This window comes from Bombina bombina, chromosome 3 (genome assembly GCF_027579735.1).
Source record: "Bombina bombina isolate aBomBom1 chromosome 3, aBomBom1.pri, whole genome shotgun sequence".
NCBI classification, from domain to species: Eukaryota; Metazoa; Chordata; class Amphibia; order Anura; family Bombinatoridae; genus Bombina; species Bombina bombina.
In genome coordinates this window covers 529,760,806-529,832,894 of record NC_069501.1, presented here as the reverse complement: position 1 = coordinate 529,832,894, position 72,089 = coordinate 529,760,806, and the positions used below count along the sequence as shown (strand labels likewise).

The window sequence follows — 72,089 nt, the reverse complement described above, 5'->3', positions numbered from 1 at the left end:
TTATGAATTTGAAAGAGAATATAATGTAAAACATCATTTTAAGTTACTTATATTATCTATTATTTTGAATATTTGTTAAAATTATTTGATGAAAAGCATATCTATATATGCTCAATAGCTGCTGATTGGATGCTGCACATAGAAGCATCATGTGATTGGAACACCATTGTGCATTGCTTTTACTTCAAATAAGGAAATTTTAGAAATTGAGAAAAAGAAAATATTAAAGTCAATAGGAATGTGTTTCACATTTATATTATCAATATGAATCATGAAATAAAGAATTTCAGTTTAATGCCCCTTTTAAGATCATTATGTGCAATATTAGTCTTAATTTATTTATTTTTTGTTGTTGTTGAAGCATCTACCAGTGCAGCAGCTGCTGTCGATGCTGCTGCCACAGATAGTGAAGATGCTGCTGATGGTGATGAAACACTACCATTGCCCGTCAGTATCCACACTGAATCCAGCCACAGCTTCTCCTCGGCCGCCACGCACCCGGACATTATGTGCAGCACCCCTGATGTAGCAAGCATTGGCCGATCTACAGGTATGTTTACTATTATTAGCTTGATATCAATTTTTTTTTAAGTGGTATGATTGTTCAATTTTCTAAATATGTATATTCATTTTTATTTATCTAGTTGATGTCCGAAGGGCTTTAGGACCACCTCCAAGATCTACGATCTCCTCCTCAGGTAAAAAATATAAAATAAATAAATAAATATTTAAAAATATTATCTTTCTTTGCAAATCCTGAATGTAAGCTTAAAAGACAGGCCATTGGGGATTTAGAACCTGGGTAACGCTTATTGATTGGTGTCTATATGTAAACATCCAATCAAAAAATGGTCTACCTTTTATTGAAATTTTATGTGCCTGCTTGTAATATTTCTTTTTTAAAGATTTTCAAGGAAAGACAAAAAGAAAAATAATCATTATAGATAATAGGATTAAATAATAATCTTGCTTAATATGTCATGATCTATCTGAATCATGTAAGTTTAGTTCATACTAGACTATCACTGTAATGATATTTACATATATTTTAATTTACAATTCTATGCAAATTAAAATGAATGTAAGGTTTGGATAATCACCTGTGTATGGCATGACCATTCTTTGAGGCCTATTTAACAAATGTCTGTCGGACATGATCCAACTGTGCCGATCAGGTCTGACAGACATAGCCGAATGTGAAGAGCAATACATTCTCAGAACTCAGAGCAGGTGGACAGGGTTATGGAGCTGTGGTCTTTAGACTGTTGCTTCATAAGTGTTGTTTGCCAAGAGTCTGAATACTCCCAATAAAAACAGCCCTTAAAGCTACTTACGGAGCTTGATAAATGGACCTCTATATCTCTCTCTCTCTTATGTATTAAACGACAAATGGAGTTGTAGGTACAAAGTTTATTGCGAGCATGCAGGATTTAAAGAAAATGCAGTTTTAAACAAACGTATAAAGAATGCTGCTCCATACCCTTGACGCTATTCACCACAATTGAGTCTGATCTTGTTTATTGAACAACACATGCTGACGGCCCATTGTCCGTTACTCTGAAGGGGCCATTCTCTACATTCAGTGAGTTATTGTGGACATGATCTGCACTGTTGGATCATGTCCAACAGAACAAAGAAAAAGACTCCTAGAATATATTCTCTGTGCATCATCATTGTCAATACGCAAACTTATCACACCATTAGTGGTGCTTGTAATCATGTCATTGATTAATCAACAATCTAATCAGATTTTGATATTGTTGAATTTCTAAAATTGATGTGTTAACAATGATGTTGTACGGTGAATAATTTATTATAAATTTGAATATGAAATATTTTTGATAATAAGCCCCTTTACAAGTAGAAATGAATATACACATTCTTATTTATTTTCTACATTTAAGATAACATACAATATCCAAATCAGTAATGTTCAAATACTGTGTCTTACAAATTTGATTGTGTTATGATTTATTTAAGATATATGTTTAATATCATATGCATTTAATACTTCCAAATACATTAATTTAACTAACAATATATTTTTACTTTTTAATTTTTTTAGATGCCGAGCGTGCATTACTGACTTCGGAGGAGATCGACTGTTGTCTTTGTGAGCTGAGAGATTTCACAGAGGAGTCGTCCCTGGGAGAGACCCTATTTCCAGAATCACAGGATCAGGGAATTTCCCAGGGAACATCAGAAATAGATTCTCTCAGTCGTTCTGCCCCTCCTGACCCCGAACAACCAGCTGCTTTGGACCCTGGTGACCCTCATGCCCCTGTTGGTCATGCCCCATCAGCTCATGGCCGTGCTGATCCTGGCCACCGACTGCCTCGCATCTCTGATGAGGAGGCAGTCGGGGAAATGTTAGATCTGGCCAGGCAGTACCGGGCAGAACACCGTGAGTTGCGTGGGGCATTAAGCTTATCTATTGAGCAACAGGGGCAGGTATTAAATCGGGTCATTCAAGTAGATAGGGAAAGATTAGATATAGAAAGGGAAAGGTGTAGAATAGACACAGCAAGATTAGATCTTGAAAGAGAAAGGTGTAGAGTAGATACAGCTAGATTAGATTTAGAGAGGGAAAGATTTGAATACAAGCGACGTAGGGACAGTTGTAGAATAGAGTTAGAGAGGGATAGATTAAATTATGAAATGCAGAGGGATAGCGATAGATTAAATTTTGATAGGGAAAGATTAGCTTTTGATAGGGCCAGAGCAGCTGAAGAACAGCTAGAACGGCAGCGTCGGGAGAGGGTGGACGAAGACAACAGGGTTTTAAATCGTCAGCTGATTTTAAACTTTGGGAGAAGGGGAACAAGGGAGAGATCACTCCCCCTCTCTCCCTCACCCAAAAGAAAAAAAGATTAGGGTGTTTTAATGTGCTCATTTTATTAGGGTCTTTTATATAATTTTTATTAGGTATGTGTTTATTTTTAATTTTTTTACATTTTAAAAATATGAATAAAATATTTTTAAAAATGTATTGATGTTTTTTTAAACATTTAAAAATATGAATTAAATATTTTTAATGTTTTAAATAAATGTCTTGATGTTTTTCTTATTTTTAATTTAAAAATATGTCTTGAATATTTTTAAAATATTTTAAAATGTCGATGTTTTTACTATTTTTAATTTTTAAATATGCAATGAATATTTTGATATTAAATAAATGTCGACGTTTTTATGATTTTTCTTTTAAAAATATGATTCCAATATTTTTAAATTTTAATTTTTTTTGTTTTTAATTTAAAAATATGATTCCAATATTTTTAATTTTTTTTTTGTTGTTTTTAATTTAAAAATATGATTCCAATATTTCTTTTAAAAATATTTTTTTAATAAAAATATATATCAACATTATTAATAAATGTGTTTGTTATTACTTGATTCACACGTTACAAATGACTGATGTTCTAATCGAATGCAGAAGTAAAATATTAACTACTCTTATTATTAAATGTTAAATGTAATAAACATATTATTTTCTTTTTTTTTATAAGATTTGGAATATTGAGCTTTTGGATAAAAAACTCAATTATAATAAATTGTACTTGAATCAATATTTCTAGTTTAAATATTCATTGTATAAATGTGATATTCACATTTGTTCAAAATTTTTATAATTGTCTTAATATCTTTATTTTACAATTAAAGTCCCTACCCTTCGACAGAACTTTTTTATTGGTTGATGAATGTATACACTAATCAAGAAGAACAACCAAGGTAGTTCAACAAAATGGTTTTGCATCGAAAGTTACACAAATTATATTTATTTTAAAATATATTAATATTGTTTTAAATTTTAAAATATTAATAATTACTATTTAGAATACAATTGTATGCTCTATATGAATAACACATAAAAAATTTTAGTTCAGTGTCTCTTTATTAGTTATAACATTATAATAAATATATTTAGATATAGAAAAATCTTGATAAAGAGAGATATTGAAAGAGAGAGGGTTTGTGTGAGAGAAAGAGGGAGGGATTGAGAGAGAGATAGAGATAGATGGATTGTGAGAGAGTGAGGGATTGTGTGAGAGAGAGAGAGAGAAAGAGGGGGGGATTGTGTGTGTGAGAGAGAGAGAGAGAGAGAGAGAGGGGGGATTGTATCAGAGAAAGAGTGATTGTGTGAGAGAGCGAGAGAAAGAGGGGGGGATTGAGTGAGAAAGAGGGGGGATTGTAAGAGAGAAGGGGATTGTGAGAGAGAGAGAGAGAGAGAGAGAGAGAGGGGGGGGGATTGTGTGAGAGAGAGAGAGGCGGGGGATGGTGTGTGAGAGAGAGAGAGGCGGGGGATGGTGTGTGAGAGAGAGAGAGGGATTGTGAGGGGGGTTTGTGAGAGAGAGAGAGAGATAGAGGGGGGAGAGAGAGAGAGGGAGAGATTGATATTGAGAGTGAGAGAAAGAGAGAGATAGAGAAAAAATGTGATATAGATGAAGACAGACAGTACGAAAAACAACTATATACATTTATAAAACTGTAGCGCACTGCTGTTAGGTCCATTAATGTTAATAAAAATTTGATTGGCTATTTTATATTATTATAATGTGACCGTTAAAATTAATGTACATAACATTGAGCTCATGACCAATAAAGGGACAATTAACCAATTAATTTGTTGTATTTTTTATGCAGATAGAGCATGACATTTTAATCAAGCTTTTAATTTTCTCCTAATCAACGATGTTCTTCATTATCTTGTTCGATTAATTGTAAATGCAACAATGTAATTATTGATTCTGTGACATTTATGGTGATAAACCGGTTTATTCTAAAATACAAGTATGCCTAAAGAAATGAAATAAAACGGTCATTTTTATAAAAGGAAATGCAGAATATTAACACATAATAATAAATATTTCTTGTTATAGGCTTACAAATAACAAAAGAGTCAAGTGTAGATCTTCAAAAAATGTGTTTAATGAGATTTTATTAAACATGTGTCTCATCAACTTTACATTAAACAATAGCAACATTTGCCCAAATAAACCATTTACAATCAATGGCTTTACAATGATATACAATTTCATTCATAGAAACAACAATATTTGCTCAAAGGTAATCCAAAATATAGCAGCTTTTGGATTACAAATAATAATGTAAAGAAAAACACAAATAAAAACTGTATGTTGCACAATCAACCTTCTTGCCCAAAAACCCCCTGGATATAGACTGATCTCCATATCTATATCCGGGATTTTTAGGGCAATATTGTGCAACATACAGCAAACCATAAAAATTAAGGAGACTTTGGAGGGGGCGTACTGAAGGACACCACCAGAGATGTCCAAGCAGCGGAAACGGCTCTTCAGCACGCCAAAGGTGCGCTCAATCACAGATCTTGTTGCCTTGTGTGCACGGTTGTAGCGCACCTCTTCCACTCCGTTGGGGTTTTGGACGGGTGGGAACAGCCACGGAAGACACGGATACCCAGAATCACCTTGAAAAAAAAAATTGAGAATTGACATTAGCAATAGGAATGATTAAAATATTTCATATACATATGGTTAAAGCATTGTTTTTAAACCAATGGGCCGTGGCACACTAGTGTGCCATGTCAGAGATCCTCAGGTGTGCCGTGGCTGACAACAGTGCGGTTGTGTACCTCTTTCAAAACTCTAAATATTGGGAGGTATTTGAGGGGATCATCAGGCAGCATTTACAACCATGACATTAACATTCATTCACAGACAATCACTATGATTGCTTGTGAATGAGTGTCAATATGTCATGTATATTTTGTAGGAGGCATGGCATGACAGCACAGTACAGTGTGTGTGTGTGTGTGTGAATATATATATATATATATATATATATAAATATATAAACATATATATATATATATATATATATATATATATAAACACATATATATAAATATAAATAAAAAAAAAAAAATATATATATATATATATATAAACACACATATATATATATCCTGTATAAGGCTACAATGTATGATTTTGTAACATTTTTCAATGTAATAAAGTGTGCCACGGACAATAAAAGGTTTTTAAATCACTGGGTTAGAGTATGTAATAGATATTTACCTATCAAGATTCCCTCTGGCATTTGGCCCTCCTGGAACCGATGGTAGATGGCAGAATTCCGGAGGACGAAGGAATCGTGATTGCAGCCAGGGAGTCCAGATCGAACACTCATCACCCTCAACCTGGCGTCACAGATGACCTGGATATTCAGCGAGTGATTGGATTTCCTATCCCGGTAGGGCTCTTCTTCATCCCTGGTAGGCTGCACTAGGATGTGAGTGCAGTCAATGGCCCCCAATACCCTTGGCAATCCAGCTGGATGGTAGAACTGGAGCTTGACAGCATGCCACTCCTCCGGTGTGTTTGGGAAGTGGACATGATGGACTAGGCATCGGTGCAAAGCATCCAGGACAACCTTCAGATGACGTGAGAAGGTTGTCTGGCTCATACCAACGCCTAGACCTGTCACAGCCTGGAATGACCCAGTTGCCAAGAAATAGAGGACCGCAAGAAGCTTTACCATCTCAGGGATTGCCCTCGTTCTTCTAGTGAGTGGCTCGAGAGAGTCCGCGATCTCAACATAGAGCCTCTCAATAGAGGCCCTATCCAGTCGAAATCGACGGATCACCTCTCGGTCACTGAGGGCATGGAGCCCAATCCTTGGGTAGAAAACCCTTGGCACTCGCCGGCGTCTTCCATGTTGTATTGCAGCCATCAACACCCGTCTTGCCCTGCGTCTCCTTAATAAAAGCACAAAATTGACAACATTGAGGATGTCCATCCTCAAACCAAGAACCAAACAATAATAATGAAAAGCAGTGATTGAACAGCCCCTTTTATAATGCCTAGTTTCACAGATGTGAACGTTTTCAGTAATTAACTACATTGGTGCAGCAATCATTACCTAAGACATGGCTTGCACATTTTGTTAAGTATTGCGTCATATAACGCTCAATTAAAGTGACTAATTGATCAACAACTAAATACTAGTGACGTATATGTCTTTTTTAACGCGTCATTTGACGAGCACAATACGATGTTCATAAACATATCTTATTGAGCCATTCAGGTGTGTATCACCTGTAAGAAATGCAGGTGTCTGTTTAATTATGAAAATTATTTATTCAAAACACATGAGTATGTTGCTCTAGTTTCAATGTTATTTCATATTTTTCTGTTTGGATGGCAGCATTATGAAGGTGAAAAAGGTCAGTGATTACTGTGTTTTACTATTAAATATTAGAGAATTAAGAATTTTCAATCCTAAGTAACAAAAAGAATGCTGTGTTGAACATTATGTGAAATATTGGGTTATTCTGGATGTGATTCCTAATAACATTTACAAATCAAATGTATTTTGAAAGTGCAGTTAAACATTGACATGAAGCTGACATTTATAATTGCATTGTAGCTACAAAAAGGGATCCTAGCAAATGACTGAACTCATTTCAATGTATTTTTAAAGTACAAAGTTACACAGTGACATAAATCCATGAAATTTATAAAGGCATTTTATCTCCAAAAAGGGATACTAGCAACTGACTTAAAAACATTATCAAACATTATCCTAATGATTTACCTTAGCCTCAACGATGCTGCCATCCAAACCAAATCAGAATTCATATAATGCCGATGTAAATTTGCATGTGTTTTGGATAATTGATTGATAGTCTAATTTGTATTGTGTGTAATTAAATAATAGCCTCTTTTGTATTGTGTATAATTAATTGATAGCATTATTGATGTGCATTGTTTCGAATATTTTGCTATCCTTTGTGTTCATGTGTTTTTCATTTTCAAAATTATAACATTTGCTGTGCATTGTTTTCCTTCTTTTCATATCCTTTGTGTGCATGAGTTTTTCATGTTCAAAATTATAACAATTGCTGTGCATTGTTTTCATTCTTTTCCTATCCTTTGTGTGCATGTGTTTTTCATGTTCAAAATTATAACATTTGCTGTGCATTGTTTTCATTCTTTTCCTATCCTTTGTGTGCATGTGTTTTTCTTTTTAAAAATTATAACAATTGCTGTGCATTGTTTTCATTCTTTTCCTATCCTTTGTGTGCATGTGTTTTTCATGTTCAAAATTATAACATTTGCTGTGCATTGTTTTCATTCTTTTCATATTCTTTGTGTGCATGTGTTTTTCATTTTCAAAATGGAACAATTGCTGTGCATTGTTTTCATTCTTTTACTATCCTTTGTGTGCATGTGTTTTTCTTTTAAAAAATTATAACAATTGCTGTGCATTGTTTTCATTCTTTTGTCATCCTTTGTGTGCATGTGTTTTTCAGTTCCATAAACTCTAACAAGTGGCAAAAAAAATATATATTTTCCATTGTTTTATTAGGTGACATGATCGACTCGAGCCCATTGACTACTATAGGATCCGCGACCTCTGAGGCGGCGCATTGAAAATGAGGTACGCTGCGTCGGATACGACGCGAGCGTAAGTGGTCATTTTTTGATAACTATCAGAAAGCTTCTAATTGTGTTGAATAGCAGGGCGAAAGCATTGGAATCCGCAAGTTTTCCAGAGGTTTTCTATTCGAATCGATCTGTGTCGAATTGAGAGCGCCGAATCGTATGTTATGTCACCAAAAATCAACTTCGGCCGATTTAGACACTTTGATAACTGAGGCGAAGCCAGTTCGCGACGTGTACGACGCGGATTTTCGGCCGATTTCAAGTAGACCTTTTGATAACTACCCCCCTTTATCTGCAACATGACGAGAATCAGATTTGAAATTGTTATATATGTCTTATTATACGCCTAACAAGGGATATAAATGGCACAATACTATTTTTTTTTTTTTTTTTTTTGAAAATAATTTTTTTATTGAGGCATTGAAAATTGACAACATAAAGAATATATCCAGTCACAGAACAGTAGATACAGAAAAAAACTTATACATTTCACATATGAAGAGTAAACAAGAATTAATTAAGACATTGGTGTGCTAGAATAGTATTTGTTATCACAGCGTCCCATCCATAGTAGTGTCATACATGTATGGAAGTTGGGATCAGTGGCATGAGATAAATAGCTAGGTCAAAAACAGAAGAATAAGGGTGAACATAAGTTATAATACTACTATTATGATCTCTAATATGAAATGTAAAACTGTAAATAAAAAAACATGTGTGACTGGAACATATATAGATGCCTCATTTTTTTTTTTTTTTTTTGTAACTGAAAACTAATGGTCCCCACTCTGCAATAAAGGCATTCTAAGAATTAAATAAAAGTAAGAGGTAGGGAGTTGGTTGTTGTCAGGCCTCCCATAGGCCTGTAAATAAGGGGGTGGGGAAGCAGCGGACCAAAGCCGCTAATAATAAAGGAGAGATGGGAGGGCGGAGCCAATCAATACGTTATAAAGGTGTAGGCTAGAGGGCTATTTAATTATATGAGGTGGGGGACTCAAAGAAGGAGGATGAAAATACTCATGGCAGATAAATTATAGAGAAGTGGTATGCATACTATAGAATATGTGTAAGTCAAAGTTACTAACTAAGCTAATGTTAAAATAAAAGAATATGGTTTCACTAGGAGCTGAGGCTAGCACAATTTGAGACCCTGACATATGGACAAAAATCAAGCTTATTAAACTATATAGTAACAGGTGATGAGCATAAAAATAAAAACAAGGGTATATATACTAGCTAAAGAGAGTAGGGTGTTGCACCTCCAATAAGGTAAATACTAGTTTCAGGAGCTTAAATATTGGTATGGTACCTAGGTAAATTGTATGCAGGGACCAAAAATGCGTATAAGAGTAGAATAGTGTGAAGAATATGTAGGGGAGATGTTAGTCGGAGGACAATCTTCCTGGGGTTATATACGTTATAGAGGTATAGGCAAAAGGGCTATTTAATTATGTGAGGAGGGGGACTCAAAGAAGGAGGATGAAAATACTCATTGCATATAAAAGTGGAATAGTGTGAAGAATATGCGGGGGAGATGTTAGTCGGAGGCCAATCTTCCTGGAGCTATACTTCCACTAGCCTAAGGCCATAGCAATGGCATATAGTGTGATAAAATAGCTAGCTAACAGACAAACTCAATATGTAACAATAAATAAGGAGGATTGTGAGCTGGTTTGTCATGACATAACTATGAGGCCCAAATAACAAAATTTAAAAGTTATGTGAACTTCAAAAACATAAAACAATAGGAATGAATAAGCTTGCATATGATAAGTAATAAGGTGGGATAGTTGTTTGTATCTATATTGCTAGTGCAGGCTAGTATCTTACCTAGGCATAATAGTCTGGGTTATAAAGTAGTAGAGTTTGTACTATACCGTAGAGCTAGCTCTGCTGAGGATATTATATAACAGTAGATCCCCACTAGCAATAGCCAATGAGAGAAACAAGCATAATCATTATATTACCCCATCAGAACTTCCTGCAGAACCCAGTAAAGCAAGGGTTCATCTTAGAATAAGATATACTGTTAACTGGGACTATCTCCAAAAAAAAACAAAAAAAAAAAAACATGCCCAGCAAAAGTATCACAAACAAAACCACATCACCCTCAAACATCAATTAGAGATGAATAAATATTAATAACTGAGGTGATTATCTAAGGACTCTACATGGAGGTCTCACAGCTAGTGCAGGGTGAGACTTTCTGAAGTTGCATGAGGTATAGAGAGGGTATCTCAACTGTAGATGGAACATAAATATTACAAGTAGTTAAAGCATTATCAAAAAGACATATAACATTCAACTTTTTTAGGTATAGGGCTATGTGCATAAAACGCTAGTTTAAGTGACTGGTATGCAGAACTGGGAGGTAAGTTCAGTGTCAGACAAGATGGCGTCTCTCTGTATATGTAAGTGTTGTTAGCCTATCCCAGTACGCAACAACTCCTGTATTTGTCGCGTTGTGGATATCTGAGCCTGGAAATGATGCCTGTTCCCAGATAGTGTCCCATGGGCTAAACTCTGGGCTCGGAGTAGAGGGATCAAATAGCAGCCGATAGGTAAGTAAGGGCTCTGGAGGGCAGTGAAATCACTCAAGTCCCGGTTTGGTTTATCTCTGTGCCAGGGTAATTTGCAGTGCGGTAAGTGCCCAGGCTCGTTGCTCATATCACTAAGCCGCAGTTCAAACCAGTTACACAAGCCTGCTGCTAAATGCCGTTCTCTCCCCTCTATATCGGTCTCCTCTTTAAGAAGCGGCGGGTGCGTAGCTGTTAAGTCCCAAACATGGGAAGGGACATCCTCGGTAGTAATAGACGGAGTTGAGTTTACCTGAACCCCTACCTCGGCCGGCCGCTCCAAGGCAGAAGCCAGGCAAGTAACGGAGAGGTCACATGTGATTGCAGGCTGTCGGGGGAGGATAATGATGTCCGGGTTAACCGCATCAGCCATTGAATCCTGCCGGTATGTAGTCCCAGTCCAAGGGTGAGAGATGTTAATATCTCCAGCTGTTACATCAGGAGTTGTCTCAATCTTTAGTGATATGCATTTGAGTAGAATGCTGAACTGCGTATCCATGCGGTAACTCAGCATGGCGAAGGCTTCAATGATCTCAGAGTCCATCATTCTGGGTTAATATGAGGTCCGGTCAATCTCCCAAGTGTGGATTGTTCTGCTTATGATAAGGGCTGGTGTCACCTTTGCTGGAGTAACGTTTTAGGGTGATTAAATAGCTTTTAAAGATTGTCAAAGATTGTTAAAGCAGGAGCTCACAAAACCTGCGTCTGCCCTGTTTGATAGTTGGCTCCGCCCCCCGGCACAATACTATTTTTAATAAATGCCCTAAGTGTCATTATATAGGAGCTGACTTAGTACATATGATTTGGAATTGTCCTAAAATAAACCAACTCTGGTTAAAACTAGAATATTGAATTCAAAATAAAATGAAATTAGCAGAATTACAATTTCAGATATCCCAGATTATACTTCTTTGTACTAGTCTGTAGATGAAAATAAACTCATCAATTCCATGATATTAGCAACAAGAAGCCTAATCTTTCATAAATGGAAGGAGAAGAACACACTGAAACTTTTTTAAAGTTATAGATTTTATTAAGAAACAATCGGCTAGATTACGAGTTTTGCGTTAGGCTTAAAAAGCAGTGTTGGCCGGTCCCAATGCTGCTTTTATCCTACCGCTGGTATTACGAGTCTTGCAGGTACAGGTTTACCGCTCACTTTTTTGTCCAGACTTGGAAATACCGCAAATCCACATACATAAATTGTGTATCCTATTTTTTCAATGGGACTTGCATAGCGCCGGTATTACAAGTCTGCCAAAAAGTGAGCGGTACACCCTCTCCTGTTAAGACTGGTACCACATTTTAAAGTCAGTAGTTAAGAGTTTTACACTACAACACCGTAGCATAAAACTCTTACCTAAAGTGCTAAAAAGTACACTAACACCCATAAACTACCTATTAACCCCTAAACCGAGGTCCTCCCGCAAACACACAAAAAAAAAAAAAATTAACCCCTAATCTGCCGAACCGGACATCGCTGCCACTATAATAAATATATTAACCCCTAAACCGCCGCATTCCCGCATCGCAAACACTAGTTAAATATTATTAACCCCTAATCTGCTACCCCTAACATCGTCGACACCTACCTACATTTATTAACCCCTAATCTGCCACCCCCAACGTCGCCGCAACTATATTAAATTTATTAACCCCTAAATCTAAGTCTAACCCTAACACCCCCTAACTTAAAATAAATATAACTATCATTAACTAAATAATTCCTATTTAAAACTAAATACTTACCTATAAAATAAAACCTAAGCTAGCTACAATATAACTAATAGTTACATTGTATCTAGCTTAGGGTTTATTTTTATTTTACAGGCAAGTTTGTATTTATTTTAGCTAGCTAGAATAGATACTAAATAGTTATTAACTATTTAATAACTACCTAGCTAAAATAAATACAAAAGTACCTGTAAAATAAAACCTAACCTAAGTTACAATTACACCTACACTACACTATAATAAAATGAATTCCCTAAATTAAATACAATTAAATACAATTAAATAAAATTTTCTAAAGTACAAAAAAAACAAACACTAAATTACAGAAAATAATAAACAAATTACAAGATTTTTAAACTAATTACACATAATCTAATCCCCCTAACAAAATTAAAAAGCCCCCAAAATAAAAAAGCCCTACCCTACACTAAATTACAAATAGCCCTTAAAAGGTCATTTTGCAGGGCATTGCCCCAAAGTAATCAGCTCTTTGACCTGTAAAAAAATTACAAATCCCCACCCAACATTAAAACCCACCACCCACACAACCAACCCTACTCTAAAACCCACCCAATACCCCCTTAAAAAGAACACTATCCCCTTGAAGATCACCTTACCGGGAGAAGTCTTCACCCAACCGGGCCGAAGTCCTCAACGAAGCCGGCAGAAGTGATCCTCCAGATGGGCAGAAGTCTTTATCCAGATGGCATCTTCTATCTTCATCCATCCGGCGCAGAGCGAGTCCATCTTCAAGATATCCGACACGGAGCATCCTCTTCATCCGAAGACTGAATGAAGGTCCCTTTAAATGACGTCATCCAAGATGGCGTCCCTTCAATTCCGATTGGCTGATAGAATTCTATCAGCCAATCAGAATTAAGGTAGAAAAAATCCTATTGGCTGATGCAATCAGCCAATAGGATTGAAGTTCAATCCTATTGGCTGATCCAATCAGCCAATAGGATTGAGCTGGCATTATATTGGCTGCTCCAATCAGCCAATAGAATGCCAGCTCAATCCTATTGGCCAATTACATCAGCCAATAGGATTTTTTTCTACCTTAATTCCGATTGGCTGATAGAATTCTATCAGCCAATCGGAATTGAAGGGACGCCATCTTGGATGACGTAATTTAAAGGAACCTTCATTCATTCTTGGCCTTCGGATGAAGAGGATGCTGCGTGTTGGATGTGTTGAAGATGGGCCCGCTCCGCACCGGATGGATGAAGATAGAAGATGCCGTCTGGATGAAGACTTCTGCCCGTCTGGAGGACCACTTCTGCTGGCTTCGTTGAGGACTTCGGCCTGGTTGGGTGAACACTTCTCCCGGTAAGGTTATCTTCAAGGGGTTAGTGTTAGGTTTTTTTTAAGGGGGTATTGGGTGGGTTTTAGAGTAGGGTTGGTTGTGTGGGTTGTGGGTTTTAATGTTGGGGGGGGGATTTGTAATTTTTTTTACAGGTAAAAGAGCTGATTACTTTGGGGCAATGCCCCGCAAAAGGCCCCTTTAAGGGCTATTTGTAATTTAGTGTAGGGTAGGGCTTTTTTTTTATTTTGGAGGGCTTTTCTATTTTGGAGGGCTTTTTTATTTTGTTAGGGGGATTAGATTAGGTGTAATTAGTTTAAAAATCTTGTAATTTGTTTATTATTTTCTGTAATTTAGTGTTTGTTTGTTTTTTGCACTTTAGATAATTTTATTTAATTGTATTTAATTTAGGGAATTAATTTAATTTTTTTTAAATTTAAATATTTATTTAAACCAGCAATATAAGGTCCATACAGAATTTGCATATTGAGAAAAACATTGTAAAAGAACAAAACATAAATAGAAAATATACTTAATATTTAAAAAATAATTCACATGAAAAAGAAAAAACAAATTATCTCAATATCTTCTAGATCTCTTTCACACAGATCAATTGATATTTGAATAAAGCTATTATTGTACCTAACATTGCTTGGAATTTTCCAGTATTCATTATTACCCATAAAATACAATAAAACAAACAAACAAAAAAAATCCTCTCCTTCACCTTCCTCAAACCTACTTTCTTCTTCCCTTACGTTGGTTCTTTAACCTTCCCTAGCAAGAGACCAGGAGATAGCAGGCATCAAATCTCTAAATGGGTATACTAGCTGTTCTTGTTGAGTTTTATCTAATGAATTTATCAAAGAACCCCATTTTTTAAAAAACATATTAACTTCATTCTCCTTATGTGCTTGCACGGCATATTGTTCTATAATCATTTGTTTCATGAGGAAATTCTTCCATTCTTTGAATTTTAGATTTTTTCTATTATTCCAATTTTTAAATATTACACTTCTAACAGTAAGTACAACCATATTTATTAATTTGTTGTCTTGCTTCATGCTTTTATTAGTATTCAAGAATATTATTTGTTCTAGATTGATATGACTTTGTCTATTAAGAATTTTTGAGAGCCAATATTCAATTTTTGACCCAAACTGTTTAATCATTGGGCACTCCCATATCATATGAATGAGGTCTGCTGCATATAATCTACATTTAGGACATTTATCAAACTCCTTGTTACCCCATTCTGCTCCTTTTTGGGGGGTATAATATGTTTTATACAACAATTTTATATGTGAATTAATTTAATTATAGTTTAGTGTTAGGTGTAATTGTAACTTAGGTTAGGTTTTATTTTACAGGTACTTTTGTATTTATTTTAAATAGGTAGTTATTACATAGTTAATAACTATTTAATCTACCTAGTTAAAATAAATACAAACTTGCCTGTAAAATAAAAATAAACCCAAAGCTAGATACAATGTAACTAGGGATGGGCGAATGTTTCACAACATTCGAAATATGAAACAAATTTTAACACATTAGTTTGTTCGAATCAAATTTTGAATGTTTACATAACATTCTAACATTCGATTTTCGAATATTCGGTTTCAAATTTTACAATTACATTCGAAAATATTAGTTTCGAAAAAATTTGAATTTATATTTGTAATAGTATTTCTAATGCTTTCTTTAAATGCAATATTCGAATTATGCAATATTCGAATTCGAAAGATTCAAATTTATATGTTTGTAATAGTATTCTTTAAATGTAATATTCGAATTATGCAATATACTATATAGAAACATTTGAAATTATATATTTGTATCTATTATGTATCAATTTACTAGATTCCCTCCCTACCACATGAACTATTGAACTTCAGAATAGTATTTGTTAAACAGAATGTTAAATTCGAAATTTCGAATGTGGACATTTGATATAATTATAAACATTCGAATTTGAAAGTGACATTCCAAAACTGTAAATAGCATTTGATTATAGAATTTTTAAGAATATTCGTTCTTATCAACATTCGGATTTATAATTCGAATTTCGGTAATAACATTCGTTCTAACATTCGAATTCGGAAATTTACACATTCGCCCATCCCTAAATGTAACTATTAGTTATATTGTAGCTAGCTTAGGGTTTATTTTACAGGTAAGTATTTAGTTTTAAATTGGAATAATTTAGTTAATTATAGTTATATTTATTTTGACTTATTTAAATTATATTTAAGTTAGGAGGTGTTAGGGTTAGGGTTAGACTTAGGTTTAGGGGTTAATATGTTTATTATAGTGGCGACGACGTTGGGGGCAGTGAATTAAGGGTTAATAAGTGTAGGTAGGTTGCGGCGACATTTGGGGGTGGCAGATTAGGGTTTAATAAATATAAAGTAGGTGGCGGCGGTGTCCGGAGTGGCAGATTAGGGGTTAATAAGTATAATGTAGGTGGCGGCGGTGTCCGGAGCGGCAGATTAGGAGTTAATAATATAATGTAGGTGTCTGCGATGTCGGGGGCAGCAGATTAGCGGTTAATAAGTGTGAGATTAGGGGTATTTAGACTCTGGGTTCATGTTAGGGTGTTAGGTGTAAACATAAATTTTATTTCCCCATAGGAATCAATGGGGTTGCGTTAAGAGCTAAACACTGCTTTTTTGCAGGTGTTAGACTTTTTTCCAGCCGGCTCTCCCCGTTGATTCCTATGGGGAAATCGTGCACGAGCACGTTACACCAGCTCACCGCTGACTTAAGCAGCGCTGGTATTGAAGTGAGATTTTGAGCAAAATTTTGCTCAATGCTCACTTCTTGTCTTTTAACGCTGGGTTTGTAAAAACTCGAAATACCAGCGCTGTATGTAAGTGAGCGGTGAGCATAAACTGCTCATTAGCACCGCACCCCTTTTAACGCAAAACTCGTAATCTACCCGAATGTATCCTAGAACAAAGAAATACTGACACAAATGTTGAATTTCACCTTTCTTCTTTCTTTAGGAAATGGTCTATTTTTTATTAAATCGCTCACTAAACGAGAACAAGCTATAATGATACACCCCTTTAAAAATTCAGATTTGGTACTTTTGGAAATATGGTGATTATATGATCATGGAATGTTGAGGAAGGGGATTTATTTAAAGGTTTTTTGTTGTTGTTGTTGTTGTGTTATGATTTCTTTGAATGTCTGTTATAATTAAAACAGACAAACTACCTAGAACTGACATTTAGTCAATGTTACTATAACTATACAGAAGAATTGTATAAGTGGCATAGACTGGAAATGTAATGATTTCTTCTTTCTGTTATAATTGTCATTACAAACCAGAGGATTTTTTCCTCATTTTTCTTTTTTTTCTTCCTTTCTGTAATCTGCATATGCTATAAATAAAATATTTTTTTTTAAAAAGAATTATATTCCACCAGTCTTAACGTAAAATAACTGTCCACTGAAGGTAATAAAGATTAAGAAATTAATTTCTAACACCTCTCTCTCTCCTTGCCTTCTCCTTGATGAAGCAAAGAACTACTGGGAAAGAAGGGGAAGTAGGAGGTATATATAAAGCTCTGGAAGGGTGTCTTTACCTCCTCCAGGTACCAGGTGATGTAATCCCCCTCACTACCATTAAAGACACCAAAACCTTTTCCTCCTGCGGCATCAGTAGCCAACCCCAGCTCTTCATTTGACATTCTAGGAGCCTGAATCAATGCCAACACATTGAAACTCTCCAAAAAGGCTGCCCAGACCTGTAGCCATATAAAATTATGAACTGTTTACCACCAGTCATAGATAAAGGCAATCTCCAACAAAATACCCTGCCCATCTGAATGATGCTGCATTCAAAATTCAAATTTTTTAAGAATGGGGATCTTTCAACATCCCCATAGGAACCCCCTGAAAATGCTGCATGACCCTAACAAGGGTGAGACAACACTCCATCCTCTCAGAGTCGAAGGTGATGCCCAAAAAAAACTATGAACCATGACCGGGAACCCCGAATTCTTTGGCCATTCTGTAAAAACATCAAACATTGTGACACAATCCTTTGAATCTGCTGGGTCCACAAAAAAAAGTTTTCAACAGTTCGTTTTATATTGATTTCTGTCCATTGTGCACTACTTAGACAAAACAGCCCAGTAAGTGATACAGTGTTGGGTGCACCATGAGTAACGTCACGTAAATTACGGACAAGATTGCAAGAACATCTTCGTAATATAAAAAATGTAATATAAAAAACGTGGCCAAAGATCTAGAAAAAATAATTAGTCACCTAAGTAGCTTATCACTTCTATAAGTACCATCAATCTAAAGTTGATGGTTTACAATGTTGTGGATTACAAAAAATCAGTTTGGTAATAAGAGGAGGAGATATAGAGAAAATATTGCTGCAGAATGAAAGCAGATCTATATACCTGCTAAATTCAGTCCAGCCCATGGACTAAACGAACATAATAACAATTTCTCCTATCTCTAAGTAATCAGAAAGTATATGAATATAACCACAGATAAACTCAATGGTGTACATTAGAAATTTTAGAATCATGATACCCAATAAATAGAAATAGATGACAACATCATAAACATAAAGTGACTGTATTCATATCCTAAATTCTAATAATGCTTAGAATATAAATCCATTAAAAGAGAAATAAAGAAGACTAAAATTAAATAAATAAGTAAGAATGTATCACTAGAGACGACAAGGATTCAAATACACACTACCTGATAATGTCCCCAACCTGATACCCTTCTATATAGAAAAATCAGACATAGTCTCTCTATATTTAAAAAAAAAGTAGTATGATCTACTTACAAACAATATAAGACTTGTGATGTATACAAATAATGACAAGCACAGGGAAAGTCAGGTTACAAGAAACTTGTTAACACTATAATTATAATAGTAAGAAATACAGTATATTAGCTCAAAGATATAGTTACACAGTACATTACGCACCTAATTAATAATATTTGCACTAATAGGGATCTAATACCCCCATACTGCCTATTATTGTATGAATTAGGATAAGTATTGAAATCACGATCACAATGTTCACATTAATATCCAATAAAGAACATTAAATATTAAAAATAGTTAGGATTTGTTAGAAGTTACACCCTATATGCACACATTCATCAAACAAATTTCACGATACTTAAAATATAAGTATATCATCTTTTAACATAATAAAATGTAAACAAATTTAGCATTAACATAATGACCATTATTAAAATAAGTCCCACGTAGAACTGATATCGACCTTATAAATAACGAGAATATAAGTCTTCATAAATAATCATTCATGCAATTAAAGGATAAGCAATTGCAATAATGTAGTAGAAATATATCCAATGCAGGGTCATGTAGCAAGAATTGGTAATGACATCCAGACTTTAAGTGGCTAAAGTGAGATTCATTTGGATTGGTCAAAAGGTCATAATAGGTGATGTCAGCTGGCTCATAAAGAGTCATGGGAAACGCCGCGCTCTCACCATTTAAGAAAGCCATTCAGTGGCGAAACATGTCAGGGGACAGGAGGGAATCTGTGTAGATTTTAATGTGCAATGAGCTGCTGGTAAATTCGCTTAACACAAACCAACAATGTATGCGCATGCCCACTGTTAACTTATAACTAGATGTGTTGGAATGTGTAGCGCTTTATATATATAGATGTCCATGTTTGTAAGCAGAGGTAATTAAGCAGCTAGTCTCATGAGCAGTATTTCAATGAGACCAGTTACACAGGGAGCCAGCAAATGAAGCATATAATATTCTAATGATTACATTTGTCTCTTCAATGATAGCAGTGAATATACCCGAATGTATTTAAAGAGCATAATTTTGATATTTCAGACAGATAAGCTTTGCAACCAATACAATAAGGTCATTACTTAACTCTGCTGATCTGGGATATGAGATATTCTACCTCTATTTAGCAACATAATTATTGCACTCATGTGTATTGCACAAATGAGCAGACATGCTTAGAACCACATTTATTTATAGGCCATGGTTTAAAACCTACAGCCTAGGTCTGGATTGATTTGTGTATTTTTCAAATCACCCTAGTTAAGCTTACGGATGATTAACACATGATTTATTTACCAGCTTTAACTTATTTGTGTTTTTAAGTATGGGGTGTTTTACATTTTTTAATCATCTTAATATAGGTTATATTTTAGACAGCGTATCACTGTCACAATCTCATTGCTCTATACTTAATATAGCCTATAAGGAATGTGAGTGCTCCCTAAGTGTACATACCATCAGTCCAGGACTGATTTAAGTTTTCTCTTCCTAATACACAGCACCGCCACCCCAAAATGAATAACTCTGGTACAATAAATTAATAGTACAATAAGAAATTTAGTTTACTGGGGAATTTCTGACTACACCACAAGTAGTGCTATTAGTGCTTTTCCTTTCCTCTGACATCTATCCCTTGAGTCCTGCCTCTTCTGTGACCCCTGTGTGGCTCAGAAGGCTGTATTAATTGCACATCTCCAGTGTCAACCCCCCTAGGGGGAAGAGGCTTAACCCTTTGTGGTTTACCTCCCTAGGACTACGAAACTTCATACAGGCCTTACCGACCTAACCAACTGTGAGTGCGGAACCCGGCCATCCTCCTGCTATGGGGGCCTCCCTCAACAAGAAGCTATCATCTGAATCCAGACTAATCCTGTCCGCCCAAGACTCCATGAGGTGGAAGGAGTCCTCCTCACCACAGTTGCCTTCCTTAGAAGATGCAGAGAATGGGAACCAGGACCTTCCAAGAATTCACCAGCAACTGTAGGCGATAAACTTCCCTTTAGCCCCCAGTGGAAGGCAAACAGACATTGCAGTATCTGAAGCTAATTCGTCCCTAACTCAAGTGAAACTGCTTGACCTGCCCTGAAATGCCCCCACAGAGGGACCCACACCTCACGTACAAGGAGTAGGAGAAACAAAATCTACCCCTGAAGAAGAATCCAGAGAAACTTCATCCCCCTTTCTTTTACTTACACAGATTAACCTTAACTATCCATTGAACCCTACTGGATACTTTACTGGGCCTACCTTTTCTAAAAGACCTAACACCCCTAAAGGCAGCAGACTGAGAAACCACAGGGATCCCCTCCTTCTAACAGACTCCTGGGAACGATCACCTCCAGCTCCTCCCACCAGACTTAATACCACACTAGACAGGTTAACCCAATTATGACTGGCCCCAACACTGATCAAGGCCTCCAGAACTCAAGGGTTTTTCCCTCAACACCCCACCAACCTCAGGCCTGGGAAGGCCATCCTCCACCTCTGGCAAACCCCTTTCAAGGCAGCTCTCCTCTGCAGCTTCTGGCTCCAAAGGACTGTGCCCCCCTCCTCCTTCTCCTTTAGCTCACATGACCAAGGTGTCTGCCGTGTGCTCACTGCTGCTCCGAAAACAACATCCACCTCCCCACAAGATCCTCCACCTGAGATGTGGCCACGATCTGCTTCTCCCTTGCGCAGAAACCTTTTGCCTATTGGAAATAATCGTCTGCCCATATACTGTATTGGGTATTTATAAAAATTAGGGACATATTTCCAGCATCTGCATTGCTTCTATAGTTGTTATATGTTACTTCATTCACCACTTCCTAGGTAATCATTCACCACTTCCTTGGTACTGTCCTTATGCATTACATCAAGCTGTCTTCTGGTCTCTTCAGTAGACTGACAAATTAAATATTAAATAGTGTTTTGCAGTGTCATGTCCAGTCCTGTGTTTTGCAAGTCTGTTTCTAATCAGTGATCCTTTCCAAACACCAAAGCATAAAAAATCTGCTTTTTAATCTGAGGTCAGTGACAAACTCTTCTACTATCTCATGTGGTAGCTGCACCCTTGAGTTAACCACAAAGGACCAGATTACAAGTGGAGCACTAATTTATTGCACACCTGTAAATAAACAGACATTACAAGTGGCTGGTTATTGCTACTGCAAGCTTGCAATAGAAATTAGCGCTCATAAAATTAACCAGTGATCAGATCTCTGGTTAGTTTTATAAATGTCCCCCAATTGGCTCCAAAATTAAGTAGCTGTTTATGGGGGAAAAATGTAGCATCTTTAATTGTATTAATAAAAACTGCACGAACTGTAGTTTTATGGGGTTTAAGTTGGCGGGTGCCTTTAGATAACTATCTATGAAAAACTGTGTTTTTGCTAAAAATATATATTTATATGCTTATATACATAGATATTTATGAGCTTATATGTGTATATAAACACATAAATATATATTTATATACATATACAGTATAGTTCAATTTGCTGCCCGTTGCTGCGCTAGGTTCTCTGCCATGTCTCACGGCATGAAAATGAGGATCCCATTGGAGCCTATTGAAGCTCGCTCTATTGAGCGCAAAGCTTCCATGCAATGTGAACACAATGCACTTAACTTCAAATAACAGCTTTTAATCCAGCCCAAAATGTTTACACGTTTAATTTTTATTGGGAGAACAGCATGTGGTAAATTTTTCCTAACAATATTGTAATTGTCACAATCATCTGATAATTAAAAACTGTTAAAAATGTCTATAGCCGCTGGCACAGCAACAGGTAAAAGCAAAGCTAGTTTCTGATCATCTGAAAAATGTAGAGGTGTTTGTGGATTTCATATACATTGTAAACCTTTGTTTAAAGGATCCCTACACTTCTTCCATATTCCCCACAAACCAGAGTTCTGGTGGTGGTTTGAGACAAGCATCACTTGAAAATGTCATTGTTCTTGTGCTGGAAAATATTAACTTGTAACTTCTCCATGCTGTGTATCCATGTTTATTTTCTTGTATTATTTCTGTATTTCAATTCCCTGAGAAACACTCCTGGTAATATATGCTTATTTATATAGAAAAAAAGAGACAAACCATTTTCTGCAAAAAGATCAAAAAGCTATAGAACTACTGCTTGGAAGCCTCTTCTTTTATCTTGTTCCCTCTGCCCCCTGATTTCACTTCCTGTAGCAATGATATTATGTAAAATCACTGCAAACAGTACTTAACATAATGGGTAGTACCTGTTACACTGCTTAGTACATTAAGCACAGAATTTTGATTTTTTTTTTAATAAAATGTTTTAAGCTGATTTTGAGCCTGTGCTGGGCAGACTTGCAAATGTGAGCCTACTTTCCGCAATGTAAGAACACTTGCTCAGGGTGATTGACAGGCCCTTCTCTTGCACGTTTGGTTGCACAACAGAAGAGGGCAGCGTTACACACTCAAGCGAGTGTGTAATGATACATCCAGGCAGCAGAGTTACAGGGTCCACTGCCTGTTCAATGTGAAGCCGTGCGGACAGAATCTCAAGTACATTGGGCCCTTTGTTTTGTTTTTTTCCTAATTTCCTACATCATATCCAAAGAAAAATGTCATCTCACTCATCTTTGTCATCGAGTGTGGTTGTGGGAGAAAAAAAAATGGGGGTGAATAGGTAGATTTTTTAAGATATAAAGGAGAACAGTGAGAGATTTCTATAGCATTTTTAAAAAGAGCAATACTACCTCTATTCGCTTATGATTAAAAGTATAGGGTGCACTACATATGTATAGTGATCGTAAAAATGCTTTGCATAAAAACAAATGACTGAACTTACCAAATACCAAACAGTTGAGTTGCAATACCAAACTAAGCACTACTTGTAATCTAGCCCTCAATTTTTTAAAGTGAAGAATTGTTTGCATTTCGGGAGGATATTTTTCAGGCTGATCTTTTTCTTTTATTATGAGCTGGAGAAATCAATATTCATCAATGTCCTGTTTCATACATAGCCAAAAATTGCTGGTTATAATTAGTGTATACAATTTTTAGTTTAGCATAAGCCATAAGGTTCAATCCTCAGTCAATACATATTTCATATTAATTACCATAATAATATATACTTATTTTTCCTTCTAAAAATAGAGATTCTTATATAAATGCTGTCACTAAAGTAGAATTCAGATATAAGTATAAAGACTTGACAATCAATTAAATATGCTGATACAATTTATTATAATTTTTTTCATGCTATTCTATAAACATATAAAGATTAACATAACAATACAGCCCAGAAATCAGAAGAAACCCACTTACATTATATTTTGGGACAGTTCATATTTTTAGATAGGTGGTTGTGGCTTATTAAACATTAGCTTGCATTTTCATATATTTCATAGTGATTTGCCTCACTATAGGATACTCTGTATACTTAGGTAATCCACACCACAGATCTACATTCTACTATATTAGAAATATTTCTTCCAAGAGGTAAGACTCTCCTACAAATATGTTATTTTATGGAGAACATCTGTTTGACCTCGAAATCAATGTGTTACTTAGGAATTTGAAACATAGCTTCCCTGGAGGTTTTTCTCCATTCAACAGACCTGGAGTTAAGGACCTACTTGCATTAGCTCAGGTGGGTTCCTAAATCAGTACCACACAAATTGAATGATTTAAAAAGAAAAATGTGCTTAAATCATAGCCTGGTAGGGTCTGATGTGGATAGATTAAATTATGTTTTATAAACACATTATAGGAGATACTGTATGTATTTTGTGACCCTTGTAGTTCTTCTGTGTCTTCAGATACAAGGCAGGTGGACATGTGGAGAAGTTTTACAAGCAGGAGTGACTACCTTAGGTGTTTTGTCATGTCTGATTTTTCTTCTATGTTTGCTATATATTTATTTGGACAAACTGCTTCACAAAAAAGTCACTTACTAAGGGGACTCATGGGGATTTTTAGGTAAAATCAGGAGAGCAAGGAAATAAGAGAGTAAAGTAAGTAAACACAGTTACATAGTTAGGGGTATTTAAACAGTTTGGAACTATTATTAAGCAGAGAATGCAGCTTTGGAACCCTTGCTAATTCAACTGAAATGACTGACATGCCCTGCTCCAAGGGGAGGGGTCACACAAACATTTGCTTGTGTAATGCTAAATGTGTCTTCCATACCCTAAATGCAGGAGAGCAGGATCCCTAGCTTTTAATAGGTTTAAGAAGCATAAACAACTAGCAATTTACATTTGCAAAGTATAATTGGTAGGTTAAAGGCCAATCATTTGCTAAGCAAATACACAAATTACTAATGTTTATGATGAACAGTTTATTCACAGTTCAAACTTTCAGTCACTCTCCCCTTTATCTTCTTCTATTAGAAGTAGTAACATCAAACACTGTGGGGGACTTTAAGAATACCTGGGATAACCATAAGGCCATCCTATGAACTAGATAAATTTATACTTTTAGAAAATTTTGGGCAGACTTGTTGGGCCTATGGCTCTTATTTGCCGTCAATATCTATGTTTCATGTTCTTTTGAAGGGGGAGACAGGTTACATTTACCAGACAAGGTTTTGCTCACTTGGACATCCTAAAACCTAAGGAAGCAACTGCATGGAGTGTGCAGTGAAGGAAATCCTAAAGCCAAAAGCACAATAGATGACAAGCAATCAAAAAGTAAAAAACACAAAACCCTTTGTGCTTTTTTGCTAAAGGGACAAAAAGGTCACTTGCATTTTATAAGTTATCCCTGAATCAGTAATTAACATTTTTTTTTGCACATGATAGTAAATTGCACAAAAACTACTGATCAAAGTGCTGTAGTTAATTTTTATATTCAAACATCATGTCCCTTTAAGTGTTCAAAAGTATGAAGTCTTCTTAAAACTTTTTTTGTGTGGCTTATGATGTAATTGGTCATTATTAACGCAATGGTGTTTATAAAAAGGATTTGTTTCTAGACATTTAGTTCACTGTAATTATTTATTTAGTTTTGGGTTTTTTGCCCTTGATTTCTTTGACACAGACTGAGGTTTTTAGAGTTTAACTCTTTATATTTTGATATTTTTACCTTTTTTGTACACAGGTATATTGGTATTTTGTTAGAGTGGTTTGCAAACAATTATGTGGATGAAATAACATTTTATATAATATAAATAATACTTAGAAAATATAGTAATATTTATTTTTATATATTAAATAATCCAAACAAACATGTATGGAAAATAGAAAATGTTAAAAATAAATAGATTTAAACCCCATGAGCCCCATTGCTCATTCCTTCCACATTCTGTCCCCATACACTGTATCTCAACCACAATATCCCATCAATCCTGGAATCAATAGTTCAAAATGAGGTCTTCTACACTCAGGCCATCCCACCATCTGTGCATCCAGTAGAGTAAAAACCTCCAGATATTGAATAAATGCATGGCGCAATCAGGAAATGCGACATAGAAGATGTAGGTAAAGACAGGGCAATGTCTAATAATATTTACAGTTGTACAAGAAGAGAAAATAAGAAAGCTTTCTCTACATGATTCTTGCGACAACATATCCGAGTAGAGACAGTAACATCAGTAATGAGGAGGATGCTAAAACAAAAACAAAAAAAAGTCAGTAAACCGTTACAGTCCACTGTAACACAGAATTTGGCAAATTAATTTTTACATAACTCAAAATTGTCAATTTTTTAAATTTTTATAATCTAGGACACATATACCATTTTTTTTAATTATTATTATTATTATTATTATTATTATTTTAAAAAACAACTTACATTTGAACCAGTAATAATCATATTATAGAAAAATCTGGTTGTATTTAAAGTTATAAGTATATAATGTATAAGTTAAAAGAACTTTCACACAAATTATTGTTTTGTTGATTATTTGGTATGTTAACTAGGGTTACCAATAAACAAATTCATAATTTTAAGAAATATTTTAATGTAAAGGGACATGATACCCAAATGTTGATGCACATGAAAGTGATGCAGCAAAGTTGTAAAAAACTGATAGAAAATATCAGCTGGACATCTCTATGTAAAAAAGGAAGATATTTTAACTCAAATTTCCCAACTATTCACTATAAAGAGACTTCAATCAGCCAATCAGGTTGCTTGTTCCAGGACAAGCTAGGGAGTGTGCATCTGGCATGTTGAAGCACAGTCATGTTATTTTCCTATTCAGTTTAAGTAAGTTCTATGAAATCTCATGAGATCACAGCAAAGGCAAAGCATTACCTCCGCAATGCTGATTGACTATTTTTTTTTTTTTTTTTTGGGGGGGGTTCAAATTGCAGTTGGCCAGCTGCTGAAATATTACTGTTTACACAGCACTTACTCTGGTGAGCTGCAGAAAATTTGAGGTAAAATATACTTTTTTAACATAGAGATGCTCAAGGGATATTTCCTTGTCATCTTTTTACAGTTATACTGCATCACTTTCAAGTGATTTAGCATATGAGTATTTTGTCCCTTTATAAGCAAGGAAGTGTATTTAGCAAGGGTGTTACTCACCAGTCACAGAATACGAATCACTGTGAAGTTCTTCATCATCTGAGAATTAAATAAAAAATAAACAGTTAATTGTAGTGCACATTTAGATTTTTTTTTAATCCAAACACCTTTTTCAGGAACAGTTTTCAACTAAAGTATATGGAGCCGATTTATCAAGGGCCAACTGCTGCTCCTTAACTGGTCCGACGTCTCTGAGAGGTGGACAGCAATCAACCCGATCAGATACGATTGGGTTGATTGACAACCCCTGCTAGCGGCTGATTGGCCGCGAGTCTGTAGGGGGCGGCATTGCACAAGCAGTTCACCAGAACTGCTTGTGCAATGCTAAATGCTGACTGCGCATGCTGTCGGCATTCAGCGATATCTGTCGAATATGATATGCTACATGCTATGCTATATATCTATCATGTCGGACAGACATAGATAAATCGGCCCCTTTGTGTTATTATACTGTTATTATACATATTTCCCCTAAATTGGCAATTAATTTAAAAGAAAACATTTAAATATGCTATGTGAATTTTGGACACATGTTTTTATTAAAATGGACACAATAGTTAGAAAATGTATTCTCGTATAAAGGAAAAATATAGGTAATGTGTGAGGTTTGGAAATATATTTAAAAAAAACCATTTAATTTGGAGATCAAACAGTGCTACATTGTGTGACTCTTTTTTGTATAATACTAACATTTAGAAGAGAAAGGATGGTATGTGCAATGCAGTGAAGTGCTAGAAAGAAGGAAATATGTAAGATACTTGTTTAAAACTATAGTATCAAATCAAACTTATTCACAAAAAAGATAAAGTGCACCTTATAAAATATAATAAATATTCTTTAAAATTACTGTCTGGCACTTGGTGAACTAGGAGGCCTATATGCACCAATTGAATGAAACCACTTGTCCATTTATGGTTTACAAGAAGTGGATAGCATTTAAGACATTTTGTATCCAGTGTTACCAGGGGCGTATTTTGGCCTAGGGAAACAAGGCACTTGCCTAGGGCGGCAGATTGGAGGGGAGCAGCACTTTTTGAATCTTTGTAGGGAGCAGCAGGTGACTTAACTAGTTCTAGCCATCTGAATTATATATATATATATATATATATATATATATATATATATATATATATATATATATATATATATATATATATATATATATATATATATATATATATATATATATACAGGGAGTGCAGAATTATTAGGCAAGTTGTATTTTTGAGGATTAATTTTATTATTGAACAACAACCATGTTCTCAATGAACCCAAAAAACTCATTAATATCAAAGCTGAATAGTTTTGGAAGTAGTTTTTAGTTTGTTTTTAGTTATAGCTATTTTAGGGGGATATCTGTGTGTGCAGGTGACTATTACTGTGCATAATTATTAGGCAACTTAACAAAAAACAAATATATACCCATTTCAATTATTTATTTTTACCAGTGAAACCAATATAACATCTCAACATTCACAAATATACATTTCTGACATTCAAAAACAAAACAAAAACAAATCAGTGACCAATATAGCCACCTTTCTTTGCAAGGACACTCAAAAGCCTGCCATCCATGGATTCTCTCAGTGTTTTGATCTTTTCACCATCAACATTGCATGCAGTAGCAACCACAGCCTCCCAGACACTGTTCAGAGAGGTGTACTGTTTTCCCTCCTTGTAAATCTCACATTTGATGATGGACCACAGGTTCTCAATGGGGTTCAGATCAGGTGAACAAGGAGGCCATGTCATTAGATTTTCTTCTTTTATACCCTTTCTTGCCAGCCACGCTGTGGAGTACTTGGACGCATGTGATGGAGCATTGTCCTGCATGAAAATCATGTTTTTCTTGAAGGATGCAGACTTCTTCCTGTACCACTGCTTGAAGAAGGTGTCTTCCAGAAACTGGCAGTAGGACTGGGAGTTGAGCTTGACTTAATCCTCAACCCGAAAAGGCCCCACAAGCTCATCTTTGATGATACCAGCCCAAACCAGTACTCCACCTCCACCTTGCTGGCATCTGAGTCGGACTGGAGCTCTCTGCCCTTTACCAATCCAGCCACGGGCCCATCCATCTGGCCCATCAAGACTCACTCTCATTTCATCAGTCCATAAAACCTTAGAAAAATCAGTCTTGAGATATTTCTTGGCCCAGTCTTGACGTTTCAGCTTGTGTGTCTTGTTCAGTGGTGGTCGTCTTTCAGCCTTTCTTACCTTGGCCATGTCTCTGAGTATTGCACACCTTGTGCTTTTGGGCACTCCAGTGATGTTGCAGCTCTGAAATATGGCCAAACTGGTGGCAAGTGGCATCTTGGCAGCTGCACGCTTGACTTTTCTCAGTTCATGGGCAGTTATTTTGCGCCTTGGTTTTTCCACATGCTTCTTGCGACCCTGTTGACTATTTTGAATGAAACGCTTGATTGTTCGATGATCACGCTTCAGAAGCTTTGCAATTTTAAGAGTGCTGCATCCCTCTGCAAGATATCTCACTATTTTTGACTTTTCTGAGCCTGTCAAGTCCTTCTTTTGACCCATTTTGCTAAAGGAAAGGAAGTTGCCTAATAATTATGCACACCTGATATAGGGTGTTGATGTCATTAGACCACACCCCTTCTCATTACAGAGATGCACATCACCTAATATGCTTAATTGGTAGTAGGCTTTCGAGCCTATACAGCTTGGAGTAAGACAACATGCATAAAGAGGATGATGTGGTCAAAATACTCATTTGCCTAATAATTCTGCACTCCCTGTATATATATATATATATATATATATATATATATATATATATATATATATATATATATATATATATATATATATATATGAGACAAAAAGCGGAAATATATAAAGGCGCTAGGCTGAGGGGGTAAAAAGATATATGAGTGCACAAAATAGTATACCTATATCATACTAGAAGGCAGTATTCCCCTTAGAGCAAAGAACCAACCATATAGCGGCTGTCCCTTTAAGAGGAGTGTGAAAGCTGCACCAAATGAGAAAAAAAAAAAAATTCCCAGTTAGCGCAGCACTTCCCCTCCTCAAAATTATGGAAAGAACAAGAGCACGTGAAAAGGGATTAAGTAGCGCTGGTTGTATAGAAATATAATAAACACAATCAATATGTGTGAGAAAATAGCATGGAAAATGACAAAGTACACAGCAAATAAATCAGCATTAGGTGTGTAGAATAAATGTTCTCTAAACGTCCCAAATGCTTAAACACTTATGTGATATATGTAGATGGTTAGAGAGTTCCAGACTTGAGGTATGAGTGAAGTGCAGACTTACAAGAAAGAACCTCAATCGTATGAGGTAAGTGATCAGCACATCAGGGAATCCCTCTCAGTGGATTTGACTTGGCCCCTTGGGATTTTGGAGAAACTTCATACAGCAGGCTCGCCTTTTCCCTTCTGCTTTCTTGAGTATGGATGAAACTTCAGGAGGTTAATACACCTTTTCCCTCGGCCTCTTTCAGTATGGATCCTTGTATGTTTGATGGGGATGATCCTCACGGGATCCTGGGCGTTTCCATGGAATTCAATTGACCAATGTTTGTATCGTCCTTAATTGTCTCTTCTGCTCCACGACGTTGCCGCGCTTCCTTGATGTCAATTGAATTCCAAGGAAACGCCCAGGATCCCCTGAGGATCATCCCCATCAAACATACAAGGATCCATACTGAAAGAGGCCGAGGGAAAAGGTGTATTAACCTCCTGAAGTTTCACCCATACTCAAGAAAGCAGAAGGAAAAAGGCGAGCCTGCTGTATGAAGTTTCTCCAAAATCCCAAGGGGCCAAGTCAAATCCACTGAGAGGGATTCCCTGATGTGCTGATCACTTACCTCATACGATTGAGGTTCTTTCTTGTAAGTCTGCACTTCACTCATACCTCAAGTCTGGAACTCTCTAACCATCTACATATATCACATAAGTGTTTAAGCATTTGGGACGTTTAGAGAACATTTATTCTACACACCTAATGCTGATTTATTTGCTGTGTACTTTGTGATTTTCCATGATATTTTCTCACACATATTGATTGTGTTTATTATATTTCTATACAACCAGCGCTACTTAATCCCTTTTCCCGTGCTCTTGTTCTTTCCATATATATATAATATATATATATAGTATACATAACTGTGTACACATGCTAATTCAACCCACATGGGTGTATGTAAGTGTTTTGCAAGCCTGATAAACATGAACAAAAGTCAAATTAAACCCTGACCAAAAAATATTATGGTCAAAAAAGGCCTAAAACCTGAGGGGTGGGGTTAAGAAAAATGTTGATTGCCTAGGGCAGCACAAAACCTAAATACACCACTGAGTGTTTAAAAAGCTTGACTGCAAATTGCTTTCTTGGATTTTCAGGCAAGGGAAAAAAGTTGTATTTGCTGCCCAATGGTCTTACCTTTAAATTGTACTAAATATTTCAGATTAGATGTTACTACATCAGGTGCTTCTCTCCTTCTTCTCTTTGGCTGTAAAGAAAAGATATCACAATATAACCCACTTTTGGATGTCAATAATGAATGGAGTAATAGAAACAGAAGAGCATTTGTATATTGGCAGGTGATTTCTTCTTATACAAGTTGGCATGTGGGTCTAATATAAATATTCTTACACTTACGTTAGTGTGGCAGGAGCTTGCTTTCTTATCACATAAGGACACATCACTGTGCAAGTAATAGTCATTGCTTCCTGAAAATTTGAATGCATTGAAAGAAAACGCTTTTCTGAGTGAGTTGTTTTCAAAATTGGGAATTTCCTTCACTGTTTCATTGTTCAAACATCTATGGTGCAAAATGAAAAAAATTATTAAAACAAAAAAATATTTTAACACAAATACATTTAATACATTTAGTTCTGCATTCTATGGGGCCTAGTTATCAAGCCGTCTACTTTACCTGCCTTCGCCGGTCCAATACGCCCGCCTAAGCTCACCTACCAATGCCGCCGCGGACCTGCAAAATTTCGCCTAAGTTATCAATAAATCTGTCAAAAAGCCACGCACCAAGTACGGGGCGATGAGCAGCGGACTGTGATAGTTATCACTCATCCGATCTCGCTGCTCTTCGGCTTTTTGACAGCTTTATTGCTAGCCTGTCACTAAGCACCCACACTAACTACACTGTTCTACCCCCTATACCGGTGCCCCTGGAGCCCCCCCGCAACTAAATAAAGTTATTAACCCCTAAACCGCCGCACCTAGACCCCGCCGCAATTATAATAAATGTATTAACCCCTAAACCGCCGCTCCCGGACACCGCCGCCACTTACATTATACCTAGTAACCCCTATCCTGCCCCCCTATACCGGCGCCCCCGGAGTCCCCCGCAACTAAATAAAGTTTTTATCCCCTAAACCGCCGCTCCTAGACCCCGCCGCAACTCTTATAAATGTATTAATCCCTTAACCGCCACTCCCGGACCCCGCCGCCACCTACATTATACCTAGTTACCCCTATCCTGCTCCCCCTATACCGCCGCCCTCTATAATAAAGTTATTAACCCCTATCCTGCAGATTCCGGACCTCGCCGCAACTAAATAAATAGTTTAACCCCTAAACCGCCTCTCCCGGACCCCGCCGCCACCTATATTAAACTTATTAACCCCTAATCTGCCCCCCCTACACCGTCGCCACCTATAATACATTTATTAACCCCTAACCTGCCCCCCCTACACCGCCGCCACAGTAATAAAATTATTAACCCATATCCTGCCCCCCCTACACCGCCGCCACTGTTATAAAATTATTAACCCCTAAACCTAAGTCTAACACTAACCCTAACACCCCCCTAACTTAAATATTAATTAAATAAATCTAAATAATATTTCTCTTATTAACTAAATTAATCCTATTTAAAACTAAATACTTACCTTTAAAATAAACCCTAATATAGCTACAATATAAATAATAATGATATTGTAGCTATCTTAGGATTTATTTTTATTTTACAAGCAACTTTCAATTTATTTTAACTAGTTACAATAATAACTATTTAATAGCTACCTAGCTAAAATAAAGAGAAATTTACCTGTAAAATAAAAACTAACCTAAGTTACAATTACACCTAACACTACACTATCATTAAATAAATGAATCCTATTTAAAACTAAATACTTACCTGTAAAATAAACCCGAAGATAGCTACAATGTAATTAATAATTAATAATTACATTGTAGCTATTTTAGGATTTATATTTATTTTACAGGTAACTTTGTATTTATTTTAACTAGGTACAATAGTTATTAAATAGTTATTAACTATTTAATAACTACCTAGTTAAAAGAAATACAAAATTACCAGTAAAATAAATCCTAACCTAAGTTACAATTAAACCTAACACTACACTATCATTAAATCAATTAAATAAATTAAATACAAATGCCTACAAATAAATACAAATAAATACACTAACTAAAGTACAAAAAATAAAAAAAGAACTGTTACAAAAAATAAAAAAATAATTTACAAACATTATAAAAATATTACAATTTTAAGCTAATTACACCTACTCTAAGCCCCCTAATAAAATAACAAAGCCCCCCAAAATAAAAAAATTCCCTACCCTATTCTACATTAAAAAGATACCAGCTCTATTACCTTACCAGCCCTTAAAAGGGCCTTTTGCGGGGCATGCCCCAAAGAAAACAGCTCTTTTGCCTGTAAAATAAAAATACACCCCCCCAACATTAAAACCCACCACCCACATACCTCTAATCTAACCCAAACCCCCTTAGATAAACCTAACACTACCCCCTGAAGATCTTCCTACCTTGATTCGTCTTCACTCAGCCGAGCCGAATTCTTCATCCAATCCGAGCGATGTCTTCATCCAAGCATGGGCTGAAGAGGTCCATCATCCAGCTGAAGTCTTCATCCAAGCAAGGGCTGAAGAGGTCCATCATCCAGCTGAAGTCTTCATCCAAGCGGGGGCTGAAGAGGTCCATCATCCGGTTGAAGTCGTCATCCAAGCGGGGGCTAAAGAGGTCCATCATCCGGCTGAAGTCTTCTATCAAGCGGCATCTTCAATCTTCTTTCTTCCGGCTCCATCTTCATCCCGCCAACGCGGAACATCCTTCCTCCACGACGAACTCCCGATGAATGACGGATGACTGTTCCGATCAGCCAATAGAATGCAAGCTCAATCTGATTGGCTGATTGGATCAGCCAATCGGATTGAACTTGAATCTGATTGGCTGATTCCATCAGCCAATCAGATTATTCCTACCTTAATTCCGATTGGCTGATAGAATCCTATCAGCCAATCAGAATTCGAGGGACACCATCTTGGATGACGTCCCTTAAAGCAACCGTCATTCGTCGGGAGTTTGTCGTGGAGGAAGGATGTTCCGCGTCAGCGAGATGAAGATGGAGCTGGAAGAAAGAAGATTGAAGATGCCGCTTGATAGAAGACTTCAGCCGGATGATGGACCTCTTCAGCCCCCACTTGGATGAAGACTTCAGCCGGATGATGGACCTCTTCAGCCCCCGTTTGGATGAAGACTTCAGCTGGATGATGGACCTCTTCAGCCCACACTTGGATGAAGACATTGCCCGGATTGGATGAAGAATTCGACTCGGCTGAGTGAAGACGACTCAAGGTAGGAAGATCTTCATGGGGGTAGTGTTAGGTTTATTTAAGGGGGGGTTGGGTTAGATTAGGGGTATGTGGGTGGTGGGTTTTAATGTTGGGGGGGGTGTATTTTTATTTTACAGGCAAAAGAGCTGTTTTCTTTGGGGCATGCCCCGCAAAAGGCCCTTTTAAGGGCTGGTAAGGTAATAGAGCTGTTATCTTTTTAATGTAGAATAGGGTAGGGAATTTTTTTATTTTGGGGGGCTTTGTTATTTTATTAGGGGTCTTAGAGTAGGTGTAATTAGCTTTAAATTGTTGTAATATTTTTATAATGTTTGTAAATTATTTTTTTCTTTTTTGTAACTTAGTTCTTTTTTTATTTTTTGTACTTTAGTTAGTGTATTTATTTGTATTTATTTGTAGGTATTTGTATTTAATTTATTTAATTGATTTAATGATAGTGTAGTGTTAGGTTTAATTGTAACTTAGGTTAGGATTTATTTTACTGGTAATTTTGTATTTCTTTTAACTAGGTAGTTATTAAATAGTTAATAACTATTTAATAACTATTGTACCTAGTTAAAATAAATACAAAGTTACCTGTAAAATAAATATAAATCCTAAAATAGCTACAATGTAATTATTAATTACATTGTAGCTATCTTCGGGTTTATTTTACAGGTAAGTATTTAGTTTTAAATAGGATTAATTTATTTAATGATAGTGTAGTGTTAGGTGTAATTGTAACTTAGGTTAGTTTTTATTTTACAGGTAAATTTCTCTTTATTTTAGCTAGGTAGCTATTAAATAGTTATTAATTATTTAATAGCTATTGTACCTAGTTAAAATAAATTGAAAGTTGCCTGTAAAATAAAAATAAATCCTAAAATAGCTACAATATAATTATTATTTATATTGTAGTTATATTAGGGTTTATTTTACAGTTAAGTATTTAGCTTTAAATAGGAATGATTTAGTTAATAAGAGTTAATTTATTTTGTTAGATTTAAATTAGATTTAATTTAGAGGGGTGTTAGGGTTAGGGTTAGACTTAGCTTTAGGGGTTAATAATTTTATTATAGGTTGCTGCGGTATAGGGGGGGCAGGATAGGGGTTAATAAAAATATTATAGGTGGCGACTGTGTAGGGGGGGCAGATTAGGGATTAATAAGATTAATATAGGTGGAGGCAGGGTCCGGGAGCGGCGGTTTAGGGGTTAAACTATTTATTTTGTTGCGGCGAAGTCCGGGAGCAGCAGGATAGGGGTTAATGCATTTATTAGGGGTGGCGGCGGTATAGGGGGTCAGGATAGGGGTTAATAGGTATTATGTAGGTGGCAGCGGGGGCCGGGAGCGGCGGTTTAGGGGTTAACAGATTTCTTAGAGTTGCGGCGGGGTCCGGGAGCGGCAGTTTAGGGGTTAAAATGTTTAATATAGGTGGCGGCGGTGTAGGGGGGGCAGATTAGTGGTGCTTAGACTCGGGGTACATGTTAGGGTGTTAGGTGTACACACTTCCCATAGGAATGAATGGGATGTCAGGCAGCAGCGAACTTGAACTTTCGCTATGGTCTGACTCCCATTGATTCCTATGGGATCCGCCACCTCTAGGGCGCAGTTTGAAAACCAGGTACGCTGGGCCGTAAAAGTGCCGAGCGTACCTGCTGGGATTTTGATAACTCCCAAAAGTAGTCAGATTGTGCTGAACTTGTGTTCGGAACATCTGGAGTGATGTAAGAATCGATCTGTGTCGGACTGAGTCCGGCAGATCGATGCTTACGTCACTAACTTCTACTTTTGCCGGTCTCTAGCCTTTGATAACTAAGGCGAATCAGCCTCGCCACAAATACGCTGCGGAATTCCAGCGTATTTGAGGTTGACGGCTTGATAACTAAGCCCCTATGAGTCCTCATAAACACGTCATTTATTCTCTAGTATCATATGAAAGGGAAACAACACAATACAATTTTAATTTAAAGGCCTTTGCATAAAAAAATAAAAATAAAAGACAAAAATCTTTTTTGTGTCTAGAAATAAGCACAGTTTAACAGTATCAGATTCATGTATATTCCTCTTGCATGCAAGAATGTTTACAAAAGTATTACAGACAGATGCATGTTATCATAAGAACCGAGCAACTGAATTTAATTAGAAAATATGCAGTTACTGTTACTCATATCTTTAGAATATAATTGCTATATCTTAAAGGAACAGTCTAGTCAGAATTAAACTTTCATGATTCAGATAGGGCATGTAATATTAAACAACTTTCCAATTTACTTTTATCATCAAATTTGCTCTTGGTATTCCTAGTTAAAAACTAAACCTAGGTAGACTCATATGCTAATATCTAAGCCTTTGAAATCTGAAAAGTTTTTTGCAGCAAGAGGGTGTTAGCTCATGTGTGCTATATAGATAATATTGTGCTCATGTCTGTGGAGTTAACTAGGAGTCAGCACTGATTGGCTAAAATGGAAGTCTGTTTAAAGAACTGAAATAAGGGGGTAGTATGTAGAGGTTTATATACAAGGTAATCACAGAGGTAAAAAGTTTATTAATATAACAGTGCTGGTTATGCAAAACTGGGGAATTGGTAATAAAGGGATTATCTATATTTTTAAACAATAGCATTTCTGGAATAGACTGTCCCTTTAAGATTTAAACGTTTTTCTTACCCGTCTGTAATGAAATGGTTGACGAAATTGGTGTCTTCAGGTTTTTCACTTTTACTGGCAAAAAATGAATTAATCTGTAAAACATGGTCCTCTCCCTCAGCGTCTTTGGCTTCCACTACTACATACAGTGGTGCTCCAGAAGATACTCTATGGGTGCTGTACAAAAGATTGGTAAGATGAGAATCACTGAAGACTGATATTTTCAATTTAATTTTTTTAATGAATTTCAGAGTTGAATGAACTGGAGTTGAAGCATTCTCAGTAGTAAAGGATGAGATCACAACTTGTGTTGTAGTAGTAGTAGGTGGAGTACTGGTTGTAACAGACTCAGTAGTTGATTCATCTGTGGTTGTATCTTTTCCTATTGTGCTTAAAGTAGTGGTGGTTGTAACATGCTTAGTGGTTGTAACTGACTCATCTGTGGTTGTCTCATCTATGGTTGAATCCTGTATAGTTGTTTCATCTATCAATGTGCTTAAAGTAGTTGTAAGTGTGACAGTGGTGGGAACAGGCTCAGTGGTTGATTCTTTTGTGGTTAATTCTTCTGTTATTGCAAATGTGGTTGTAACAACCTCAGTGGTTTCATGATCAATGCTTGTTTCATCTATTGTTGTAGAAAGCGTAGTGGTTATAGAAGGACCAGTTGTTGAATCTTCTTTTGTTGTTTCATCTATCAATGTGCTTAAAGTAGTTGTAGGTGTGACAGTGGTGGGAACAAGCTCAGTGGTTGATTCTTTTGTGGTTAAATCTTCTGGGGTTGTATCATCTCCTTCTGTACTTAAAGTTATTGTGGTTGCAAATGTGGTTGTAACAACCTGTGTAGTTTCATCATCAATGCTTGTTTCATCTATTGTTGTAGAAAGCGTAGTGGTTATAGAAGGACCAGTTGTTGAATCTTCTATTGTTGTTTCATCTATCAAAGTGCTTAAAGTAGTTGTAGGTGTGACAGTGGTGGGAACAAGCTCAGTGGTTGATTCTTTTGTGGTTAAATCTTCTGGGGTTGTATCATCTCCTTCTGTACTTAAAGTTATTGTGGTTGCAAATGTGGTTGTAACAACCTGAGTAGTTTCATCATCAATGCTTGTTTCATCTATTGTTGTAGAAAGTGTAGTGGTTATAGATGGACCAGTTGTTGAATCTTCTATTGTTGTTTCATCTATCAAAGTGCTTAAAGTAGTTGTAGGTGTGACAGTGGTGGGAACAAGCTCGGTGGTTGATTCTTTTGTGGTTAAATCTTCTGGGGTTGTATCATCTCCTTCTGTACTTAAAGTTATTGTGGTTGCAAATGTGGTTGTAACAACCTGAGTAGTTTCATCATCAATGCTTGTTTCATCTATTGTTGTAGAAAGCGTAGTGGTTATAGAAGGACCAGTTGTTGAATCTTCTATTGTTGTTTCATCTATCAAAGTGCTTAAAGTAGTTGTAGGTGTGACAGTGGTGGAAACAAACTCAGTGGTTGATTCTTCTGTGGTTGTATCATCTTCTAATGTGCTTAAATTAGGTGTGGTTGCAAAGGTGGTTGTAAATGGTTTAGTGCTTGTAACAAACTCAGTTGTTGAATCTTCGGTTGTTGTTTCATCTGTTGTTGAAATTAATATAGTTGTGGCAGTGGTCGGAACAAGCTCAGTGGTTGAATCATCTGTTGTAGAATCACCCATTGTTGTATCATCTCTTGTTGTGGTAGTTGGGTCTGGAGAGGTAGTTGTTGGGGTGAGAGTGGGGGTAGAAGTTGTAGGTGTGGTTGTAGTTGGGGTAGTAGGAAGGGTAGTAGTTGGGGTTGGGGTAGTAGTTGTGGGCGTTGGTGTGGTAGTAGTTGGTGTAGTAGTTGTAGGTGTGGTTGTAGGCAGGGTAGTAGTTGGAGTTGGGGTCGTTGTAGGTGTGGTAGTAGTTGGTGTAGTAGTTGTAGGTGTGGTTGTAGGCAGGGTAGTAGTTGTAATTGGGGTAGTAGGTGTGGTTGTTGTAGGTGTGGTAGTAGTTGGTGTAGTAGTTGTAGGTGTGGTTGTAGGCAGGGTAGTAGTTGGAGTTGGGGTCGTTGTAGGTGTGGTAGTAGTTGGTGTAGTAGTTGTAGGTGTGGTTGTAGGCAGGGTAGTAGTTGTAATTGGGGTAGTAGTTGTTGTAGGTGTGGTAGTAGTTGGTGTAGTAGTTGTAGGTGTGGTTGTAGGCAGGGTAGTAGTTGTTCTTGGGGTAGTAGTTGGTGTGATTGTAGTAGTATTAGGTGGTGGAGTAAATTCTGAAAAAAAAGAAAATAGGGATATTTCTAGTTAGGTTAAAATTAAATATATCTGGAATTACACCACATTAACAAAGGTATTTTTCTACTGAATTTCTAAACATTGATTGTTTTTATTTATCCATGATTTGCTATGGATTATGTGATGTGAGCATCAATGCAAATCATGATCCCTCGATAAGCAGAAAACACCTGTAAAATAACGTTATTCTCTAATAATTCTTACTTCTTGTATAATCCCATTCCTAATTCTGATACTGATGACAATATTATTTTTAGCTCTTCTGTATATTAATAGATATGAACAAGCAACATTCATGTATCACTCGTGACATGGAAGTGATAAGGGGAAAATAGAGAGAAGTCTGATTTAAATATAGATGAGCTGCAAATTTAATTCTAGCAGATGAGTATATGATGACCGTTAGCAAATATACGCCTAGATTTAGAGTTCTGCATTAGCCGTCAAAAGCAGCGTTAAGGGCTCCTAACGCTGCTTTTTACCGCCCGCTGGTATTTAGAGTCAGTCAGGAAAGGGTCTAATGCTCACTTTCCAGCCGCGACTTTCCATACCGCAGATCCCCTTACGCCAATTGTGTATCCTATCTTTTCAATGGGATCTTCCTAATGCCGGTATTTAGAGTCTTGGCTAAAGTGAGCATTAGAACTCTAACGACAAAACTCCAGCCGCAGAAAAAAGTCAGGAGTTAAGAGCTTTATGGGCTAAAGCCAGTTTATAAAGCTCTTAACTACTGTGCTCTAAAGTACACTAACACCCATAAACTACCTATGTACCCCTAAACCGAGCCCCCCCCCACATCGCCGCCACTCTAATAAATTTTTTAACCCCTAATCTGCCGACCGCACACCGCCGCCACCTACATTATCCCTATGTATCCCTAATATGCTGCCCCTAACATCGCTGACACCTAAATAATATTTATTAACCCCTAATCTGCCCCCCCCAACGTCGCCGCTACCTAACTACACTTATTAACCCCTATTCTGCCGACCGGACCTCGCAGCCACTATAATAAATGTATTAACCCCTAAACCGCCGCACTCCAGCCTCAAAAACCCTATAATAAATAGTATTAACCCCTAATCTGCCCTGCCTAACATCTTTGACACCTAACTTCAAGTATTAACCCCTAATCTGCCGACCGGACCTCGCCGCTACTCTAATAAATGTATTAACCCCTAAAGCTAAGTCTAACCCTAACACTAACACCCCCCTAAGTTAAATATAATTTTATTCTAACAAAATAAATTAAATCTTATTAAATAAATTATTCCTATTGAAAGCTAAATACTTACCTGTAAAATAAATCCTAATATAGCTACAATATAACGAATAATTATATTGTAGCTATTTTAGGATTTATATTTATTTTATAGGCAACTTTGTATTTATTTTAACTAGGTACCATAGCTATTAAAAAGTTATTAACTATTTAATAGCTACCTAGTTAAAATAATAACAAAATTACCTGTAAAAAAATCATAACCTAAGTTACAATTAAACCTAACACTACACTATCAATAAATAAATTAACTAAACTACCTACAATTAGCTACAATTAAATCAACTAAACTAAATTACAAAAAAAACAAACACTAAATTACAAAAAATAAAAAAAGATTACAAGAATTTTAAACTAATTACACCTACTCTAAGCCCCCTAAAAAAATAACAAAGCCCCCCAAAATAAAAAAATGCCCTACCCTATTCTAAAATAAAAAGTTAACAGCTCTATTACCTTACCAGCCCTTAAAAGGGCTTTTTGCGGGGCATGCCCCAAAGAAATCAGCTCTTTTGCCTGTAAAAAAAAAACATACAATAACCCCCCAACATTACAACCCACCACCCACATACCCCTAATCTAACCCACCCAAACCCGCCTTAAAAAACCTAACACTAAGCCCCTGAAGATCTCCCTACCTTGTATTCACCCAACCGGGTATCACTGATCCATCCAGAAGAGGTCCTCCAGAGGGTCCGAAGACTTCATCTTATCCGGCCAGAAGAGGTCCTCCAGAGGCTCGGAAGTCTTCATCCAGACGGCATCTTCTATCTACTTCCATCAGGTAGGAAAAATCTGATTGGCTGATGGCTGTTCCGATCAGCCAATAGAATGCAAGCTCAATCTGATTGGCTGATTGGATAAGCCAATCTGATTGAACTTGACTCTGATTGGCTGATCCAATCAGCCAATCAGATTTTTCCTACCTTAATTCCGATTGGCTTATAAAATCCTATCAGCCAATCGGAATTCGAGGGATGCCATCTTGGATGATGTCATTTAAAGGAACCTTCATTCAGACTTAGGACGTCGTTAGAAGAGGATGGATCCGCGCCAGCTGCTTCAAGATGGACCCACTCCGCTCCGGATGGAAGAAGATAGAAGATGCCGTCTGGATGAAGACTTCCGAGCCTCTGGAGGACCTCTTCTGGCCGGATAGGATGAAGACTTTTAAAGGCTGGTAAGGTAATAGAGCTGTTAACTTTTTATTTTAGAATAGGGTATGGCATTTTTTTATTTTGGGGGGCTTTGTTATGTTTTTTAGGGGGCTTAGAGTAGGTGTAATTAGTTTAAAATTCTTGTAATCTTTTTTATTTTTTGTAATTTAGTGTTTGTTTTTTTGTAATTTAGTTTAGTTGATTTAATTGTAGGTAATTGTAGGTAGTTTAGTTAATTAATTTATTGATAGTGTAGTGTTAGGTTTAATTGTAACTTAGGTTAGGATTTATTTTACAGGTAATTTTGTAATTATTTTAACTAGGTAGCTATTAAACAGTAACTAACTATTTAATAGCTATTGTACCTAGTTAAAATAAATACAAAGTTGCCTGTAAAATAATTTTAAATCCTAAAATAGCTACAATATAATTATTCGTTATATTGTAGCTATATTAGGATTTATTTTACAGGTAAGTATTTAGCTTTAAATAGGAACAATTTATTTAATAAGATTTAATTTATTTCGTTAGATAAAAATTATATTTAACTTAGGGGGGTGTTAGTGTTAGGGTTAGACTTAGCTTTAGGGGTTAATACATTTATTAGAGTAGCGGCGAGGTCCGGTCGGCAGATTAGGGGTTAATACTGGAAGTTAGGTGTCAAAGATGCTAGGGAGGGCAGATTAGGGGTTAATACTATTTATTATAGGGTTTTTTAGGCGGGAGTGCGGCGGTTTAGGGGTTAATACTTTTTTTATAGTGGCGGCGAGGTCCGGTCGGCAGATTAGGGGTTAATAAGTGTAGGTAAGATAGCAGCGACGTTGGGGGGGGGCATATTAGGGGTTAATAAATATTATGTAGGTGTCGGCGATGTTAGGGGCAGCAGATTAGGGGTACATAGGGATAATGTAGGTTGCGGCGGTGTCCGGAGCGGAAGATTAGGGGTTAATAATAAAATGCAGGTGTCAGCGATAGAGGGGTCGGCAGATTAGGGGTTAATAAGTGTAAGGTTAGGGGTGTTTAGACTCGGGGTTCATGTTAGGGTGTTAGGTGCAGACTTAGGAAGTGTTTCCTCATAGGAAACAATGGGGCTGCGTTAGGAGATTAACGCTGCTTTTTTGCAGGTGTTAGGTTTTCTTGCAGCTCAAACTGCCCCATTGTTTCCTATGGGGGAATTGTGCACCAGCACGTTTTTCCAGCTGGCCGCTACCGTAAGCAACGCTGGTATTTAGAGTTGAAGTGGCAGTAAATTATGCTCTACGCTCCCTTTTTGGAGCCTAATGCAGCCCTTCAGAGAACTCTAAATACCAGCGTTATTTAAAAGGTGAGGGGGGAAAAAACACGCGCAGCTAACGCACCCCTTTGGCCGCAAAACTCTAAATCTAGCCGTTAGAAAAGCAACTTGCCAGCATCGCTAAGATATATTACTATAAATTCACTAACAGTTTCTCAAGCCTCTCTATCTTTTACTAGGTCATTTTATGAAACACATTCTCTATAGAGTGGAGAGTTGTATGAGATTGAAGAAATAGGTCTCTGGAATTAAAAAGGACACAGGAGACGGGAGTGTTTGAGGTGGCTCAGTAGGTTGAAAGAAAATCTATTACACTCAAGTGGATTCACTAACAGCATCTTTATTCTATTTAGTCTGCACCATTCTGTATTATTAATTTACTTAAAGGGACATTATACACTAGATTTTTCTTTGCATAAATGTTTTGTAGATGATCCGTTTATAGAGCCTATACAGGGTTTTTTTATTTTAAAAAAATGTATAGTTTTGCTTATTTTTAAATAACACTGCACTGATTTTCAAACTTCTAACCAAGCCCCAAAGTTTTAAAGTATACTGATGTATACCTACTCCAGCTTGCTCCTGTTTGTGTAAAGAGTCTTTTCATATTCAGGGAAAGGGGGAGGGGGTGTCTGTTTCTTATTTTGCTATACAACCACATTCAGTGAGTGATCCAGCTAACTTTTTCAACAGAGCTAAACTGGGAGCTTCAAAGTAAGTTTGGTTTTATACTTGATTTTTATATCAGTATCTGTGCATATTATTGTTTACAGTAGTGTCTATAACATGCAGTTATATGAAAATTGGTGTACACTGTCCCTTTAAGGATGAAGACATCTGTGATTCAGTTGTATAGAATGACATATGAACTGATGATGAATGGAGAGGTTTGGAAACAATTTATTACATTTTAAAAAGTTCTTTATGTTTTCACTCATTCTGCTTCTTTGACTTAAGAAATTAAGCAAAGTGCTTGGTTATACATCTGCCTTAAGAATACCACTACCAGCTCTATGTACTAAAAGGTGAGCGGACAAGATTCTCAACTTGAGAAGTTGTCTGCTTGCCTTCGCGGCATACGGGGAGCGTATCCTGCCCATAGATATTATTACCAGTAAGTGTGTAAAGCCTGCCTCTTCTCTAATGTGACCAATAACGCGAGAGAAGGGCCTGTCAATCACCCAGATCGAGTTTGGGGGGATTTCTCTTCACCACCTCAGAAATGGTGAAGAGTGTAAGAAACAGCAGTCTTTTGACTGCTGCTTCTTAGATTGCGGGAAGCTTAGGAGCCTACCCATTTCAGAAGCACTATATTGCAGCAGATCTGCAAAAATTGTATTTATTTGCTAGAACACTAGATAGCACTATTTCCTGCCATGAAGTGTTCCAGATGCCTACCAAGGTATCTCTTCAACAAAGGATATCATGAGAACAAAGCAAATTTGACGCGAAATAGAAAGTAAATTAGAAATAAATTAGAAACTGTTTTTAAAATGTTATGCACTGTCTGAATCACAAAATAACATTTTGGGTTTCGTATCTGTTTAAGGTGTAAATATGCCTGAAACATGTTATGTTAAATCTATGGGGCATATTTATCAAAGTGCGAGCGGACATGATACAATATAGCGTATCATGTCCGCTGCACATCAATAAATGTTGACAGCATACGCTGTCTGCATTTATCATTGCACAAGCAGTTCACCAGAACTGCTTGTGCAATACCGCCCCCTGCAAATTCGGGCGCTAGCAGGGGATGTCAATCAACCCGATCGTATTCGATCAGGTTGATTTCTGTCCGCCGCCTCAGAGCAGCGGTCTTGATAATTCGTCCCCTATAAACTCACAACAGAAAATCTGAATGAAGATGGCAAATTATATATTTTTATGAATATATGAATAATCACATCATCCTTAGAATACCTCTGTTCTTCATTACAAAGTTTTAAGCCAAGATAGCACAAGCATAAATATACTGTAATACTGGTATTATCATATTTATAGCTTCATTGCAGAAATATTATTGCTGGTTTTATAACATGCGCCAACATGTTTACATACCTGTGCAATAGACATCAAATTTCAGGGATCCAGAGAGTTTATACACATAGTATCCTCTTGGACAGGCTTTCACAGGGATGAGTGCTCCATTAGAACATTTGCTTAAACCATTGGTAGTAAGAGGAATATTAACAATGCCTTCTGCAATAGTTGGGTGTCGGGACAAAGTGTAAGGTTCAAGAGAGCCACATTTCAAGGGGCCTACACACCCCTCCTTCATCTTATAACCATCCTTGTAACGGAACCAGCCAAAGTTGTATCGATCAGTGAGGAACCTTCCTACAGAGTCTTTGCTCCACAGTCTGCTGGGTCCATCCAGATACTGAGTGGTGGCACAGGGATCTGCACAATTAGCAATGGTATTACTATTAACTATACAGTCATTACCACTGGGGCAAGAGGTCCCATTGCATTGGAAACCAATGGAATTAGAGCATAGGTGGGTGCCGTTCTTGTTTATACAATTTCCTGGGTAACATTTGTTTAGTGAGGGTGATGAACATTCATTAATATCCATGCAAGACTTGGTATTAGTATCCCAGAAGTATCCTTGTGGGCAGCAGGAATTGTCACAAAACACCAACATTGTGCATTCAAAACCATTTCCAGCATAACCAGATTTGCAGGTACATGTCACATAACCTGGATTCTGTTCACAAACAGCATTCGTTCCATTACAATCATTGCAGGTTTTGGCATCTGTGTAAATGTAAGAATATTAAATCTGCAGATTAATGAGCATCATTATAACAATAAAAAGGAAATTGGTAAATTCATCATTACCTAGTGTTTAAAGTAAAACTATATTTCTTAAAAAAAAACATTTGTTTTTTGCGTTCGATTTTACGTAGATATATATATATAAAACAAGTATTGCCTCATCTACAACCCAAAGTGCTAAATTAGAATTCAGTAACATATACAAAGTGACAGCAAATGCAATTGTTTTGCTTCTGGTGCAATTAAAAGTGGAAATTTAATAGACATAGGCTTGCGGATGCTTCACTGGCTATAAAAATAGCCGAAGGCCGCAAGTAGCCACCTTCTTCCAAATACAGATGCTGGTTTTTTTTTCTTTTGAAAGTGCAACATGCTAAGATTTGAGCTAATCCAGATCTAAGTGTGCTGCACTTTCAACAATAAGAAATCCGACTCCAAGAGCCAAGGGCCGCTCGCGGGTGCCTTCTTCCGCATTTGTATTCTAGCAAAGCATTCGAATGCCCATGCCTAATATTTAAAATCTATTACATTTTAAGTAATCATTCCTGCCCTGAATAAATAATAACATATTTAATTTCTTCTCTTGCAAATGTATGTATGATATAATCATATTTATCATGTCCTTGTGGCCAAACTGAAAACATTACTAGTAAATGCAGTTGTGGGTCGTCCCCTTTTTTTAATACTTCATAAAAATTGAAGGGGTATTTTCCCAAAACAACAAATTACTTTACTGTAGTCTGCTGAAGGACACGTACATGAATTTGTAACCCTGACCCAACAGTTGAGGGGTGGCATTGGTTGTGGCAAAGGGTGGGGTATGGTATTGTACATTTATTTATTCTGCTACATACACAAATATGTTTGTGCTAAGGAAAAAATTAAATAAAGTTATATTGTCTAAATTTACTGAATTTAGACAATGCTTAATTGTAGTTGACTGAATAAAACTATTACAGTAAATTCATTTTCTAGCCACAGAAGTACTTAATTGCTCCTAATGGGACTACTGTTGTGATCCTCTATTTTTTTCTCAAATGTTATGATTCCTTTAAAATGTCTCTGCATTTATAAAAAAAAAAACACTCTCCACCAACCCGCCCCCAATTGTTCTCTCATAATCAATCTTTAACTGCAATTAGCTGTGGTAATCACAATTTATGGACTCACAAGAGGATATCTGATTCTCCCATTCAATCTTTGATCAGTAAGCTCTCCACATTCTTTCAGATGTAATGCTTGTTTGCAAATACCTTTATACTGTAACTGTATTCCTCTTTAACTAACTGCCATTTCCTCCATCTCCATATATCCTTCCTTCACTTTTGTCTTGTTCCTTTCTCTATTAAATGTATAGCTTGAGAGGCTTCCTACTATTGTCTCTCTTACAAGGGGAGGACCCACATATCTTATTGTTTTAGTGTATTTAAATGCTGTCATATCCATATACAGATGATACTCGTAAAATTAGAATATTGTGCAAAAGTTTATTTCACTAATGTAACTTAAAAGGTGAAACTAATATATGAGACTCATTACATGCAAAGTGAGATAGTTCAAGCTGTGATTTGTCATAATTGTGATGATTATAGCTTACAGCTCATGAAAACCCCAAATCCACAATCTCAGAAAATTAGAATATTACATGCAATCAATAAAACAAGGATTGTACATAGAACAATATCGGACCTCTGAAAAGTATAAGCATGCATACTGTATGTACTCAGTACTTGGTTTCGGCCCCTTATGCAGCAATTACTGCCTCATGCGGCGTGGCATGGAAGCTATCAGCCTGTGGCACTGCTGAGGTGTTATTGAAGACCAGGATGCTTCAATAGCGGCCTTCAGCTCTTCTGCATTGTTTGGTCTCATGTCTCTCATCTTTCTCTTGGCAATGCCCCATAGATTCTCAATGGGGTTCAGGTCAGGCGAGTTTGCTGGCCAATCAAGCACAGTAATCCTACGGTCATTGAACCAGGTTTTGGTGCTTTTGGCAATGTGGGCAGGTGCCAAGTCCTGCTGGAAAATTAAGTCAGCATCCTCATAGAGCTTGTCTGCAGAAGGAAGCATGAAGTGCTCCAAAATCTCCTGGTAGATGTCTGCGTTGACCCTGGACTTAATGAAGCACAGTGGACCAACACCAGCAGATGACATGGCTCCCCAAATCAACACAGACTGTGGAAACTTCACACTGGACTTCAAGCATCTTGCAGTGTGTGCCTCTTCATTCTTCCTCCATACCCTGGGTCCTTGGTTTCCAAATGAGATGCAAAATTTGCTCTCATCAGAAAAGAGGACTTTGGACCACTGAGCAACATACCAGGTCTGTTTTTCTTTAGCCCAGGTAAGACGCTTCTGATGTAGTTTGTTGTTCAGGAGTGGCTTGACAAGAGGAAAACGACATTTGAAGCCCATGTCCAGGATTCGTCTGTGTGTGGTGGCTCTTGATGCACTGACTCCAGCCTCAGTCCACTCCTTGTGAAAGTCCCCAACACTTTTGAATGGCCTTTTCCTGACAATCCTCTCCAGGCTGCGGTCATCCCTGCTGCTTGTGCACCTTTTTCTTCCACACTTTTCCCTTCCACATAACTTTCTATTAATGTGCTTTGATACAGCACTTATGGAACATCCAACTTCTTTTGCAATTACCTGTTGAGGCTTTTCCTCGTTATGGAGGGTGTCAATGATGGTTTTCTGCACAACTGTCAGGTCAGCAGTCTTTCCCATAATTGTGATTCCTACTGAACCAGACTGAGAGACCATTTAAAGGCTCAGGAACCCTTTGCAGATGTTATGGCTTAATTAGCTGATTAGAGTGGACACTTTGAGCCTAGAATATTGCACCTTTTCACAATATTCTAATTTTCTGAGATTTTGGATTTGGGGTTTTCTTGAGCTGTAAGCTATAATCATCACATTTATGACAAATCACGGCTTGAACTATCTTGCTTTGCATGTAATGAGTCTATCTCATATAGTACTTTCACCTTTTAAGTTGCATTAGTGAAATAAATGAACTTTTGCACGATATTCAAATTTTTTGAGTTTTGCCTGTATGTGATGTAACAGTGGAATACAATGCTGAGACTTTATATATGCTAGAAAGTAGTAACAATAATAAAAAAAATGTTTGTTATAGAAAAAGATCATTTAAATCTGCTAGAGTTCTGTAACAGTTTATTTTCACTTCTATTCTTTTTATACATTTGTTGTAAACAAAAATTTGTGTTTGTGTGCACGCATGCATGTGTGTGTGTGTGCACCCATGCACATTATATAGATTGCAAAATGTTTATATACAGAGAATTATACAATAAAAATAATGTAAAACAGTATGGAACGGAAGATTTATTCTCAAAATACTATACCACAGGTGATAAACATGATTAAGTCTTCCAAAAAAAGAGTATCTCACAATCATCACTCATTGTATTGAAGATAGGATTTAACAAGTCACTCAATGCCACCCTTTAAAACAAAGAAGTTCTTCAAATACTCACATGAAGAAAGTGCTGAAAAAAACACAGAACAAAAAAACACAAATGTTAATATTGCTATGGAAAGTAAATTTTTACCCAAAATATGAACACTTTATTATCATACAATTCAATGCATTATAGACAATGACATTTATAATTGTTACTGTTATTTCTCTGCAGAGTAAAAAGGAAGCAATGTATTTCTTTTTCAAAGCCATTCCAATCCATTAGAACAGCTGTCATTAGAAAACAGGTGAACAGCATAAATAGGCCAAAATGGATTTTCTAAATTTAGAGGCTGGTGAATTTGAAAAGTACACAAATCACATAAAAAGCTGGTTAAAGGGATATCACATGTATACATTTCAGTTTTGCATAGAACAATTGTGGTAAGTTACATGTATTAGCAAAAATGCTTCTAATAAAAGCTATAGCTGTTTCAAAAGTGTATTTAAAGTGATGGTAAATCTAAGCGTTTAACAAGCGCTAGGATTTACCCTCACTAAAAATCAAGGGGAGTTTCATTGATCGAACCTGTACAAAAGGGTGCTAAACTCACCCTTTCTGTGCCGTTGCACAGCGCTAAATTTAGTGGCTCCAGCCGCCCATGGCACAACGATCTCCTTCAATGAGGTGATATTTGTACCTCTGAACCAATAGCCATGTGTGTCAAATAACAGGTTTCTTAATGCACGCACTGCTAATGGTTCGGAGGAGCAAGCGGCACCTCATTGGTAGATTGTTGTGCCATGGGCGGTCGGAGCCACTGAATTTAGCGCTGTGCAACGGCATAGAAAGGGTGAGATTAGCACCCTTTTGTACAGGTTTGATTAATGAAACTCCCCTTGATTTTTAGTGATGGTAAATCCTAGCGTTTGTGAAATGCTTGGATTTACCATCACTTTAATTATGCACCGTGCACCAGCATTTTAAACACTGCACTTTCTCAGAGAGCCTAGGGTGCTTGTACCATCTGGTAATGACTCAATTTAAGTTAATTGCTGACAAGACACAAGCCCCACTGATGCTCTGAGCAGCTGTAGTATGTAAAATGCTGGTTCACCGAGAATATCTAGCTATGCTTCACATGCACGTGCAGAGAAAAATACTAACACTAAAACAGTGATAACTTTTACTAGAAGCATTTTTGCCAATACATATTACAAATATTACAAATATCTTTCTATTAAAAAATGTAGTTAATCTATGTGCATTTAAATTTTTACAGGAATGTCCCTTTAAACTTAATTTGTTAATGGACGGGGGGGGGGGGAAACAGTGATACATTTTTCTAATGCAAGTTATAGGTTTATATACAACAGTGAGTAAGCAGGTTAGTGCAGAATTTTCTAATGGAATGGAATACCTTCAAACCTGAAAACCTTATGAAAGCAATGCAGCAATGCAACAGGAATTCTGATATATTGGAACAGACCTCTTTGAATTAAAAATACGGTTTAACCCCTTAACGACTGCAACATACCATGGATGTTGCCAGTCGTTAAGAGTTTCCTTGTTTAAAGTAGCGCACTATTATACCCTCCCTCCTCCCTTCTGGTCACCGTAAATAGCGCCGTCTCACAAACCCCATAGAAAGACCAGCAATGTACAAGGTACACTGCTAGTCCTTAAGGGGTTAAATTATTCTAACAAACAACAAAAAAGAGGGAAAGACATAGAAAGACTGGTGATACCAAAAACATTATAAAGTGGAACACAACAATGTCTATAGTTTTATTATTAGTATCAAAATGACTTTTTTTGTCTTTGATCTTAAAGTGGTCTTTACAAGTTTGGTTTCCCCTGAATCATTGCTTTCTGCTTATTACTGTGCTACCCCTAATAAACTTTCTTTATAATACCATTTATGTTTTCAGAAATAATAATAATAAAAAAAAGGTAAAGGTGGGATTGTTTTTATTTAAGGATGTTTTTAAAAAACAGCAATAACAACTATTAGTATTATTACAGGGACTTTTTCGGGCAAAATTTAAATGCACATAAATGAATTACATCTTTGAATAGAAACATATTTACAATATAAATGTATTAGCAAAAATGCTTCTAGTTAAAGTTACCACAGTAGCGTTACAATTTTTCTCTGCACGTGCATGTGAAGCATAGTTTTTCTTAGTGCACCAGCATTTTAAACTTTGCAGCTACTCAGAGCACCAGTGGGGTTTATATCATGCCAGCAATTAACAAACTGAGTCATTACCAGATGATACAAGCACCTTGGGTTCTCTGAGCAAGTGCTGTGCTTAAAATGCTGGTGCATACTTAAATACATATTTGAAAGAGTTATAGCTTTTATTAGAAGCATTTTTGCTAATACATGTATATTACAAACATGCTTCTATTCAAAACTGAAATGTACCCATGTAAATTAAAATTTTGGCTGGAATGTCCCTTTAACCCTTAGATGTCATTTCATGTTGTCCTAACAGCACTGGGCTTTAATTCTGTTAGGGCGGCATGGAACGCCCTACTTTTTCTTTTAACCCTGCATCCCTGACATATGTATTCTACATATGTGTCCCTTTATAAAGAGGAAATATGGTCACCCTATTCCGATGTGAAACACTTGTCCCCAGCTTAAAGTAGTAAATAATCAATAATTCAATTGAAAGAATTTAGCATATTTCTGTAAACACAGTTTATCACAAAAAAACTGAAATCATAAAAGAAATAAAGGATTTATTTTTTTACATAAGGGTAGTTTGTGTAACATTAATGTCTTTGAAATTAGGTAAAGCCCTACACTCACCTCCTATCTGCTTTTAGTTTTCTTTTACAACCATGAAATGATTTTGATTCTAGGGGCTCCATGTACTAAGTGGCGGACGGACGGCTTCTCAACTCGCGAAGCTGTCCGCCCACCTTTGCTACACACGGGCAGCGGATCAGTTGATCAGCTTGCTCGTATGTATCAATACACACTCATCGGAGTGTGTAATGCCTGCCCCTTCATTTGCGCGACCAATCAAGTGACTGAAGCGATTTTCCCTCGCCACCTCAGATGTGGCGTAGGGTGTAAAAAGCAGCGGCCTAATGACTGCTGCTTCTTACATTGTGGGAAGCAGGCTCGCATATGCGAACCTGCCCCGCAAGGGCTCCGGAGCAGCTTTCGCTGCTTCATACATGGAGCCCTAGAACTGTGTATGTGTCAGTTACTACACTACTGTTCTCAGTGTGCTAACCAGACACTTGACTTACTATGTCCCTGTGCTAATCAATTTGCTTATTGTTATTATTATTTTATTTTTCTTTGAATGATGATTTATTTAAGCATCATTTACTTTTAATTTTGTATGCTATGAACTAACTGAAGGATCTAATATCTAATATCATTCATTTCATATTTAGATATCTATTGTAGGGCAGATGTATTCGTTCAGGACTTTTAAAGGGCCATAATACCAAAATGTTTAATTACTTGAAAATGATGCAGCATATCTATAAAAAGCTGACTAGAAAATATCATCTGAACATCTCTATGTAAAAAAGGAAGATATTTTTAAAGGGGCTTTAAGCAACCAATCAGAATGTTAGCCCTGGGATTTGCAAAGAAACGGGCATCTGTCACATTTCCCACCTCGTTTAAAGGAACTTTACTATGAAATCTTGCGAGATTTCAGTAAAATCCCATCTCACAGTGAAGCAAAGTGTGAGCATAGCACTGATTAAGCTGATTGGATGTTTTTTCTCTCATCATGCAGATGGCAATGAAAAGAATAGCTCTTGGTGAGCTTAAAGGGACACTAAACCCAATTTTTTTATTTCATGATTCAGATAGATCATGCAATTTTAAGCAAGTTTCTAATTTACTCCTAATATCAGTTTTTCTTTGTTCTCTTGCTATCTTTATTTGAAAAATCTAAGGAGCCAGCCAATTGTTGGTTCAGAACCCTGGACAGCATTTGTTTATTGGTCTTGTCCAATCAGCAAGGACAACCCAGGTTGTGAACCAAAAAAGGCTGACTTCTAAACTTACATTCTTGATTTTCAAATAAAGATAGCAAGATAATAAAGAAAAATTGATAATAGGAGTAAATTAGAAAGTTGCTTACAATTGCATGCTCTATCTGAATCATAAAAAAAATAATTTGGGTTCAGTGTCCCTTTAAGAGGTCTTAATTTTTTACATAGAGATTATTATGTGATATTTTCTAGTACTTTGTACAGCTATGTTGCATCACATTCCCTTTACCTACATGAGAACTGCTTCTCAGTTCTCTAAATATGATTGCTTTCCATTTGCTTTTTAATACTGATTTTATGTGAATCTTATAAAGCCGTCTATGTTTGCACTGTTTTTTTGTTTTTCTTTAAATGTGATTGAGCTTTTTTTTTTTTTTTTTTTAATTATAATTGTAGTGTAACTATCTGTTTAAATGGACATGGAAAATAAAAATTAAACTTTCATGATTTAGTCAGCAACACATAGGTATTTCACTTTGCAGCCCTTGAGCAGGACATTGTCGATTAGCCAATAGGGAGTGGCAGTTGAACGTCAGCGCTAATAGCCAGTCATGTTCTGCTAGGGAGCGGCAAAGGCATGCAGAAATGCAAAAAATGACAAGCTCTATCAAATGAAAAATGTTTGCATTAGAGTTTGCCTTTAAGACAGATGAACACTCATGAGTATATCTAGATATGATCTCATGGTAAGTTTCAACAGATATCAAGAGCATTCAATTTGATAATAAAAATTGGAATTGGATTGCAAATTGGATTTTGTTAAAAAAAGGACATTCTTTCTGAATCATGAAAGTTTATTTTTGACTGTCCTTTTAACCATTACTGTATAAAGGGGATTAAACACATAGATGAAATTGTTCTAGCAGCTGGTGAGCCAATCAGTGGTATATACAGGTACTTGCCCATCACTGGCTGTGTCCTGTTCAGGACTGGTTTGACAGAACACAATACAGGAAATTGTCTGTTTAACCCCACTTTGTAGTAATTAGATTTTTTATTATTGCATTATTACTGCCCGTTCTTACAACTATTAAAAAACAAACAAACAGTTGGCAATAGGTATCAATAACAAGTACAACACGGGGACTTATCATTATAACCTCATGAACTGAATTAATGCACTTTCACTAATAAATAAAAAAGGGCATATGAAAACCCGTTATAGCATTTTGATTTTAACATATACAAGATTACAAGACAAATACATATTCTTGGGGAGATATATTGCCCTAAGATGGATTCTCACAATTAACCACATTAGTAATTTAGTGAAGCTATAACATTTAAAGCTATATACTTACTTTGTGACAGACATTGATTAAAGCAAAGGCTTAAGAACACAAATCCCAGTAAGATTTTTATTCTGCTCATGTTGACTTCTTCTCAGACTCTGTAAAGAGAGTCAATATTCAGTGATCACATAGATTTTTTTTGCATCATATATAAAACTCACCATAAATGTACTATTAGTGATCATTATCACTGTTGTGGTCAATAAATACATAATGGCAATTCAAATATTTCTAATAACCATTAGCCTGTGAAGCAAGTGGGTATTCCATAGAAAATGTTGAACTTTTATTGTTTTTTTTAATGTGAGATACTTTTTAAATTAAATTTTATGACAAAGCTCACAAACTGGTAAACAAGTCATATACCAAGTAATAAGTTTAATTTACTGCCATGTTCACATAAAAAGACACTAAATACATTTCATGTACCGCCCTCTAGTTATGTGTTTCTCAGTTTTGGAGCCTAGATTACACTGGAGGTATATGAAGGAAAGTTACTGCATACGAGCAAACACATCAGTACTGGAATGCAGTGGAAGCTAGATTTCAACATGGCCGCACCCATGACCAGAGGGAGATGAGGAATAACCTCAATGATATGTTTTTAAAATGTATTTAGTCTTTTCAACCCCTTTAATGGGCCAATGCCTCTTATAAATGCAGATATTGCTTAACATAGAGAATTAGCGCTGCGGAATCTGTTGGCGCTCTACAAATAACCGATAATAATAAAAATAATAATTAGGTTTGAAGCTAATGAATGTATACATTATAAAATAACTAAACAGTAGATTTAATTTTATTTTTTTACATCTACTTTAAACTTCAATTTAATGTCACGGGGAGAGGATTCTAAACCAGATCAAAACATTAAGAACATACATTTCAACAAAATGAAAGTTAAAGGTATATATATATAAATTGAAATAAAAAAAAAAAAACCCCAGCTAGAACTGGAATGTGTGCATAGCTACCATAGTGTAATGATTTTGATGCACAAAAATACCTGTGTTTTGTTGTTGTTGCTATGTATGTACTGAGTGATAGTTCACTGCATGTTACGTTCATACATGATAACAAATTCTGAATGTATAACTAATATAGTTTTTTGCTTTCAAAATGAAAGATAGGACCCATGACTCAGCAGTTAGCAAGTTAACCTCTTAATGATGTACCCTGTAAGTAAGTTGTCATTTTTACTCAAAGGGGTTAAATAACGTGGGTCTTGACAACAGTGACGAGAGTGCACTTTTTCCAAATACCTCAGGGAGTGAGGCATGTAGTTATAGTGCATCTCTCGGCTGTTGATTAGATCCAATAGAGGGCTTAAAACCCTTTAAAGACATGCAACATATAGGGTATGTCTGTGTAGTTAAGGTGTTAAACTACATTGTCCCATTAAATGAGTGTGGGATGGATTTCAGTTGTTCTAAAGTGCAGTTCATAGACAACCAAGACCCTGTCAGTTACATAACCCACAGCTGCTTAGCGACAACCTAAAATTAACAGCAATTAATAATGGCTATGGAATCCAGAAAAAAATAACCGTGATAAAATCTCAATCGTATCACTATTAAAGGGACATGAAACCCACAATTTTTCTTTCATGATTCAGACAGAGAATACAATTTTAAACAAGTTTCCAATTTACTTCTATTATTTAATTTGCTTCCTTCTCTTGTTATCCTTTGCTGAACGGTTTATCTAGGTAAGCTCAGGAGCAGCAAAGAAACTAGGTTTCATGTCCCTTTAATTGCATTTTGTCACTAAAATTGTTGTTACAGTTGTCTCTGTTTCCAAAGTCTTTATATGCTACATATTTAAGTTAGAATGCTAAATATATATATATATATATATATATATATATATATATATATATATATATATATATATATATATATATATACCCCTTTAAATTATGGCAGGTGTGTGATAACTCTTATTTAACATGGTTTTGAATGTGATTGCTTAATTCTGAACACAGCTACATCCCCAGTTACACTTATGCAACCACATTATTTTAGTTTTTTTGTTTACTTCCCTCCACCTTAAAGATTTCAGTTTGTTTTTCAATTGAGTTGTGTAGTTTATAGGTCACATTAAAGGTGGAAAAAGTTCTGAAATGATTTATCTTTGTCTAATTTTGATACATCACAGAAACCTGACATTTATCAGGGTTGTGTAGACTTTTTATATCCACTGTATATATAAAATTTTAAAATATTTATAAATAAATTTTAGACTTTTTGAAACCATATTGGTTGTTACATGGCCATTTTTAGACACATTTATAATTAATAAAGATAGATTTCTTTCATTTAAAACAGTTTTTTATGAATTCATCTTAGTAGTATTATCGAAATTATTTCATTTGGACTTTACAGCATTTAGTGATTTAGTATGTGTCAATCTAACTATATTCATCATTCATGTAGACTCCAGCCTCCAAATCTTTGAAAGACTTTTATTGTTTCATTGTTGGTCCAAACAGAAAGTACAATGTGTCAAGCATGCAATAACAATGTACATGACTAAGGGCCTATTGCAGGCTTGAAACATTTTACTTTCTATTTGGACCGAACAATGAAACAATAAAGGTCCTGTGCTGCCAGAGAGAAGGAAATTATAGTAACAACATTTATTGCTATTGTTAACACTAGCAAATATAATAAACTGTAAGTATAAATCAAATGTTGTGTAGTTGATGCATGCTGCGTAAATGTGAATTCCTTGTAAAAAGGGAGCAACTGTATTACTTTGAAAAGTGGTTCCCTTTTGCATGTCAGTTAGAGGATTACAAAAAAAATTGCAAATATTTTCCAAATCGTGCAAATACACCTTCATCAGGTATTTGGATTTATTTATCATTGTCTTTTTTAAAAAAAAAAGAATTAATTTTAATAAACATTCACTTAAAGCCCCCCTTAAAGGGACACTAAACAAAAAAAAAATTATTCAGAAAGAGCATGCAATTTTATGCAACTTTCTAATTTACTCCTATTATCAATGTTTCTTCATTCTCTTGCTCTCTTTATTATTTATTTTTAAAGCAGGAATGGAAAGCTTAAGAGCCGGACCCCAAACAGAAAGTACAATGTGTCAAGCATGCAATAACAATGTACATGACTAAGGGCCTATTGCAGGCTTAAAACATTTTACTTTCTATTTGGACCCAACAATGAAACAATAAAGGTCCTGTGCTGCCAGAGAGAAGGAAATTATAGTAACAACATTTATTGCTATTGTTAACACTAGCAAATATAATAAACTGTAAGTATAAATCAAATGTTGTGTAGTTGATGCATGCTGCGTAAATGTGAATTCCTTGTAAAAAGGGAGCAACTGTATTACTTTGAAAAGTGGTTCCCTTTTGCATGTCAGTTAGAGGATTACAAAAAAAATTGCAAATATTTTCCAAATCGTGCAAATACACCTTCATCAGGTATTTGGATTTATTTATCATTGTCTTTTTTAAAAAAAAAAGAATTAATTTTAATAAACATTCACTTAAAGCCCCCCTTAAAGGGACACTAAACAAAAAAAAAATTATTCAGAAAGAGCATGCAATTTTATGCAACTTTCTAATTTACTCCTATTATCAATGTTTCTTCATTCTCTTGCTCTCTTTATTATTTATTTTTAAAGCAGGAATGGAAAGCTTAAGAGCCGGACCATTTTTGGTTGAGCACCTGGGTTATGCTTGCTTATTGCTTATTGGTTTGCTAAATGTAGCCACCAATTAGCAAGCACTATTCAGGGTGCTGAACATAAAAAGGGCTGGCTATTAAGCTTTAAATTCCTGCTTTTTCAATAAAGATAGCAAGAGAACAAAGAAAATTGATAGTGGGAGTCAATTAGAAAGTTGCTTAAAATTGCATTCTCTATCTGAATCAATAAAGAAAAAAATTGGGTTTAGTATCCCTTTAAGCTTTCATTAATTTATATTTTCCTCAATGGGGGTGATTCAGTAAAGAGAAATTAGTAAGAATTGTAACCAACTACCTAGAATAAAATAAGAAAAGATAAGACAGGCTGGAAAGTGAACTTTTCCTCAGTGATGTTGAGTTTAGTTGCTACAGTGCACAGTATTTACTGAAATAGCTGTTATTATAGATTGGCAAGCTATTCATTTCCAAATACATCATTTAAATAGGACACAAAAATCTATTTTGCCAAGCAATTACACATATTTTGCAAAGGTTTCATTCATTTATTTTAAATCCCATATTTATAATTCTTTACAGTAGGATTCAGTAGGATTCAGCACTTTTCCAAATACCTGTAGATTTAATGGAATGGATTTATTATACAGGCATACCTCGGAAATATTGAGGGTTCGGTTCCAGACCACCCCAATAAAGTGAATATAGAAATAAAGTGAGTCACAATAATTTTTTTGTTTCCCAGTGCATATAAATGTATACTTACACTATACTGTAGTCTATTAAGTGAGCAATAGCATTATTTCTTTAAAAAACAACAAATGTACATACCCTGGCTGTGTATATATGTGTATTTATGTATTTATATGTGTATATATATTGGAAAAATTGAGCCTATAGGCTTGCATGACAAAGGGTTGCCACAAACCTTCAATTAGTAAAAATAGCAATATCTGCGAAGCGCAATAAAAGAGGTATCCCTGTAATTGAAAAAGCAATTGTTTTAGCTATAACACAAGTTTCTTTCAAAAAATAAACACAAGTCCTATATGTCCTATATCTCTTTAATTTAACAATTAGTAATTGTAACAAATAACAATTGTAACAAGTAACAAAACAAGGAAATTATTACTTATGAATAACATAGACCAGGAATATCAGCATCAATACAATATAATTATATTTGAATTAAATGTACCAATACAAATAAATGTAGAACTACTAAAGATGGTTTTGAATTTTAAAAGTTAATTTTTAAATAGTTAAAAACAGTAAAAACAGAATTTAGAGTTCCCAAAAAAGTGAAGGGACTTAGTACTAAGTAGATTTAAATAAAATATCCCCAGATTGGAAATTACATCTCTTACCTGTTTAAGTTTCAATTCAGTTAGCCCACATATCTCATGTTTAACTGAGACCTAATATACTTTTAAGTGGGAAAGGGGTGGAGCTAATTTTTGGGTTGATCTTGATCAAATAGTTCTAAAGTTTAAAGTCATAACTGGTCTGGTGAGATACCAGAGCAAAATCAGGTTAAGACGTAAGCCCCACTACCCTTGGGACACTTATTTATAGAAACCTTTTACGTATGACAGTGACAACTATCTCTGAGATGCTGCAACCATCCACATCTAATTATGACATTTATGATATTTAATTTTACAAATGTAGAAATGGTTTTGCGGTGTATTTGTTGATCAGTGTTCTCTACAGAAACTTTTGCCAGCCGTGTAGTATTTTGAAGTAGCTGAGTGGCAAAAGATTAATACTTTGCAGTATTACAGCATTTTATTTGATTTATAAATGTTACTTAAGCTATCCAAAGCACACATTAATTGCAGAATTTAATATAAATTGATTTAATATACCTAAAGTTAGCTTAATATTGGCTTTAATTTTATCTGGGTGGTGAGTGAAATCAGCTGGGTGGTGCACCCATTAAGAGCTAGATTACAGGTGGTATGCTATTTTGTAGTTGCGCTCGCACGCTAACTTGATTAGCGCTAACCCAATGCACACAACAAGCTGGACATCGAATATATTAACTGCATTAACGTATTCCCCCATAGACTTCAATGAAACCAAAACCATGGAAAAACACCCATACCCACGTGCAAACCTGTCCGTGTTTAACCAGTCTGCTAATTCAACATGAAATAAATTAATATTTCACATCCAATGTTCTTTACATAGCAGAATATGTTCTATTGACTCTTAAATAAATATATACTGTATCTCTGGAAGCTGTTGGTTGCTTGTTTTTGTCACCAGTACTTTGTCAGAGAAGAGCTGGCCTCTGACCGGAAAAACCCTCCTAGGCTGGATGGGCTCCTGGAACTCCCGGTCGGCCGCCTCACAACGGACGCCCGCCGAACCCCTCTCAGGCTGGCCGGGCTCCTGGAACTCCCAGTCGGCCACAGAACAGCAAGACACCCGCTAAATTTAACCCTGGTCGCTCCAGCGGCCCTTTGTCCCAGAGCTCCGCTCTTTTGGGGATTGGTAGCTCCTAGGGAGGACAAGAGGTGGTGGAATTACCTGAGGGGAGCTACTTTGGGAACTGGGGGTTTCGGGCACCCCTACCCCCCAATCTTTACCGGGCTGTAATTCCGGTCCCCAGTAACGAATCACGCCACTTTCAAATGGCTCCCCCGGGATCACCCTAAAACTGTCACCCCTGGGTCCTGGGATTCTGTGGGACTATGGCTGCTATGGAGGCGCTGGTCTGTCTGGAAGGGGCAGGAATGGCGGGAAAATTGTGGGATTGTCCAGTGTCTAATCAAGATGAGCTTTGTGTATAAAAGAGTGTGTGTTTTCCAATAAAATTGGTTCCTGGAGGCGGAGCGAGCGGCTGACCAAGATGGCCGCAACACACTAAGGCTCTTGCAACAGACCGGGTATTATGAGCACTTATTCAGATCCATTCAGCCTGCTAGATAAACAGAGGGCATTACTAGATGTCTGAAGGTAACCGGACCATAATGATACCACTCAAAGCTGTTATTAGAGGACATGAGTGGAGACCATCTATAGAGCGCGGTGTTGAGGCCTAATTATAGTGACGCAGCAAGAGGAAGACTGCACAAACACGGACACCCGTGCATCATACTTCACCTATTGTGTGGCGGAATATTCTGGTATATCATCAGCCTAAGTGCAAACCGCTATCTAAAGTGAACACTATATATACCAAGGATCCTGGTCACACTCCGGAGGGTCGGGGCTCTGCACCGTGTGTGTGTCACTTCTCATGGACCAGCCTGCAACATCGGTAAGATTAACAGAGGAACAGCTATCGATGTCACTATGAAAACCCCCAAATACCATCTTTAGTTGCCCTGACAATATGTGAGTACAATATTGTATAATACATCCATTACTTAAGGACATATGCAAATAAGGGCCGGAAGTTATTAGCCTGCTTATAGGGTAATGTAAAAAGGACACCATTACATACATGACGATAATTTTATATCGTAACCTGTAGCATTCTGACTGAACGAAAGTGCAGGGAACTTCGTGTAGATCTTTTCACCTCAGAACTTATTTCTATAAAATTAAGATAACACGAACTGTTCTTTGGTGGACTACAACACAGCAACTATGCCATTGTTTACCTAGAAGTTTCTATGGTGCAAGACCAGCAATCATATCAGTGATCTGTTCATAAACTCTGCTCCCTGGGCCTGAACTTAATTACTATTGCTCACACTGCGATAAATTTGAATTATAAACTGCAGCACTCTTCACAAACAGTAAAGCACGCAGAACTCTTTACTTAAGGGTTTATTTCTTTACACAATTGCGATACCACTAACCGCGTCATTGTGGAATATAATATAACGACTCAGCAATTGTTCACCTAAAAGCTCCTCTGGAATAAGATCAGCTGTCATATCAGTGCTCTGTTTTTGGGCTCTACATCCTGTGCCTAACCTCAGTGACCACTGGTGTTGATCAACCTGTTAACTCTCTTCCCTTTGAATTCCTAAGGACACCAGCTTCTATCTGACCATAGCCTCTGTCCTATATCTAAAAGAGGAAGAAAGTAAATATTGCTTGGCTCTTGAGATATCTATATAGAGTATATAGCATTTGTTAAGACACTATATTTTGCCCTACTACCCCTCCTTTACCCGCTGGTCGACGTGTCAGCGGTCATATCCTCTTCCCCTTCTCCGTGATCGCTCTGTGAGAGCAAATACCCTGGGGAGTGGGGTACATCAGATTAAAGTGCATTTTTCAGTTACCATATAGATTCACTGAATCATCAAGATGTCCCAGAGAAGAGTAGCAAAAACTGACAAGGCGCAAAAAACGCCGCAAAAATCTCAGGAGGTGGTCAATGCCTTTTTTAAACAGGCATAAAAGAGCAAACATAAAACTGAATCTACATCCCTGCCCACTAACGTTGCAGAATACAAAGAAGATGGTTCTGATAATTCAAGAAGCACATCCCCTGTGGCTGATGATATAGAAGATGAATCACCTATAACCTATAGAGCCATGGAAGCCTTAATCGATCAAGTCAAGTCATGTATAAAGAACGAATGTGCAGAATAAAAAAGGACATTACTGACTTAGGCCGTAGAGTCAATTCATTAGAAGAGCATGATTATGTGTTCTCCCAAACAATGGCATACCTATCCTCCAAGGTAACACATCACTAACAGCACTTTGTAGACCTAGAAGATAAGCTAGACAACCTCGAAAACCGCACTAGACGCAATAATTTGCCATTTCGAGGGATACCTGAGACGGTACAAAACAACGAAATACAAGAGTTTCTACAGGGTCTTTTTATGGAGATGGCTGGTGCAGGAGATATTGAATTGACTAATATCACTCTGGATAGAGCGCATAGGGCCTTACGCCCAAAGCCAGCTGCAGACTCCCCACCCAGAGATATTATCGTTCGGTTTCAGAACTATCACCATCGAGAGGACATATACAATCTAGCCAGAAAACAACAAGCTGTGATATACAAAGGCAGTCGTATACAGATCTTTCAAGACCTCTCTGTGAGAACCTTACAAAAAAGGAGAGACTTTTCCGCTCTAACTCTTTATCTACGACAGTTAAAGATCCCATACAGATGGGGATTTCCCACTTCAGTAATCTCCACAAAGAACGGAAATCGATGTGAATGCCGGTCGCTAATGGACATTGATAAGTTCTGTACTACGAAGGGCATTCCAATCCCGAGTAAGGACTCTGTGCAGCAACCACAAAACCTTCCGATAGAACGGTCGGTTTCAAAACCACAGAGGAGGCCATGGCCGGAGAAGATGATCAATCAACTCAAATGGAGACAGACCTGCCCAATGGATAATGACTCAGTACAACCAGGATGATCTTGCTGGGTTTTCCTTTTCCTTTTACAGGCACTTCGATTGTTGACTATTTTTGTCAGTTAAAAATTTTGAGAAGATAAAAACATACCTTGCATTGGGAGTCATACTGACAAATGCAAGGTTCTTGCAGAGACTGAAAGGAACTGCGGCAAGTATAATGATTGCAAATGCTACGCTGAGATTGATGTAGTTTAGAGTAACCTAAAACCCAGTTATTTAATGTTACTGTGCACACACACTCAATGTTTGCTATCATTTCAGATAGCTTATAAGTTCTAATATGTTGCTTTCTTTAAATTTTAGCCCTTCCTTTAATGTCTAAACATTTGGGCTGCTGGGCCCCCACTCTGTATGGCTCATTCTGTAATGGTCACAAGCGACATGTGTGTCCAAATATGTACTAGATTTGGGCGGTGCAGGCCGGGGGCACAGAGGTTATTGTTGTCTCCTAACAAACAGTAAAATAGAGTATGTTTGTTATTATGTAGATATTCTGTTTTATTTACATGTTGATCACGCCTATTAGAGTAATAAGTACACTGTCCTATGCTTCATAATTAATTTTCTTATGGGTATATGTGTTTTCTGTAAGGAATTAATAAATTTCAGCAGCCGTGGTGGGTAGTTGGGGGTTGAGTTCTAGAAATACATGTTAAAAGTTTACTATATTGAAGAATACTGTTTATCACAATAAATGTTGATTGGGAAAGGACTATTAACATTCCTCTGTTATCAAAATTATGTTATAGTGCCTCCGACTTGTTCGGCCCATTCATACTAGGTGTAGATGTTATTTCAGTCTGGTTATATCTAGGATTGGGGCGGAGCGAGGCGAACGCACATGACCATGCAAGGTTTAATATCCCTAATGACTGATAACAATGGGTAAGATTGTTTTGATAAGTCTGTACTGAATATGTCTAGGAAAATATTGGTTTAATTCTACATAACCTCTTTATTATTATTATATGTGCTCTCTGTTAGAAATGTGGACCCGGAGTACACGGGATACTACACCTTAGTTAATATAAGTTTAGTTTAGTTTATTTTAAATATAGCTGAATGATACATTAACAACATCTGCAGGTACCCGGTTTATTAATCTGCCTCACCTGTTGAAAGTTTTGCAAGTTTGTTATTAATTGCATTAAAGTACTGTTCCCCACTTCCTTTTTGGGTAGTTTAGATTGCTACGACGTACTATATATTGTCTACCAGGATATAATTTAATCTCTCCCCTCTACTAACCCCTATTTTCCCTTATCTTTCCCTCTATCCACTCCTATCAGTCCTTTCATACTGACAGACCTGTGCCTATCGGCCTCTGTATAACCTTAAAGAGACATACACGCCCTTAACTCTTGCCAGCTGACCTTAGATTTGGAGATGAGTACCTTAAGATTAGCGAGTCAAAACGTGAAAGGGTTTCTTTCAGCTGAAAAACGCTCAATAGCATATTATGATTTCCATAAAAAGAACATTGATATAGTCATGATACAAGAGACCCATTTTAAGAAACGAAGCAAACCCCAAGTAGCCACAAGATACTATGACAGACATTTCTTTAGCTCAGGATTAAATAGGAAAAACTGTGTTTGCATATCGATCAAACGGAATGCCTCCTTTGAACTCCTTCAGAAGTACTCTGATTTTGGTTGGGCTCTATTATGGTACTTCGATCACTTTAGCCAATGTCTATGCCCCAATTAGGCCCACGCCCTTTTTCTATAAATCAATCATTAATGCAATATTAGATCATTCCAAAGGCCCAATCATCCTAGGGGGTGATTTTAAGTTTACCATGCACCCTACTCTGGATAATTCAACTGGGAAATCATATCTAGGCAATAAAATGCTGAAAGCTAATTGTGCCGCCCTACATTCTATCTCCTTGTTTGATACCTGGAGATTAGCACATCCCACACAGAAAGACTATACATTCTTTTCTCACCCCCAGCACTCTTACCCCCGTTAGATTATATAATGTGTAATCAGGCGCTCTTAACTAACTTAATACAGTCAAAAATGACACACACACCAACCATGGTCTGACCATAGCATGGTCATTTCTATTTTTCATTGGTCTACTAGGCCTAAAAATACACTACATTGGAGATTAGACAATTCTATTCTAACAAACCAGGAAATGTTAGAAGAACTGACCAAAGCATCTGCCGAGTATTTTCTAATTAATAAACCAGAGGACACATCTGCTGCGAACAACTGGGAAGCATACAAATGCTATATTACTAAGGATAATACGTAATTTAGCCGTGTGTTTTATTAAATATCCCCTAATATAATATTAGGGGATATTTAATAAAACACACGGCTAAATTACGTAAATTGAGATCGGCTCAATTCTTATCTCTGATGAAAAATTTAAACACAGCAGACAGTATACACAAAGCAGACCCGACCTCCGCCCAAAAGCTTTTAGAACTAGACTCACCTATAACGATTCAAGAAATCCTAAACACTATTAAGGCACTACCAAATGGCAAATCCCCCGGACCAGATGGTCTAACGGACAAATTTTACCAATTGCTCCAATCCCAATTAGGCTCACCATTGCACACGCTATTCACTTCAATAGACAAAGGCAAGGTTTTTTCTTGTTCCCTATTAGAAGCCACTATTACAGTAATACCAAAGGCTGACAAACCGGGCCCTCTGGCAGGTAATTATATACCTATTTCGCTACTAAATATTGACATAAAGATATATGCTAAAATATTGTCAAATCGTCTGAATACCATATTACCAAATATTATACACCCAGATCAAGTAGGCTTCGTCAAAGGGAGAGAAGCAAAGGATAATACTATTAGAGTCCTACATTCCCGGCAGGCCTCCTACGATAATGAGACCCCTTTAACTCTTTTATCGACCGATGCGGAGAAGGCTTTTGACAGGGTCAGCTGGCATTTTATGTGGGGGGCCCTGTCAAAGTTTGGTTTCTCTAAAGCTTTCTTGGCCAGAATTCAGGCATTATATTCAAGCCCAAAGGCCAGAGTTCGGGTAAATGGAACTATCTCACAACCTTTCCCCATAACCAATGGTACCCGCCAGGGCTGCCCCTTGTTGCTGTTATTGTCTGCTATAACCATTGAGATCTTAGCTATAAAAATCAGAGAAAATAAGGACATACTGGGTATACAATATAACCATATTAACTAAAAAATGTTTATTGTTCGCAGACAATGTGATCCTAACCCTCCAATCACCTTCCACTACCCTCCCTGCTTTAATACAGACTTTAGAAGCATATGGACAGGTATCTAACTTCTCCATTAATATGGAGAAGTCAGGGATACTACTACTAAATGCACCTCAACATGATGTGGATTTCATAAAACATCACACAGCATTTCGGATCACTGACAAGCATAGATACCTTGGCTTAACGATCACAAACAATAACCAGGACCTCTACCAAGTTATTATTATATTAGTCTCCAACGATCGGTAAAAGCCATTCTAGAGGGATGGCATAAGCAAGGACATCTGTCCTGGATGGGAAGGATAAATATGGTTAAAATGATGCTAATACCAAAATACCTGTTTCTTTTCCAAACATTGCCGATGGCCCTACCTAACTCGTATCTAAGTGCTCAGCAGAGAATGATTAACTCATTCATTTGGTCTTACATGAAACCTAGGGTGTCTCAGAACACTCCCTATCTACATAAAGAGGATGGGGGACTTAATGTCCCACACCTTTTGAATTACTATAGAGCTGTCCATATGGCTAGGGTGATTTCCTGGTCCCATTCTTGTCCGATTGCTTTGTGGGTGCAAGTTGAAAGCTCTCTCTTAAAGGTTAAATGTATGAGAGATATTGCATGGCTGCCCAAAAACCATAGACCGCCCCTGGCATACCAAAACAGCTATGTCAAGGCTACTCTTGACGTGTGGGACCATGTAATTGCGCACACCGCAGGAATCTCTACTCCAGTTTCACCTCTAACCCCAGTTTTAGGTAACCAGATTTTCCTACAAAATACCTCTTTCACTCACACGAATGTCACTGAACATTTGCATAACCTACATATTTATATATTGCTAGAATCAGGGGAGATTAAAGATAGAATATTATTAAATAATGAATTGAGTCCCCCCTTTCATAACTGGTACTCGTACCTACAGATAAGACATGCACTCAACAACAGTACATATAGACGCAATGTTTCTAGACCACTAACGGCTTTTGAACGGATATGTATAAATCCTGAGATCAAAGGAGCACATCTTTCACTAACATATAAAATGCTCAAAGGGTCTTTTTCAGACCAATGACCTACTTATCTAAGGAAGTGGAACACAGAAATATTAAAGAATGTTGTTGATGATGACTGGAGGCTTTGCTTCAGAGTGTCTCACTCAGCCTCTACTTCACTGCTCATATCTGAAATTAATTACAAAATACTTGCCCAATGGTACCTGACACCACAGCGTCTCAGATATATTTACCCTACCGCTTAATCTGCTTGTTTGAGGTGTTGTGGAGGGATAGGTACTATGATACACATCTGGACACGGTTAGAATATAGCATTAACAAGAAATTAGGCTCATGCATATCCCTTAGTCCGGGACTTATTCTACTCAATCTTATTCCGCCACTTCACTGTGCATACCGTACAAAGTTACTTCAATTGATGCTCGCGTGTGTGAAAAGACTAATACCAAAACTTTAGAAAACCCAAGTGATTCCTACACACGCACAGTGGATATCTGAAGTTGGACATATCCTAACTCTCGAAAGACAACACTATTATTATGTAGGGAAAAAAGACTTTATCACAGACGTGCTCTTTATCTGGGAGCATGGCCTCTCTGGTCTAGACCAGGACACCGACAGACCCACTAAAAATTAATTATTTGACCTCAGTACTAGATTTGACTACTCTACAGTAATGGCCTTCTTTTTAGAATAAAGAGTTTACCGTACTGCTCTTGACTTTTGATTCTTTTCTTTTCTTATGGCTCTGGATGTGATTAACACAGAGTTCTGTAACTATGCCTTTCTTATTCCCCCTTCCTACTCCCCTTTCCTTCCTTCTTCCCTCTCCCCTATTTTATTATAAGGTTATTAGACAATATATCTGGGAACTAGATACTTCTTAAAAATTGTTAAAATGATTGGGATGGCTTGAAATATCCAAATTACTGTATTTTTTTTTCTCTCAGTATTGCTCTTGTCTTTGATGTCAGATTTGAATTTTTGGATGTAATGCTTTGAAAAATGGAAAACCCAATAAAAATTTATTGAATCAAAAAAATCGGTTTCTATTTCACCTGAATGCTAGTATGTCTAGTTATTTGGGTGGGCTCCTGCTAAAATCACTTTTCCTCGCTACATACCAGCCTGTTGTCAGGTATAGGAAGGACCCTCTGGCAGAGCTACCTAGTCTGGGTAGCCAGAGTCTGCCACAGGGTGGGACCCCGAATACTGGTGCTGTAGGGTATCAGGGGCGGCTACTGGCTGTGGTCACTTGCCAGCCACATAGCTTCAGTCAGCAGGGAGGAAGCAGGACCCGTTTGGCGAAGCTACCCAGTTGGGGTAGCCGGGGTATCCGTCACACATATATATATATATATATATATATATATGATTTTTTTTGGTATATATATATAAATAGATATATTTATATATGCCAGGTTTTCTGTGTGCTGTGTTGATAATGTTTGTAATGCTTCACTGCAGACCTGTCATGCAGGCTGCTCTGGGGTTAACTGCCTGGGTTGCTCAGAACTTTGCAGCTGTCTGTCAGTGTTCAGGGCTGTGGAGTTTGCTGTGGCTTAGGATGTGTACCCAGTCCAGTCTGTGAGTGCGGTCCATTCCTGTGTTTTGTATTTACATAGGGGAGGTTACAAAAGCCTGTGTCACCCTGGGAGGTTCCCAGTTGGTTTGTTTGGAAGTATACATTGTGTTGATTATGTTTGTAATGCTTCCCTGCTGACCTGTCATCCAGGTTGCTCTGGGGTTAACTGCCTGGGTTGCTGGGAGCTTTGCAGCTGTCTGTCAGTGTTCAGGGCTGTGGAGTTTGCTGTGGCTTAGGATGTGTACCCAGTCCAGTCTGTGAATGCGGTCCATTCCTGTGTTTTTATATATATATATATATATATATATATATATATATATTCACAGAAGAATGCACTCACAGGCTTTTCTCAAACTCAAACAGCAAAGGTTTATTGAATGTTTTCAGGGAGATTATATCCCCTTCATCAGAATCATATGTGTATATATATAAATGCCAATTATTATAGATAGAGTTCCGTTATATATACCTGGAACCAAAAGAAGGACACAGCTGCACTAGGATCCAAAAGATCATACGCTTTATTTAAAGATAAAAAAGACACAGGGTATGCCTTCACCTAATAAACCTCTTTTACCAGTAAAAAGATAAAGCAGATGAATACACATCACACAGAGATAAAATACATGTATATCCCCCTACATGCTAGCATATATCTAAGCTGGCATAGAACAGCCCACAATACATTCTGGGCACATAGTGTAAAAACATGCTCTGGCTGTGTAAGACAAGTTACCGTCCTTTAAACACAATATCAACCTCAGTTATACCGGGCACTTAAGTGTAGAGACACGCTCCGGTGATGTGAGGCTTGTACTGTCCTGCAGGATTAAAGATGGACCAATGTCGACTTCACAACAAGTCAGGGTAGTTATCCCTAGGGGAATAAGCGTGCCTCCACCTACTTGCAAGACTTGCTACCGCACGGCTTACCTTAACTTCTTTATTCTTTATTCCAGGCTGCTAAATACTTCAGTGATCCTGTGCTTTTTTCCGGTACGGATCTTCACTTGCTAATACCGTAGGTGGGGAACCTGTTTCCCCTGTGAGATTCAGATCAGAGCTGCTCCACCATAATAGCGTTTACCTCCATGCTGCAAGCTTCCACACTCCAAACATTACGCGTTTCGCCCCTCCTCCATTAGGGCTGGAATTGAGGCTTCATCAGATGTATGATGTTACCACTACAGATAGTCTTTAAGTATCTCTGTTGTTACAATTATTGCACGCCCCTTGTTTCATTTTTAAAGGGACCTCACGCTATTACACAAAATATCAACTGGTACTTTTTCTTATGTACATGTTTTATTTCTATGTGCTCTAAGGTGACACCAAATACAAAGTAAATTAATCATTATTTACAGTGTGTACAGGATTTTAGAACAACGTAATCATAGTTTGACCAAGCATGCCAGAGGAATGCAACATATCATGACCTCATACCTTGCTTTGCGCCAAACTTCTGGACTGATTACTATATCCTAACAGATTCTATATAACATTTGTACATTGTTTACAAAAAGCAGGCATATTCTATTTTCTCTTTAAGTCCAAAACGAGATAATGTATTGAGTCTGTACATCCAGCGTGATTCATGCTGGAGCAATATTTTGTCAACATTACCTCCTCTCCTTTTGGGCTTAATGTGTTCAATCCCTAGTAATTTCAATTGGGAAAAGTCAGAGTTATGGAGCAATTGGAAATGTCTAGCCACGGCTATCTTGATCATTATCCTTTATACTGTCCCTATGTTCCCTGACTCTGTATTTCAATTCACGTGTCATTTTCCCAATATAGAATTTGGGACATGAACAATGTAGCAGGTAAATTAAATTTTTAGTGTTACAGGTAATCCTTTCATTAACATACAGTAATAGCTATTTCCTGATGGATCAGTGCTGAATTTGGAGGCCTTGTCTATATACCTATAATATACACAATGAGCACACGGATTGCACCCCTTCACAGTTTGTGATTTTGTTAGCCAGTTGGTTTTTACATTTTTATGAAATTCACTATGCACTAGCCTATCTTTTATACTTGGGGCCCTTCTAGCAGTCAGTAGTGGATATTCTGATACATATTTTGAAAGAGAGCTGTCACTGGTCAAAATGTGCCAGTGTTTTTTC

The 72,089-nt window shown here is 36.8% G+C and overlaps 1 protein-coding gene across 2 annotated transcripts; it reads right to left on the bottom strand.

The window, feature by feature from the left end:
- Positions 1–24,028: 24,028 nt before the first annotated feature.
- On the bottom strand, positions 24,029–55,215 carry LOC128653588 (mucin-2-like). 2 transcript variants are annotated; one of them, XM_053706967.1, is made up of 8 exons: positions 55,131–55,215; positions 49,870–49,881; positions 45,650–46,348; positions 37,604–39,833; positions 31,982–32,144; positions 31,763–31,832; positions 27,344–27,382; positions 24,029–26,417 (listed from the first exon to the last, which is right to left on the bottom strand). In XM_053706967.1, the coding sequence occupies exons 1-8, from the start codon at positions 55,198–55,200 to the stop codon at positions 26,356–26,358; spliced, it is 3,345 nt and encodes a 1,114-aa protein (XP_053562942.1). In that variant the 5' UTR covers positions 55,201–55,215; the 3' UTR covers positions 24,029–26,355. The 2 variants fall into 2 exon arrangements, with proteins under 2 accessions (XP_053562942.1, XP_053562943.1); XM_053706968.1 differs by lacking the exons at positions 49,870–49,881; positions 55,131–55,215 and adding an exon at positions 49,785–49,812.
- Between the last annotated feature and the right edge of the window lie 16,874 nt (positions 55,216–72,089).

Excerpts from the sequence above, each read along its gene's own strand:
- LOC128653588 (XM_053706967.1), bottom strand. The coding sequence starts at position 55,200 with ATGAGCAGAATAAAAATCTTACTGGGATTTGTGTTCTTAAGCCTTTGC. Across the intron at positions 39,834-45,649 it reads ATTTGATGTCTATTGCACAG|AATTTACTCCACCACCTAAT; the intron begins GTATGTAAACAT and ends CTTTTTTTTCAG. Across the intron at positions 32,145-37,603 it reads AACCATTTCATTACAGACGG|ATGTTTGAACAATGAAACAG; the intron begins GTAAGAAAAACG and ends TTTGCACCATAG.